The sequence below is a fragment of the Cebidichthys violaceus genome, unplaced genomic scaffold (assembly GCF_023349555.1).
Source record: "Cebidichthys violaceus isolate CVI_PGR_0920_01 unplaced genomic scaffold, fCebVio1.0.p SCAF_12, whole genome shotgun sequence".
In the NCBI taxonomy this organism is placed as follows: Eukaryota; Metazoa; Chordata; class Actinopteri; order Perciformes; family Stichaeidae; genus Cebidichthys; species Cebidichthys violaceus.
In genome coordinates, this window is record NW_027176285.1 from 4,857,746 (window position 1) to 4,914,108 (window position 56,363).

General features: G+C 41.4%; 1 protein-coding gene across 2 annotated transcripts; it reads right to left on the reverse strand.

The window, feature by feature from the left end:
- Nucleotides 1-533: 533 nt before the first annotated feature.
- On the reverse strand, nt 534-34,555 carry phf24 (PHD finger protein 24). Of its 2 annotated transcripts, XM_068705959.1 has the most exons (9): nt 34,064-34,555; nt 21,870-22,285; nt 19,559-19,744; nt 12,859-12,937; nt 11,537-11,739; nt 9,803-9,969; nt 6,489-6,521; nt 4,380-4,457; nt 534-2,098 (listed from the first exon to the last, which is right to left on the reverse strand). In XM_068705959.1, the coding sequence occupies exons 2-9, from the start codon at nt 22,281-22,283 to the stop codon at nt 2,002-2,004; spliced, it is 1,257 nt and encodes a 418-aa protein (XP_068562060.1). In that variant the 5' UTR covers nt 22,284-22,285; nt 34,064-34,555; the 3' UTR covers nt 534-2,001. The 2 variants fall into 2 exon arrangements, with proteins under 2 accessions (XP_068562060.1, XP_068562061.1); XM_068705960.1 differs by lacking the exon at nt 6,489-6,521.
- Nucleotides 34,556-56,363: the final 21,808 nt, after the last annotated feature.

A 56,363-nucleotide genomic window follows, 5' to 3' on the forward strand; every position in this document is an offset into this window, starting at 1 on the left:
CTGTTTTTCTCTATTAGATCGGTATCAGATCGGTATCGGCCGATACTAAACCTCAGATATCAGTATCGGTATCGGAAGTGAAAAACGTGGATCGGTGCATCCCTAATGACATAGCCAATTCCCCTTCTACATAAAAGCAAACAAATAAGGATTAAGGAGTGTTTGTCGTGAGAAACAGGCCAAAAAAAAGGTAATGGACTAAATACATCATCTCTATATATTGCAATATGTGTATAAATCATAAAGTATCATATGTAGGAAAATACTGGGAAATAATGAATTTAAATGTATTCAAATTGTGACCAAATGAATGATTCCATACACATAGTAATTAGCTATTGAATTGAACATCAATGTGTTATTTTATATGTAATCGTACACACATTTGCCATATTTTCACATGTATCGTTTGTGGAGAAATATCCTTATTAATATTGTGGTATCCCTGGTAAATGTTTCTTTCTTTTTTTGTTGGTTGGCATTGGAGTTTAAAAAAAAGGAGAAAAGAACGAAACCCAAGATTCTCAAGGAGATCAGATGCCATGCATTTATTTCAGCACTGTGACATATCCCTCAGACAATCACGATTCATGTCATAACCATACTTTATTTAATAAGACATACTGTAGACCCGTCATTACATGGCATAAACAATACATGAAGTTCTACTGGTTACAGCACGTTTCCAGTGATTCTACGGGCAGTTTTCATGTGCATTTTAAATTGTCGTATAACCTGTAACATTATAGAATCCCCACCACGTGTTTCCCATTAACATGTTTTATTTTTAACAGTGCTTCTTGTATTAACAAAGGACAAACACTTGCGCCAGATCACCCATTGTCTTTCAGCATTTTTCCTGACAGTTATCATGTCACACAGCAGCCCATCCACTTCCTCGTTCCCACAGTGCAAATAAGGACACTACAAGAGGAGGGTGGATGTTCCCACCTTGTCAAAGCGCAGCTCTGAGCGCAACGGGAACCAAATCTACTATATGGCAGTATATGCACGTCTTTAACGCTCACGTCCCTTTTTTTTTCACGGTTAGTACTTCGGAAGAACATAGACTCTTGGATGAGGCTGGGGATAAACAGAGGATACATCGGAGGATACAGGAATAAATACAGCTTTATTTTGATGCATAATAATAATTTATACCGGCGTGATTAGCAGTTCTTCATATAATATCAGCTACGCGGACAGCTTTTCATTCCCGTTTTGGTATACGTTCAGAGAATGGCAGCTGCGGGGGTTAATCTCCACCACAGAAGTCTATCCACTTGTCAAACACTACCAATAATGAATTTGCACGTGCCTCTTGTGTGGTGTGACTAACAATTTTGATGGTGAATAACACAATCCCATTACAGCAGCAAGGAACAATTATTAGGGGCAGGATGAGGCCCGAAGGAATGAATAATTGAAATAGTAACAGCCTGTCACGCTGACGTACCCGCATGGAAAGAGGTGTGTTATGCAGCTGGAGGGCCAAACAGTGTGTGGTATTTGTCATTTAATAACGTGCGAGCATCCTGGGAGCTTTGATTTGTACGCGCAATTGCTACACTCAACGTTTTCCAAATCGGCCGACGAGTTGTTCTCTTCCCCGTCCCTTTTATCGCTCACATTTTGTCAGAAGTATTTAGTTGGGAGTCGTGGGGCCTATGGCGGTTGCTGTCGCTTGCGTCGTCGGCGTGTCGATCAGCGGGGGCGTGGAGTCGTGGGGTTGGGGGTGACGCAGAGGAGGGAGAGGTTCCGTCGATGCTTTGATCCGCCGCCTCTCAGTGCTTCATCCAGTTCGCTCAGTCGCCCTTTGCGTGTCACCGCGTCTATCTTCCTCCGCTCGTCTGTAGAGTATAGGGTACACACTCTCTCTCTCTCTCTCTCTCTCTCTCTCTCTCTCTCTCTCTCTCTCTCTCTCTCTCTCACTCTCTCTCCCTCTCTCTCTCTCTCTCTCCCCCTCTCTCTCTCTGCTGGGGTGCAGTGGAGGATCCTGGACTATAGAGGCACACGGATGTGCATGGCAGAACTATTGGGCCGCGCAGCCAATAGGTAGATGGCACTCTCCTTTAAAAAGTCTGCCCAGGTCACTGGCCTGTTGGATGAAGAGAGTTTTTGTTCATTTACATCAACAGCAGAACAACAGAGAAAAGGCTGCTTGTTTGACTATAGTTTATACTTTCAATATGTTGCTTACTGTCAAAAGAGAAAAAGACCAAAACGAACAATGAATTGAATCTACTACCAAGTATGGCGTCTGTAGCCAAAGCCTGATATATCTTCTATGTGCCACTGAGCTCCATTTTGCCAAAACTAATAAAATCAGTGATTACATGCACACTATTATTCAGAATATCACAATATTCTGTTTGGATATTCTTAATTAGGCCTTATGCCAAATGGAGCATTTTCCGATACATACAGACATGTGGGATATGCCGAAAATATTCAGGTTTTAGGAGCATTTTTTTGGACATGTATACAGCGCATTCGGAATATGCTTCTCAATGGTGTTCCTTATGGCGACACGTGGCCTCTTTCCTGTTTACGACCAGCTCTGTGTGTTGAACACTAACCAATTAACCAATAGTTTGCAAAGCTGCAGTCGAGATGCATGGCCAAAAGAAAAGCCCACATTTCTGGTCGGAAAGAGAAACCAACGTACTTTTAAGCATCATGAAGATAACAGGTTTTTGGATATACGCAAATAACGCTATGCTAACCTTTTTAAAGAAGGTGGTTGAAGGAATGAAAGAGGGAGGCTGTGTTCACACTGTCCAACAAAATATAAATTTTTATTAGCCAATTTATTAGGAATATTTAGTGCATGTAAACGTAGTTGATGAGCCACACTGTTGCACTTGGTGAGATGTTTCCTTTATAACAAAGAACATGTGCACTGTAGCTTATATTGAGTCAATCCTATACACCATCCAGGTGCCGAAATACTCAACATAGTGGACCAAATGTGTATTTATCTACAGGTGAAATTGTCCCCTTAAATGCATTGAATACTCGGGTTGTAGCAATATATGCTGAAAACTACAGTGCGTGTCTTAGGTTTTGCTCATGATAACCGTACTAAACATGTCCAGGTGTTACACAGCATACACCACTTTACAGCACAGTAACCGTGCATTCAAAAATAATTTGGTAATATCATTATAGTAAGTATCTGGCCTGTGCTCTGCTGTAATTTGCCTCATGCTGCTTTGAAAATGAATATATAAAAACAGACCTCTGTCTGCATGCTCTGCTAATTAGTATTCAACTTAAAATGACTCTCTCGTGCACCTCTCGTTTTAATTGTGGTTCCCTGTAGTCGCTGTATGAAGTGCTGGTGCATGAACTGCAATTATTGCAAAATTGTGTGATGTGGTATGAAGAAAAGTCTCAGAAGTCCTGAAATGCCGAAAAGGATTTGTCTTCATTATCTGGTGACTCTGAATCAGAGTTCCAGGTCATTTGGAGGGACAGCGAAGCCTGAAGCAGCAAGTCCGTGCTGCAGTCTTCTAGGTCGTTTGGCTCAAAATCAATCTTTTTTTCTGCCCACGAAATGCTCACTGTCTTCAAACAGCGGGGACCGCTGCGGGGACACCGCACAGCTTTATGTTGGCTGGTCCAGTGGGAAAAGGCCTATTCTACTAGGGTTAACAAGTTTATGTAAATTTCACTGCTGAAGGGAGACAGCAGGCCTGTGAAGCCTGTTAGAAGCAAGAGCCGTGAGAGGAGCGCTTCACCAAATTGGTATTCAATGCAAGGCTGTAATCGGGTGGCAACCTCCGGGTCTGAAAAGTGAAGCCAATGCGGAAGCGTCTTCAACCTGCCTACTTCTAATGGCCATGAGGGGGCGATTTCTCCAGTTGAAAAATGATGTCTGATTGTATAGAAGTCTATGAGAAAATGACTCTACTTCTCTCTTGATTTATTACCTCAGTAAACATTGTAAACATGAGTTTATGGTCTCAATGGTTTGTTTCAAGTCTTCTTCAATACAGCATGATGTTCATTACGTAAATTATCGTCCCATTCAGAATAAAATTAATAATAAATCAGAGTATGCTTTAGGGCGTGGCTACCACAGACATGTCCTTGTTTTTGTGTTGGAACTTTAACCCTTTCAGTTTGTTTTCAGTTCATGTAAGTTCATTGTAATATTTTGGTCACCTCAAAATGTCGTGTTTTGCATTTGATTGTACTTAGCTCCACCCTCTGGTTCCAAAAAACAAAGATGGCGACAGTCAAAATGTCAAACTTGAGGCTTCAAAAACATAGTCGATAATCCAATCCATGGTGGCTACTTCTTATAGTCTATGTCTGTGGTATTGTAATGTATTTCTGAATGAATACACTTAAAATACAAGAGTCATACAAACCTGCTGTCATCAGTCTTGCTCCTTTCACTGCCAGAGCTGGCTGGACTGCTCTCACACATGGGGCCAACATGACTGATGCTGCACAAAGGACAGAAAAGAACCAGTTAGAAAGAAGGCTACAAGAACAGTCAATGAAAAGACAAGACTTTCCTTGCTCTGAAAAAAAGGGAAGAACAAGGGAATTTCTTTTTTGGGAAAATGCACAGCATGCAAACTTTGTGAACAAGTGAAGACCGATAGTGATTTTAATGGAAGATTAGGTCATTTTTCTGATCCGCATCCGTAATTCCTGAATCCAAATAAAACTTATTTGGATGGGATATTGGTGAACCCAAAGAGTTAGTCAGTACTTCATAATATTTGGAGGAATCTGAGTTGTAGGAAGAAGCAGACAAGTCGCCAGTTGTAACGCCTTGTAAAACACAGTAATGTGTGTGAAGGATTCAAGTTTAAAGTTTCAAGGATTTTACTTTCTGAGTTCTCTTGTCCAAGAGATTGTGTAGAACTGGTTAAAATACAGTCATCAGATGGCAATAAAATCAACAAAATTCGGTCCAGTTTTAACAGACGGCAAGAAGTCTTGTGTGGACTGTGCCGTCGTCAGCTGCTCCAACAGTTAACTTCAACTTTGTAGAAATTGGAAAGTAAAAGTCACAAGTCTCTGCTCCAAAAAAACAAATTTAACTCCCATAAATCTCCATCAAATCCTTTTGTTTGGATCGCATTCTGAGTGGCATGCTGCCACAAAGAACGGAGCAGAAACCACCCAGTGTAGAGACAGAGTGATACAATAGTGAGCCAACAACCTGGTTATCTCTTCCATATCTTGTAGCGCAGAGCTCTTTCACATTTCTGTTAGTTATTTAGTCATTCCTGCTAGTTTTAACGCAGTTATGCCAACGGATTTGTCTGTAGGCCGAGTCCCTAAAAAGCATCATGTGGTGACATCACTGTTTTCAGTCTCGCATAGCTTGATAGGATAACGGTGACAATAAGCCGATCTCATAATGGATGACATTATTGTTATAAATAAGAAATCAGTACATTTATATCTATTTATTTAATACATTTTGCTTTAAGAAGTTAGTTAACAATGTTTAAGTCAAGCCTGATGTTGCCTTAGTCTCTTCCACACAGTGAGGCATACATCTTATTAATTAAACACTGGCATTGGATCGGTACTCCGTATTGGACGATATCAAAAGCCCAGGTATCGCTATGGGGACTGAATTATGACGAAAAAAATCTTTACTCGAGATCAACTTATTAGCTCTTATTCCTCAGGAGACGATGCTTAATTTGAGCCAATGGTAAGAGAGAAAGTGGACATCAAATGAATCTACTGTTTTCAGTCAAAAATACATTTTTAAACCCAATGTGAATTCTTTTTAAGTAGATTTTCCTTTCTGAAGCCAAATCAAACACAGTAGGTTATAGAAAACACTGTGGAGCAAGCCAACGTCACTTTCCATTTCACTAGAAACCGAGACGACTTGTCTTCCACAACCTCAGGAGTCATGAGTTTTCAGAGTCGGATAGAATCTCTTCTAACTGACAGCTGCTTGAAAAACCCTCGTTTTCACCCTCACACTGTAGCTTGTGAAGGTTTATAACCCTGCGATCAAAAAAGGAGTTTTCTGACTCGTTTGATTTTGTATTTGCTTTCTAATGAGCACAAATGAGGTTGCATCTTAACGTGAAGCATGGACACACTGTGCGCAGCGCACACTCGCACCCCTTTGGCCCACAGTGTCCTCTTATGTTGATAAGTGAGGCTTTTAAAGCTCCCCCGACGAGAACAAAAGGCTTTCTTTTGATCCCTATAATTAGAGGCCGGCCTGAATCTTATCTACGCCTCAGCATAACAAGACCTAATCATATGAAGGGCTCACACTTCGCTCGTTAAACTCCATTCAAGGATGCATCCATCTTTGATTGCTGAATGCACGCTCGCTTTTTTCTTCTTTTTTTTTACGAGCGAGGTGTTAACCTCCGAATGAAATCGAAACGGCGGGGGCTGTCTGAGAACACTCGAGGATAACAGGGGTGTTCAAGGGTGCTGAGGTGAGGAAAAAGGAGGCAAGCCATGCGGTGCTGAGTCACACTCACCCACAATTCATAGGAGAGCAGAGTCCCATGAGTCTGTGGGGGAATGCCGCATGTTGAATAGGTGAGAGGGATGGAAATGGTACAGCAGAGGAGATTTGACAGCACAATAAGGTTATAAGCAGTAACAAGCACATGCACAAACACACACACACACACACACACACACACACACACACACACACACACAGTTCACGCACAACAACAATGGAAAGTAAATTTATTCCAGTAGAAAAATGTACTTTCATTTAATGATACGTCATACTTGTACTCCACTGCATTCCAAAGGGGGATATTATATAATTTGCTTTACAAATGGATTAGCAATAATACGCAGTAATAAAAGTAACACTCTCAAAGGTTTCATTCTCCGTTATGAGTACTTACAATTTTGATATTTTGAAAAAAAAATTGGTAATACTTGTGTACTTTTTCAACTACTGACACACACACATACACACATAGAGTACAAACAAATGTGACCTCATCAGAGCTTATTTTCCTTCCATCACTACTCTGATGAGGTCTGTCTGTGAGTATAAAAACTGATAAAAGAGCATACAGTATATATATATATATATATATATATATATATATATATATATATATATATTATTTATTTTATTTTTTTAAATGTATATCCCATGTAATATGCACTATTGAGTGTGATTCCGGATAGCATTTTCTGCCATAAATAATATATATCAAATAGAGACTACAAGGGATGGACACTATAAAAACAACAGCTGTACAATGCAATCCAGTACAACAATCATCCAGCAAGGAGAGCTTTTTTTGAAGGTTATTTAAATTTTAAATTTTTGTTCTGACTATTTTTCAGCTGTTGATTCATTTTTCAAGGCTGTACTTTGCGGTGGAGTTGCACCGGATTGCGTTATATTGTGAAATGCATCTAATATTTTGCCTTCTCCTTTGATCTGCTATGAACAAAAAGGTTGTATTAGTTGCAGGGTTTGTTTTAGTTATTGTGAGCAGACCCCATGGCTATGTCAGCATTAATCGATCTCAGCCGAAGCAAAAGTGCAAACAGCTCTGTACTGAGTCTCTTTCAAGAGGCTTCAAAAGATCACAATTCAAATGAGTTTCAGGCAAAAGCAAAACCAGCTTCATCAATCTAACACGTGACAGTTTATTAAAAGCAGGAATTCCGTCGTACTCGGCATCAAACTGGTGGACAACTAAGTGCCACGCTTATGACATGTGGCAGCACAGAATGCATTATTGAATGAAACGCATTAGTTTTGTGCTTTTAACATGATTGGGGTAACTGGCTACATTGAGCATTTATTGCATTCTGCACTGGACAATGTGCCAGTCGAAGACCTTTGATTCTTTCAGTAAAGTGTTTGAGGTGAGAGCTGCAGAGGGACAAAGAAAGAGCGTTGTGTCTCGTTACAGCGCAGAGCGAGAGGGAGGTAGACGAGTCAAGTTCTGTGCTGCCTGACTTTGGGGAAATTGTATTCAAAACAGATACTTGAAGGGTCACAGCTGTGGGTTGTGATTGGGCGCACTAGCCAGAGGACGCGTTGAATTATAAATGCGACCAGCGCCAAAACTACAGGACAGGGTGGTTGAAATATTTGAGTTTTCATGTATAGATACTGTCCTCCCTTTTCACATCTTGGGGAAAAAAAGCCTGATGGTATACAAATGATGTAATCAATGAATGTTGCAGTGGTATAAGAATGCACTTTAATTATCCTCCTCCATCTCTAAAGCTAAAATAAGTTTTATGTTTTGCATTCAAAGACTGCAGAGTCAACAGCTGTAGCAATAGAGCCCTGCAAGCGTTGTGTGATTTAAAGTTCCTGATCCACGTAGATGAGATTTACTTTGCAATGGTTAATTTCTAAAAGCTACCGTATTGATGCCTCGTTGACAGACAGTACACGTTACTCCCTTCATCGGAAGTCCGAGCACTTTGGCCAAATACATTAGATAAATGGTTCAGGTTGTGATTTGAGGCCTTTCTCCTTATAGTGAATTTATCAGTGTAGATTAACAAAATAAATGGCATGCTGACGCATTAACATTCCATCTTAGCAATACGGTAATGAAACTGGTTGGGGTTTTTTTTGGCCAGGGAAAACACACGAACATGACATTGACATATCATCAACCATTTAAGTTGCTGACGGTTGCTTATTTACACATCCAGCAGTTACGGAGCAACAGTACTATTCATTCGGGTTCGTGTTTACATCCACCTGGTGAATGTAAGTCCAAAATGTATTCTCTATTAGCTCTGGTTTTGGTCTCTACCAACAGCTGAATTAAATATCTGGTACTTCAGCTGCTAAATGCTTCATTATGTTCACCGGCTAGTTATGGGAGCAGTGAGTCTGAACCAAAACAGTGATGTAGCAGCCAGACAGCTAAATGAGCTAAAATTAAATATTAAGCCCCATGAAATCGAGGGGATCTTCAGTGATAATTCTCTGTAGGTTCATCGCTACGAGCAGCCCATTTTCACATTATCATTTCATACAGAAAATGATTGATTATAGCTGCTTATAATTACAAAAAGTAGTAGGAAATAGATGTGTGAAACTTAATAAACGGCAAAAAATATAAAGTAACTTAACTAATTATGAATTTCTCTTAATATTTCTATTGGTGGTAGTAGTTTCTTGAAAGTATTAATAGTAATGTTTTAAAATACAGAAGTGAATGTAAATGCAGATGAGTGCAAAATGTGACACAAATGCAGCTCTAAGGAAGTCATACAAGATCTCATTTTGCGCTGTTATGTTACATAACATATATGAGATATAGTGCGAAAAAAAATATTAGTATTTAGTATAAACTCTGAGTTCAATTAGGTTTAACCACTGAATTGACACTGAACTTTTCTTTTGTCCATCTCTGATGCTGAAAACACAGAAGACTGATTTCCTCATTTAACATATTGGGCAAGTAAAGATGTGTGTCATCTGCAAAGCAATCAAAATTAACGCTGTTACTGGGGATTATGTCGACCAGAGGAAGAATATGTCACAAGGAAAGAACGAGGCTTGTTATCGTGATTCCAGTTTTCTTTCTGACAGTCTCTACTCCCTAAGCAGCCAAACCTTTTTTTTTTTTCTTTTCCCCCCCTGCCAGCTGCAGTTGGCATACAGATGAGATCCTCACTCCTCCAAAAACTCCTGCCAGACTTGATCACAGGCGTGTGCCTTTTATCTCAGTCTAGACATGAAATACTTATGTTTTCCTCAAAGGGTTCAAACTAATGCTTAGGGTTTTGAATTTCACTATGTCTTGTTGGGATACACTGACCCCTCTTTTGGTGCGCTCACCTCACATTGCAAGACTGCGAATCTTTGTTGAGCTTGTGGAACCAGGACTGCTGGGCCTGGCGGCATTCTGCTCTTGTGATCACACCGTCTTCATCCAGGTCCAGACCCAGGAACACTGACCGGGCGTTGTTTCTCTCCTTGGCAGTCAACAGGCGCACCATTGAGTTCTAGAAAAAAACAATGTAGTTTTGATTTACCCATATTAATCCCCTTCCCCTTTTACACTGCTGTAATTTAGGAACCTGGAAAAGGTTTTTTAGTTCCGATATCTTTGACCTTAATCCCATCAATCACATTAGCACTGTCTGACATAGTCTGCTGGTGCTGATTTACCCCATGCTACCCCCAGAGTCAAGCCAAAGCACACATTTTAAACTGTTGTGAAGTGAAAAAAAAATGATTCAGGGAGGTGGATGTAAGCCAACTTTTATGTAGCATTTGCCTCGGAGTCTTACAATCAAACTAACCTCAACATGAAGTAGTCTTTGACCTGTGTTACTGCGTTCTCTACAAGGCTGATTAGCAAGTATTCATGCTGTTTTTTGCTGATCTCTGCCACAGTAATGCAAACAGCAATACTTCGGCTGTGACCGACTGCAAGACAATAGTCTCTTTTTGAGGAGCGAGACGACGGTAAACCATCTCATCCCTCCGCTGATCTGCATCACGGTGTGAATGAAAGAATGTAAACACAGTGAGCTTGAGTCACATCATGGCAAAGTCAAATTCTGCGCTCTGATTGGTCGGAAGGTGTGGATTAATTTGGGAGAGAGGAGCAGAGAGAAAATGCAACCAGAGGGGGAGGCAGCCCAAGAGTGTGGGCGGGTGTGCATGTGTGTGTGTGTGTGTGTGTGTGTGTGTGTGTGTGTGTGTGTGTGTGTGTGTGTGAGACAGAGAGAGTTACATAACGTTGTCTCTGCTGGAAAGACCGTTTTAAGCATTATTCTCTTTTTCTTGTAGGTTGACTATGGTCACGATTTGAGAAAGTCTTTTTCTCTCAAAGCTCCCGACAAAGCCTAGTGAAACTTTTATGTCAGGTGGTTGGGGGGATTTTCAGGGCGTCATCGGATGCTGTAGTGAAGTCAGGGAGTGTGTAAGTTCTGTTATAATTACTAGTGGAGAGCCTGTTTGGGGCGTGGCCGTTTGGAGCCCATTCCCGCTCGGAAGGAGACAATTGTTTGGTTGTATTATATCTTGCATCAAAAAGCAAAAATGCACTACAGTCAATGAGCTGCAGAAGACATGCTCGACTTAGTTCTTAATGGTAGAGATGTAAACCCTTCGTAAAACACTAAGTTAAGTATGAGATAAAGTGTCTCAGTTATGAGCTCAGAGTCTCAGGCCTGTGGTATGAAGCTGTTCCTGAGCCTGGTGGTGCAGGACCAGGTGCTGAAAAGAAGTCTGAAGGACTTATTAAACGACGTAGCATCAGACCAGTTTACAACAAGAAAACAGAAGAAAATGAACATGAACTAGTTCATATTCGGGACCGTGAACTTGGTTTGAAATTCATAATTTTGAGCTATGAACTGAACATTGAACGAGCTCTTGTGAAGCGTCAACTTGCACTTGCACAACACTGTTTATTCATATAGAACATGTCCAGGTTGCACCAACTTGGCATGTCCTTGGGTCCCAAGCAATACACCCGCCACACACACACACACATTCAGACAGAGATTCCTTGCTTTGCAAGTAATATATGCAACTTGTTTCCTCTTCTTAATACTTTACCTCTGAGCGAAACTTCCGCAACACCGTCAGAGACTCGAAGTAAAGGAAGTCGGACCATTCAACCTGACCCTTCTTCTCTGGATCCAGCGCTGCGAACTGGGCGAGGACTTCCTCCTCCTGCTCATCGGTCAGGTCCTTATCGAACAGCTGCTTGGATGCATAGTGGCGGTACTGCAGCAGCTCGTCTGACACCAGGCACGACTCTGCAGCGGCAAGGGAACAATGCATCACATCAGACCTGATTAGTCACCGAGCAGTCTTCCAGATGCAATTAACCTATCGAGACTCACTCTTTGCAAAGGCAGGACCACCTCCCACTGTTTTACCTCCATCTAAGCTGAGGAATGATACCACGCATTCGGAAAATAGACTTAGGGTGATGAGTTCAGATAATGTAATAACTCTGACAGAGTTGTAATGTATACAGTACACAATGTGTTTTATGTTGTTGTTATGTATGCATGCAAAAGAGGCAGCGCTGGTACCCTGCTTAAACATTTTTTAACCAGTCCCTTGAGATTACAATTGTTTTTGTGTGTGTGTGTGTGTGTGTGTGTGTGTGTGTGTGTGTGTGTGTGTGTGTGTGTGTGTGACTGACACTGTGTTTTTTCCAGTTGATCAGTCACGTGAGTCAGTGAAGTTAACATCAACCATGCTCTCTTCCTAAATCTAACTAAATGGTTTTGTTGCCTAAAAGAAACTTCCTACGAAAATGGAAATGTATTTTGAAAAGACACCAATGCATGAAACGAGGGTATAATTTCCCTTCCACGTCCAAAACTGAGTGTAAGAGGGCTGAGCATGCATCAGTATTTGACGCATTGGGGTGAGAATGTGTTGGTAGAGGATGGGTGTTTAGGCACGACGCTGTCCGTAGTGCTGAAACTAAAAGGATGGAGATCGATAGACAGATGGGCGCATGGTTGCAAAGAGTGAGAGAGAGCTGCAAGGTGCAAACAGCTTTTTTTATACCCCATGCAGATTTGAGAGAGGATCGTTCATGAGGTCAAAAAATATTTAGCGCTCTGCTAGTGCTACATTCTTATATAAGTGCTTTGAGTAATAAATATATCCTTTGATTTAGAAAGAGTGGTTATCTAACCTTTATGACTTTTATTTTATGAAAGAAATGACCCCAGGCAATTTCCAACAGCCCCCCTCCCAACTAAGAGTCTACAACCAACATTGCCATGCCTAAAAAAAACAACATAAAAATGATTCCCTAACTGCCGAACGAGATGGACAGTTCCTCCTGCCACACTTGAACTGTATGTATAAATGTATGAAATGTATAATGTATTTTCCAGCCTTGATTCGCTCACCTGGGATGATCTTGCACTGCTTGAAGGTCTCCATGAGGCTGTACATCTCTTCCTCTGTCAGGAGTAGATTCAGATTATCCTGCAGAGAAGGGCGAGGGGAGGGCAGAAAATTAAATAAATGATAGTGTGCTCTAGTTACATATAGGCGTAGTCCCAGATGGGCCTCCTGTAATTAGCCACAAGCATACAAAGTATTGGATTGTGAATCCATCTCGGCAATTCCCAGGTGATTCACGTGATGTGATGTGCTGTTGTATCTCTCACTCTCTTCATAATGGTTTCATTGGTAAAAGAAAGCCAGAGAGAAAAGTAAGTGCAGAGTGGCGTGAGCAGGCGGCAACCTCCGGGTCTGAAAAATGAAGTTAATGCAGTAGTGCCTTGAACTTGCATTCTTTCTATAGGCCAGCAGGGGGCGACTCCTCTGGTTGTATAGAAGTCTATGAGAAACTGACTCTACTTCTCTCTTGATTTATTACCTCAGTAAACATTGTAAACATGAGTTTATGGTCTCAATCTCTAGTTTCAAGTGTTCTTCAATACAGCATGATGTTCATTTAGTAAATTATGGTCCATTTAGAGTCAAACAGACCATAAAGCAGGGTATGCTTCAGGGTGTGGCTACCTTTTGATTGACAGGTCGCTACCACGGCGTTGTCCAGTCTGGGAGTTGTCCGTGTTTCCGTCTTAGAATTTTAACCCTTTCACAGTGTGTTTTCAGTTCATGAGAGTTAATTGTAACATTTCGGTCGTCTAAAAAATGTTCTGAGTTCAGTCGCACCCTCTCGTGTCACTTCTGGTTGCAAAAACAAGAGGGAGACTGCCAAAAACAAAATGGCAGCAGACAAACTCCAGGCTTCAAAACCGCAGACCAATCGGTGACGTCACGGTGACTACGTCCACTTCTTATACACAGTCTGTGACTATGAGGCTTACAATTTCACAAACTCTCATATCATGAAAAAAAAAAATGTATTGCAAAAGTATGTCATAAGCGTTGCTAGTACATGTTTTCAGATATCATGTTTGTATCTATTTCAACAGCAAAGGGCAGTGTTTTAAATGTGAGCATCAGCTCATTTATAAACAAAACACATATCAATTATATATGTAAGTATATCCAAATGTTATGTGGCCAAAAATGAACTAATCAGGCATTTAATCAGAGTTATGAAAAATGAACACGATGAAAGATGCGTTTAATGTATACATTTCTTCCCAGACATCAGCAAATCCACAGGCAAGGCAAATCACAGGAGACGCTGATTTATATCTGAATATTATTTGTGCATTATTAATCAGATAAGTGGCGTGGTGAAACTTTGATGATCCCTTTGGCATTACTGAGGGAAGTCAATTCCAGTCTGTTTACCTTAATCACTGTTATAATCTGCCAGGGCTTCATAATACCCACAAATCTAAATGAAAATACGCCACCGGCCGCCCTTTAAACACAAATGAAAAATACACCTTCAAGTTAATAACAGCAAAAATCAAAAAAGGAGATGGCAGATTTGGCTAAAACGCAGATATGTCAATGTGAACCATCAATTATTCGACACGGTAAAATAACAGCGAATACAAAATAAATCAGATGAGAATTTCAGCGAGCTGATTAAATCACCACTCAACGTGGTAACTTGCCCTCGCCCACACGCTGCCCCTGACCGTGAACGCCCCCCTCTTTCCCCGTTTCGCAAACATGGCCTCATTATATGAGCCGAGAGACGAGCAACAGGCTGCGTGACGTCCTCCTGCATTTCCTCAACATGTCATCAAGAGCACATTAGCTGCCAACACCTCGCTGCCCCGCTGTCTGCAACGTATACAGATCGAGAGCGTGTGTACTGTATGTGTCTCTAATTATTCACATATTTATTTATTTATACCGCCTGTGATACCAGCCAGTCCTCCCTGCTTATGTCTGGCTGCTGCGAGTGGGCGGTGCTGCTTAACTAACATGATGTTTTAATGGATGTGGGAATCAAATGGGAAAAAAAAGTCAATCACATATAATTGTCCTTTCCTTCCTTCAATAGTTCATTAATTTGTGCACTCGATAAAGAAGGATTAACCGTCACATAATGGCCATTCTAAAGTCAAGGAAAAGTAAAAAACTGAATCAAAATATCATGGCTCACGTAGTGTCTGCAACACAAAAAAGTGTAGGGATGCAGTCGGGGACGCCGCGTCCTCGTTAGCATGTTGCTATGTATCATTTGAACAGAGTGGAACTGTTAGTTTAAAGTGTCTAAGCTGACTGAGAGCTACAACAGAGGGCTGTTGTTTTCACACTGGACGAAAAGACCCTCCGGGCTTTCTTCCCCATTGGTTTGTGCTCATTCTCTAGTGGCTGCTCTCTGCAGTTTGGCAGGTTTTTTCGTACAATCACCCAAGCCATTCAAAAGCCCAACACGGATACTGTCATGGAGACCACCGAGCCATGAAGTGGATTCACTCAATGCAGCATCAGAATGCCGGTTCCTTGGGTGGTTTCTAGTCCTCCAGCCATACCAGTTCACAGGGGCCTATTGTCTCCTCTCCCAACATGTAATTTACTTTACTGCGCTGTGAGCTTGTTGATGTTTGACAAATGCACAATCACTTGTGTTTCGTCTCTCTGCTCAACACAGGGTTTCTGTAAGTGGACTCTAATTCCCTGACCTACCTTGTCCTTTAAGAAGAAAACCATTAAAATGCCTTTGTGGACAATGTCTGTAATGTTAGTGCATTCCAAAAAAGGGAATGTTGACTTGTTTCTCAACTCCACCAACAATACGTGTGCTTTGATTTAGTCTCTTGAGAGGGTACATTTGATTGATTTGGTTGATAGAGTTTGTCAAAGTGCACTTGACTCCCAATTTGCTCAAAATGAAGGGGGAAATTGTAGCCACCTGTGATAAAGTGGCACTCATTCCAGAGATCCTTCATGATTGGACACAGACAGCAGGTGAAATGCTGTATTGAAGAAGACTTGAAACTAGAGATTGAGACCATAAACTCATGTTTACAATGTTTACTGAGGGAATAAATCAAGAGAGAAGTAGAGTCATTTTCTCATAGACTTCTATACAACCAGAGGAGTCGCCCCCTGATGGTCACTAGAGAGAATGCAGCTTTAAGACATGAAGCATTGGCTTCACTTTTCAGAACCGGAGGTTGCCACCTGCATTTATTTCCGCCTCCAGTGCTCGCGTGAAATTAAATTGTCTTCTGATCACTTCAAATGATGAAATTGAGATCCTTTGTCCAATGATATGCATACATTTGCTCTAGCCATGTGGATGGTGTATCATATTCAAAACGATGTGCTGTATCCCTCTGCTCTTATCTAGCCTATCATTGTTTTGCTTTTTTATCTTGTTTCTTAAATATTATATTCATTACAGTGCTCAGTGTGCAACATTATATTAATCTTCTGATTAAACTAAAATCCCCACAAGAATTCATAAAGTATAAATAATCCATTTATCTGTATGTGTCTGTAACTCTAAAAAATGAGATGAGGATCAATAATGAACAAAACAAATTAATCATGCTGCCATCAGGAAGCCGCTTCCTTTGTTTGCTCCATGCCAGACGTCATTTCTAATCTGCAATGTTATTACGCTCATAAAGCGTTACCCCCTAGTAACACCAACTGTCTGCAAAACTATGAAACTGGCCATCCGTTATGGATGCTATAATTACATTTTTTAAGTATGTCTGATTTCCATCTAAACTTATATTTAAAAAAGAGATGCATTAAAAGTGATTTAAGGGTTTATACAACACCTACTGACAGCATCTGGAAAAAGGACACAAAAGGCCCCATGGGGGGGTGTAATAATAGCAACACATTCTAATCTTAAACTGGCAGCTTGCATAAATAGTTATAACAGACGGTCCTGTTCAGAAAAAATGACAGCATTGATTGTGTGTTGAAACAGCTTTAAATAGGCTCAGTGCCAGAGCAGGACGTTGAAAAAAGAATCGTGTTATTATTGATTCCAAAGCTGTGAACAATGAATCAATTACACCCGACCTCATTTTCAGCTGCACATTTTTAGCTAGTTTAAGCTACTAGCTAGAAACAACAGCTATTTCCTCATGGTGGACACAAAACGAATGCTATTCTCGCTCCATGCCGTTCACACCTCCAGCATTCCTGCTGTACGAATTGCACTCTTTACTTTGACTGAAGCGTGACCCCCCAGGATCTTGGCCCTTAGGATCACTTGCGATCTAGCAGCAAGCATTAAAAACTAAGTGGTGCTATAAAGAATGGTCAGCTCGTTCGCGAAGCCTTCCTCCGTCTGATTGGCTGACGTGCTGCAGTCTGCTTTGAAGGCTGACTGTAAATCCACTTTCAAGGAAACTCGGTCCGTCCACCCGCAGCAGTCTCCAGTGCTATGTGTGAAATGAAATGGCGATGCGATGGAAGGAAAGGGAGCGGGGGATTTGTGACAGCTGACTGACGTGTGCAAACAAAAAAAGGCTGATTTCTTTTAGCTATGACGGCTAGAATTCACAATTTGAATAAACCGGTCTTTCCATTGCTGAATTGTTCCTCTTCCGCCCCTCGTTCCTCGCACACCGAAGGAGCCAGAGAAAGAGGACCTTTTCGCTGTCCTCTCACTGATTGTGTGAAGATGCCCCCCCCATTACAGCAAATTTGGCAAGGGATTTCACTTCTCATGGGCTGGCGAGAGACAGCAAAAGCCCCCACTCCACTGTAAAGGGTCCTCCAGCGAAAGCGGCACTTCAGCTGTTTGCGCTTGAATCAAAGCAGATTGCATTGTGCCTCTCAACGACCACCAGAGAGTCGTCGGTTTTGGCATTGGCCTTAAATTCCTGTCTGGAAGCTAAAGTTAGTTTTATTGTCTTTATCTGACCTCCAGTTTAATTAGTTTCCCAATAAAAACATGACAGCATTTTTATTGTGCAGTATAGCTGCTGCCAAATATGGAACAATGATTGCTAGAAAGCCACGTCAAAGAGCTCACCGTGCTGAAGAACATAGTTAGCCTATATAATGAGCTGTATAATGCAATACAGAGGTCTTCAACAGGGGGTCCGCAACCCCTAGGGGGTCCGCTAAGTTACTGCAGGGGGTCCGCAAAATTTTTGGTTGATTAGACAATTATTTTTCTTTTTTCCGCACATGAATCTGTCCATTATTTTAATAGTTCATATTGTATGCAAGATAACAGGTATGTTCATGCATGGCAGTGGCACTAATAGGCCATCACTCATTTTCGTTTCCACATTTATGTTTAAAATAAAAACGTGAATTTGAATAGCTTGTATGCATGATTATCATGCAAGGTGTGTTTCTAAATGTCAGTGGCACGGCCACCCTACTCACTGTACCTTTAAAATAAAAACATGAATATATGAATCTGTGTATTATTTGAATAGCTTAGTATTGAATGCACAATAACAAGGTATGTTTATACATGGTACTAGGCCCAGTTTAATATAAAACACAATTTTATACAATATACTGTATATAGTAGGGGGTCCCTGCTCCATCTCTCAGTTTGGGGGTCCTTGGCCTGAAAAACGTTGAAGACCTCTGATGTAATATAACGCGTCGAATTACGCAGCCTGGTGGATTATTAACATGCCGTCACTGACACTTGCAAAACCAACTAGACTAGAGGGATACGTGGAGCGGCATAGTTTAAAGCTTAGGAGCATTACATTGAACAAGCTGCGTTTATTTGACGCATTGAGGTGAGAGTGTGTCGTTTGATGCATAACTTCACACAAACTTTGGAACATGCTCACACATTTTAAAAGACAAATCACGATTTGAGAGGGTGCAATTAATTAAGGCAGCAACTGTTGGTTTCACCAGCTGCTACGACAACTGTCGCAGGCAAATGTACCCTGTGCAGCTGTAGCTAATTAATGCCGCCAACTGTCACTGACGCTAGCAGGAAACAATCGTTAATGTTAAAAGTCGCACCTGTGATTTTCCTGCCGTGACATAATGAAATGCTATAAAGTCAATTTTATTGTACATGTTGTATCGTTGATTTGCGCTCCACATAAAAGCTCTGAATCTTGACATCCAGGATCGCAGGCTGTCGCTTTGTGAAGCTAGCGTTAGCTCAAGCAGCTACAGCATAGAGCTGTTTAACGTTAGTGTTGTCAGTCAGATGTTAAGACTTTGTCAGATGTGATTTAACAGCAGTTTGTACTTGTTACCATAACTGGCTAACAAGCCTGTATTAATAAATGGAATACCACTTCTGAATGTCACGATCAATCTTGGTAAATTCACTTAGGAGTTGACTTTCCTCTAATTAACTGATCTAAGATAAGAGCCCGGCGATGACTTTGAGAAAATGTTATCTTATCAGATTCTACTCTTGTCTTATTTTCTAGATATTTTGAATAATACCATGTAAATCACAAATATAGCCCTCTAATGTTGTAGAAAATAATTAGATATCTTCATAAAATTGTCCTACTTTTTGTTTTTGTTTTTGGTTATTCAGGTTTAAATTTTGAATTTGTATTTTCGGGCCCACCTTAACATTCTTAAAGTGAGTTGATGCAATAAACCTTGTTAGCATTACATTACAAAGTTCAGAGGAACAAATGCAAACCCTAGAACCGGCACGGTGTATATTTTAGTATACCTCCATGCATCTGCATTTCTGAAAACTGCATTGTTTGCAATTGACAGTGACCGTGAGCTGCGCAGACTTACACAATAGTAGCAGCTCCAGCCAGTAACAGTGTGGGCCGTATCTCTCATCTCCTGCAGGGCCTCGGCTCGCAGGTAGCCCAGCTCCCTCAGGCAGCCATCGTGGAACATCCGAGTGCAGATCCTGCAGGGGTACAGGTCGTCGGCAGTCCACACCTCGCACACGTCGCACATCTCATCGTTCGGCGGCTGAGGCAAAAAGGAAAAGATGAAGACAGATCACGTCAATTACCGAAAGATTTTTGTTGCAAACTTGATCTATGATCTCAATTTGGCAGACACAAGGATTGCAAACACACACAAACACGCACTGCCCTCCATCAAAGCTCTGAATAAGAAGGCTGGGTGGAAAGATTAGGCATCAGTCCATCAGTGGTGAGAGTGTGGTTTGATGGTGGGACGGGCATTTTATAATGTACAAGCAGTTTGCGTTCTTTGCTCACGATCTCGGATAGATCATTAAGACCGCACTGACTTTAACGTGGAAAGGAAAGCTGTGCCTTTGACAAACATGTGTTCATTGTCAGTTATTCTCCAACCTCACTGTGCTCCATTTGCAGCCAGGATAAACCCAGCTGTCAAGCCAGGGGAAATGACTGCAGAATGCTTGACTGGTTAACCACGCTGAGACATTGTCAGAGAGTTTCCACACTTGTTCTTTTTATCTCTATTCCAGCTTCACGCCCACAGACACATCACAGATGAGACCTTGTCAAACCTCCTCAGTCACAGCTTATCTTCTTGTTATGGCCCAACTCTGGTGGCCTGATGACTCCATCTACATCAACAAGCTCCCTGCATTATAGTCCTTGTCAAAATGAGATCTGGGCTGCCACCAAGAACAAAAACTGGATAATAAGGACATTCATCAATGTCAAAGATGGAGAACTTTATCTACAAATCAAGACTTACAATCAAAGTGGCCCTACAAGAAATCAATTTTCATTTTGCCATCAGTACTATATGTTGGATGTAACAAACCACACACTGGCTTTATTTGCTCATAAAATCAGTGGGGCATAGACAGAATATATTCTTGCTCTAAAGATTGTGATAAAGGAAAAGGTCATGGAGGTCCATAAAATCCAAAGGCTTCCTCCCTTTGGGAACATGATTGTGCTCAGAAACTTTCCTCGCAGTCAGCCTTTTAAGTGGGAGGTACCGTGTGTGCACTGTTGACATTTTGACCTGAGGGTGACGATAGATTATAGCTCATGGAGTGTCTAAAGTGGAAAAGATGCAGCCCTTTGAAAGCAAAGAAGAGCTCTGAAATGTTATAGCTAGCTTAGCTTTTGATATCACCTACATACAAAAAAAAATGCTCAAGGGACAAAATGTAAAACAGCAAACAAAATAAACGGTAATGGATCCACCAGTAAAAAGATATTAATATGGGCCACATTAAATGGGAATACAATAAAATCCACTACAATTGTGTCAGAACTGTGTATGTTTCATGTTAATGTGGGCAATTACTTCGTTTTGACATTGAAGCACTCTGATGTACAACTGAGTGTCATCAGCATAACACTGAAAAGTGACACTATGTCACTGGATAGCATGAGGAAGGAAGGTTATATGAGAATAAAATGGGTCCCAAATGGGTCCCAAAATCTAACCTGGCATGAGAAAATAAGGAGGCAATTACTAATGGAGATACAGAACTTTGAATGTGATGGTTGAAAGGAAAAAGGAAAACCAATTTACTGCCATATTAGCATGGCAAAACCATACCATAATATTGCTTTACTCGTTGTGGTCTAGATACTATTTGGGTTCAGTTTCAGCAGTACATTACTACTGCAAGGTAGACCCTTTTATTTCTGCACCTCTTGTTAAAGTGCAGCATCGGCAGTACGGCAAGTTACCAGGCGATGTTTACTCTTTGCAAAATAGAAAAACCTGATGGTGTCAGTGAACCTGTGAACACCATCCCCCTGTTAGTCAGCTTCGCCCTGGATATGGTCACCTCTCTGAGCCACAGCCAAAGCAGCCCGCCCACGAGAGGCCTGCTGTGAAGAGCTCTCACGCACAACAACAACACATCTCATCGCTATGGTGGGAATAAAAAGCCTTGCAGAAAAAAACAAAAAAACTTTTGACTAATACTTTCTCACCTTCAACAAGGGTGTTTAGATAAAGTTAAGAGTCGTTTTACAGCCTGGCTGAACTGCTTTATCATAATTCCTAACTTTATACTAACCACCTTTATAGTGTGTGTGCTTTGTCAAAGTAATTTTTTTTGTTATAGTCCTGATTTCAATAACACCTTGGCCATGAATTACACCGCTCTATTTAGGCCTTCATTTCATACCTGCTCTTTCTTTTTCAGCTCCACCTCTACAGGCTGGTCATCATTAGCTTCCCTTTTGGGCCGCACGAAAGCGGGCGGCGTGAGCTGATGGCTCTTATCGAGATCTTCAGGCTCCACCCCTTTCCCGTCACGCAACCTCGACCAAGCCTCCTGGTTGACCTTACACTCGTCCCTCGCCGGCGCCGAAGTCGACGGGCCTGCGTTATTGTCCGCTTCATCCTCCTCCGCTTCCTCTGCGTTCTTCTCGTCAGGAGTGGCGGAGGATTCGGCAGGGCCGTCGCCCTCCTCCACTTCTCCGTCTGCTTGTTTGGCCGGAGCCGGACGCTCCTTGATGCCCGCCTGGAAGGCAGAGACGACGGCGTTGCATTTCTGCACCTTTGTCACCTGCTGCTTCTTTGACATGAGCACTCCCATGGCTGCAGACGGACGGAGAGAGAGAGACAAAGAGAGAACGGTTACACAAGTACGCTGCATTAACAATTCATCACAACAGTGACTTACAACAGTACAGTTATTACCCAAGGTTTAAGCCCCTGAAAGCAAGTTTTCAAATTTCATTTTTTCATGAATATTTAACAAATATACATGACTAGATAAGCAGCAATAAAAGTCGAGAGAACACCCCTGAATATCAATATCAACTCTGAAAATGTCAGCTAGTAGGAATCATCAGGACCAACCCTGTCTCCTACACAATTACATTTCCACACAACTAAACTGAATTCTTAATATTTCCAGGGAAACATATGCATGGCTTACGGATTACGGTCATTTTAAAATGTGGTTAGCATTGTATATTGAGACAAAACAAAAATGCAACAGAATATCTTGGTTACATTTAGGCAACACAATTTCTTGGTTAGGTTTCGTAAGAACATCATGGTTTGGCTCCAGATAAGTTGGGGTTTTTTACGTTATTTGAGTTTCTGACACAAATTAAAATAGGTCAACATTGACTTTTAGTTTCAAACGGGACACAAACTGCTCTCTCCTAGGTGAAAGTCCTGTGTTTGTTTGACCCATCCACCCAACCTTACTACCTTCCTACATGGATTTCTGTAGACTATGATTAGAAAGGTGTTTGTGATTCGTCAAACCAAGATACCCCGGGATAAAAAAAGTTTCCCTCAAAGCGTAATTGACAGCTCAGATTCATTGAATGGAAAACGTGGTTTTTAGGAGCCAGGGCTGGCACAGGGTAGAAGTTTGCCTTCAGGGCTTTTTTCTGCCAGAAAGGGTTTATTCTAACCCATTACATGATCTTTTCCTCAACCTAACCAAGACAGCCTGTTGCCTAAAGCGAAGGAGATTTCTGGCAGAAAGCCCCGAAAGGCAAACTTCCGAAAGGCAAACTTCCCTATGTGCAAACAGGCTGTCAGGACGGTGCGCGTGTTGTTTGATGAGCAGCATAGGCAAACAAACCTGCAGCTGTTATCAGATTGAGATTCCAATATTGCTAAATTGTGATCGGTGCATGGAAGTGCGTGACGTCAGTATTTGCCAATTAAGGTCTGCCTATTTAAAACTAGTAAGAATGCAGACCAAATCCCTAATACTAAGAAGCTAATTGAGAAAATACAGTACACAGTCAAGTACAGAAGAATGCATAATCATGGTGTAATCATGTGTTTCTTGTAAGAGCATCCGATAAGGACAAGGTGAGAGCTTGCTGCAGTCAAACAGATTATCAACCTATGAAAATATTTACTCTCTTTGCACATTGCATCTTAGAGTTACTAAGTGTCTTTCTCTCTCCGTACTCACTGAACAGCTCGGCCCCTTTTCAAATCACCCAAATCTCTTTATATCAGCAACAATGTCCCTGAACTCCTCTCCTTATTACTAATAAACCCTGCCCATCTGCTCCTGTTCTCACATTTCTGTGACTCACTGCTAGTATTTCACTGTTCCATACCCATGAAGATGTGGATATTGACTGAGATTAGGTTTTCGCTTGAATGATTCAACAGACAAATATAAAAGGCGTACACTAAGAAAGTTGGTCCCACAACTCACAGCGCCCTGAAAAAGCATTGCATTATATATTTGTACATATTGTACACCAGGTATGAGATTTCAAATCCCAAATAATAGGCAAGTAGGCAACATAGACACCCTGCAAGTGTGTCTTTTGCACATATCATCGTGAGTATGGTATACTGTGTATATCAATGCAGAGCATACTTTCCTCTAATGTGTCTGTGGCTGTCCACAACTCACCACATGAATGATGTTATGCATCTGAAAGTCTGTCAGACAATAACCTTAGGTTTTCAAAGTTCATGTATGCCCATCACTTTGATATGTATCAAGGGTTTCTCTATTGACAGCAGGTTTACGTAATCCATCTACAGTACAGGTTCAAATAATAAACCACATTAACAGATGCATTATATACATTGTATAATTCTCCCGACCAGAGGTGTGGGCTCGAGTCACGTGACTTGGACTCGAGTCACGTGACTTGGACTCGAGTCACAAATTTGATGACTTTAGACTTGACAAAATCAAAAATAAATGTGCAACTCAACTTGGGCTGTCTCTGACAACTAAATTCATATCCAGAATCAACTATTGCTTATGCTATTCATTCCAACCAAGTCAACGCTTAATTCCCCAGATCCACTTTGTTTGAACCAATCCGACAGCATTGGAAGAAATGATACGAAAGATGATTTCTTACAGTAAAAAATGTATTGCATTATGCAAAACGTGCAGGTCAAAAATTACAGATGAAGATGCAAAATGGCATTACTTTTGGTGAAGAGTGCTTTAGGACTCAAAACTCATGATTATGACTTAGGACTTGCATCTCTTGACTTGGGACTTGATTTGGGACTTGCCTGTTTTGTATTAAGACTTGATTTGGGATTTTCCCATCTTGATATGGGACTTGACATGGGACTTGTATTAGGACTTGACTTGGGACTTGACCCGGGACTTGAGTGCAAAGACTTGAGACTTACTTGTGACTTGTAAAACAATGACTCTGTCCCACCTCTGCTACCAACAGTGCAAATTACTGCACTTGTCTATTTGTCTCTGTTTAGAGATATCTTCCTTCATCCTGATACAGTGCAGGTGAATGTAATTGTGTTTGTGGTGCACACGTCACTGACAAAAGACCAGCAGTCTGTCTTTGAAACACTGTCCCAGTTCATTTTGAACGCTTCATAGACCTTCATTGTGAAGAGTTTTTACCAATAGAAATAGTACCTATGAAAACTGTTGACCATCACCAAATTTTCAGTGCTTTGAGCAGCAAAAACTCCAACTGTGTTTTCCAGTAATGTCTCAAATGCATATAGCCCCCAAGGGAGCTTTGGTTTTATGCTGAGTGAGGTGTTTCCCATCAAATCTCCCAACCATATTTCCTAAACTGGCCAGGGATTCATGCTGGTGTGAGCTCAAGATCAAAGGCCATCCTCTTCAACCTGTGGGCCATAAAGAAACCTGTTTTCTGATTGGGAGGCCAGATTTTGCTCTGAGTTCAGAGAATGGGGAGTTAACCTTCAGTGTGTGTGTGTGTGTGTGTGAGTGTGTGTGTGTGTGAGTGTGTGTGTGTGTGTGTGTGCGTGTGAAATGTGTGCTTCTATTTTAATGGTCCCACAATGCTCATGCTCAATGCTCATACGCAGCATCAATCACCACAACTTGCTGAGTTCAGCAGGTTGTGATGATATAACTTCTGACTGATCACCAAATGCAATGAGTCTGGATCTGATGGAGTAAGATAAGATCAACTTTTATTGATCCCACAGAAGAAAATGATCTTCACTCTCTCTGCAGGTTTTCCATGAGTTTCTGTTGGTTTAGACTGCTGAGTATTTGTCTCAAACGCAAAAAAAAAAAAATATTTTGACAATGTTATATTTACAGTTATTGTTTCATTTTGGCAATAAAAGAGGGAGGTCTATCAATTCAAGCATATAAATACAATAACCTCTTTTTTATGAGACACCATTGCATGACTGTTTTCTTCCCTAATTGTGCTGGAATCATGCAAAAAAAACTGCCAACTCCTGCATTTGTAAAGAACTCTCTCCCAAATATTGTCAAGTGATGACAATCATACACTGTAAGATGCAGCACACTGTGCAGCAACGTTGAAACAAAAAAGAAAAGAAGTGCAGAAACTTGACTAAGTCCTCATTTCCACTTAAGTGAGACGCAACCGTGAATTCCATTATTGAAATACCGGCCTCGTGGATTCAAGTTGATTACATGGTACTTATAGTACATGTGTCTTTGCTCTCAAATGCAATCCCATCCATCCACGCTCCACATAAGTGCTTGTGTGAAATTCAATCGCGTTTATCTGAAGTGAAATGGGAGTCATTCCCTCTCCCTTCCTCCCAGGCCGAGACTCTTAATAGCCTTCGTGGCCTTATGTTCTCAGGCTGCTGGTGGACTCCAGGTGATTCATAAACTGTAGAAGATACAAACACTCATTTGTATTGCAAAGACTTTAAAACTGCACTGCACTGGCTCTGGTTTCATGCATTTAAATGATATAAGAAAAAAACATCTATGGATACAAACCGTGAAATGAAATCACAAACAAAAGAAATCAATAAATTCCCGATGTCTTTGTTCTAGTTTGGTTTGTTTTCCTGCAGAGAAAAGAGGCAAAGGGGATACTTTATTGATTGCGGCACTGAATATCTATTACGGCTGGCATCTCCCCAAAGGGAGGTCAAAGGTCGAGTCAGCTGAAGCACAGTAATCCGGCAGCTGGCATGGATTTATTAACTGTATCTCATCAGACACATTTTTACCATGCTTTGGGTAAGACATTTGTCCACAGTGGAAAAAAGTGCCTAAATAAAGTAAACTCCAAAATGCCAACATGCAGATTAATCACTCAAGTGTGTTGTTGATGGACTGTGTTGTGCCGCAGCGCAAATAGAAATGGAAAGGGTGTTCAGAGTTGGACAAACAAAAAATGTTGGTGAAAAACCTTCAGTTACAGTGACAGAAAACAACCAAAAACACACCGGGGAATAAAAGGTTTTAGGAGACAAATACAAACTGCTAAGCCTCGCGCTTCTCTGTGGGAAAAAAAAATATCTTCCTCAAGGACAACCTTCATTTAAAAGGTCAGTCTTGTTAGTAACAAAAATCTCCCGCCGTCTAATAAATGACAGCAACGTGCTGAGAATATGCGATGATTAAAAAACATGTATGCATGACTGTGGGATACTTGATAGGCTGTTATCCTAACTGCAGGAATGACAATCAGCTCAGTGGGTTTAGCACTGACGAGGTTGTGGACTGAAAGGTTTTGCTCCATTATTTTAACGTGGGAATAGTTTGGATTGGTTTTGGCATAACAGGGTTTCAGCATAATGTCTATTGTAAAACGTTTCTCCAATAGTATCTCTTTCTGGAAAGTATTGCTTTCTAAACTCTCAGAATAAACAATAATCTGCCAAATGCACATTGTACGGCACCTTTTTATGATGCGTTTTGGCAATTCAGCCTCATTGTTTTAAAATTCCATTTTTGTATTGTTATCTGTATGGCCATGTCCTTGTACGTGAACACTTAATGTTGCACAGAAGGATGGAATTCACGTAATAAAAACCATTGGTTCTTAACCTTATGGTCTGGGCAAAATAAATCTGAAGGAATGAGACGATTAACACGATAGGACTTATGGTACAGGCAATTATCTTTATATCTTTTTAATTCATCTCAAATCTTTGCTCATGAAAAGAACACCACTCTGGTTGAAGATGCTTTCAGGTACTAGAATATGCAACAAGAAATGAGCCTATGATGTTAAACTATTGAGGATATATTAGAGGCATCCGCAAATGTCAATGCAACCCATCCAGCAGCTGTTGAAACATCTCACATTTGAAAACAAAAATGTCTAATTAATGGTGGTGCTAGAGGTGCTATCACCAAAGCCAGACGGATTCATCCTCTGGGAACCATGAATGTCAGCACATTTCGTGGTAATCTATCAATTATCAGTCTGGACCGAAGTGGTGGACCGAGCTTTCAACCGACCATCAGACTGACATTTCTGTCTCAAGAGCCACTAACATGGTAAAAAAGGTGAAGAAAGCACTAGGTTTGAAAAAGTTTGAACCACCTGGATATATGAAAATCTCTTCTAAAAAGCTTGTGCATGTACTGTAAATACAGATTATGTGGGTGGTCGCAATACAGGACGGCAAACTGATTATCATAGGGACTTAATTATCCACTGAAGTGACCTTCTCGCTCTGGCTCAGAGCAGCACTGGCACAGTCAGCGACAGCCTCTAGATGCCAACTTGTAAACTCTTTCACAGCGGCCCATGCGGGGGAAAAAAAAGCAACTTTGACTTCCAATATTGGTATAGTTGATATATTGGTTAGACGGCTGCCACCACAGCTGGATCCTCAATTGCTGCGCAGCGCAGATAATGGGCCGTGCCATTTTGAACGACATAATCAACAATACACAAATTGTTCTTTAATGGCCAACAAAGTGAATAGGCTTCATAACATACTTGCAGGAAAATAAGAAACAATAACAATAAACTAAGTGCTATTACAAGCCCCAAGGTCTTCGTACACTCAATCAAATCAATGCCGGCAGTAAACAGCACCATCATTACCCTTTTGAAAGTCGAGAACTCATAACTCTCGGTCAAAATATAATTTCTCCACTGTTGAACAAAATATATATGTACAAATAAGGAAAGAGGGGACAGTATCTTTCTACAATATTAATAAATACCATGCCCCCAACTTGTTTTTCACAACAATTTGCTAACGTATTTTAATGGAAATGTACACTCATGGATGTACTGGGGAACTATATGACGCCAGAGGGAAGATGAAGACCGAATGCTAGAAAATCATGTCCCTCTCACAATTTGCACTCCTCAAACAAAGCTGGAAGTGGAGCTCCTGCTGATGAGGGAATATCTGAGCACACAGAAGACCTTGTCACTTTCAGGTTAACTCATGAATTTTAAATAAGGGCCTCTTTTACCTCCTTGTACAACTCTGTTCTGACACAAATGGGTCAGTGCCTGGCTTTGATACCTGAGTTTATTCAATAGCTCTGAGTAACCTGCCACGTGGTCGCCTCACAAGTCTGATATCCTAAAGCCTTTGACCACGAGCCTGTCAAACAGCTCAACCCTGTTTCCTGCCTGTCTGACAGCAACATTTGTGCAGCTCAACGCTTATACTCGCAAGAGAGGTAGTCAATATATTTGTTTTCCATGCAGGGCAGCACTCTAGTGAGGAGCAAAGATATGCATGTCAATCAAACTTCTTATTACAATGTTTGTAGTTTTCACCATCCTTCCCATCAGTAATCATATCACTGTGCTCGTCTGACAAGGCTAAAAAATGCGACCGAGGGGACAAGAAACACAGAGTCGGACGTTAATACAGGTTTTAAACTTGCAGTTATTTGAATGACAGTTGGCAAACTGTACAATTATTATTAACTGTCTGTGCCTCCGTCACAGTTACATAAAATACAACAACGTGCAACAGTATTTCTTCAGTAATGAGTGGTGTGAGTGTTTGTATTTTCAAATTCGGTAAATTTATTACAGTTACTAATCTAAGTAATGCTTTATTAGTTTGACAATTTGGGGCTCAGCTTTTCACTGTTTTGCACGAAGCCTTCTGGGGGATAGTAGAATGGTTGACATCAGTTCGGTTTGTAGTTAGTTGTCAAACTGGTTCGGTACATACGTTAGCTCGGCGCAAGGAGCTAACCCAGGGCAACCATATTTCCAACATAGACCCTTACAGGTGCAGTGTGTAGGATTTGTTGGCTTCTAGCGGCAAGGTTGCAGATTGCAACCAACTGGAACTTCCGGTGGTTGACGTTAAACCATGAATACCTGAATGGCTCTAACTAGGGCCAGTGTTTGGTTTGTCTGTTCTGGGCTACTGTAGTAACATGGCAACCTGCTTCTTATTTAGATATAAGCGGCTCATTTAAAGGCAAAAAATAACAACGATTCTTATTTTAAGGTGATTATACACTACAGGAAACATACTTTTATTTAGTGATGGCGAGATGAAGCTTCATGGAGCATTGAAGCTTTCCATCCAATTGGTTCACTCGTGGGCCGAAGCTTCATGGTGCTTCATTTGCTCTACTGCGCCATCAAGTGGACAATAAATGTAAAACAGGCAAATTGATTATAATGCCACCATGGCTTTGGTGTGTGAAGCTTTGAATTGAATAAATGAATGAATGATGTTTGTGATGCTCAAATAGATTGCAAACAAACACGCAATACAGTCCCAAGTCCACAAAATGTGGGGGGGGGGATCCATTGCGTTTCCCTGTCCTTTATATTTTGAATCGCACGCCAAACCCGCGAACCACTTCCTGAGTCAGTAACGTGGTACAGCCGGCTCGCGAGGCTTCGAATATCACCACATACGTCATCAACACAAGCCTCAATACCCGCTTCACAAAAATCTTCCTGGATTACTCAACACACGCTTCGAAGCCTCGACACGGAAGGACACATCACTATTTTTATTCTACTTCTGCCAATAGATCCCCCAAAATGCATTTCTTTGAGGCTAACGCTAAGCTAGCTGTTGTAGGTTTGAAAATGTCTTGAATTTTTCCAGTTTCTCTTTACTGAGAGGTAAAAACGTATACGGTTTGTTCACATTTTCTGCCTGATAACTATGATAGCGTATGTAGTCAGCTGGGTCATTAGGTCACAAGGTCTGGAAGAGTACACAAGATCCGGAAATTACCATTACAGCAATTACGGTAATGTAATTACTTTTTCAGTTATTCATTTGTAGCCTAATGAGTAATGGACTACATTTTCAGGAAAGTTGCTCTTCAGACTTCCTCAATCAACTTTGACCTGTCCTACAGACGTGTTTGTGTGTTATGGTTTTAAACTAAAATTAAAGTTGTTTGGATAATGTTGGGATGAACGGCAAATGTTCCTTCAAGTGCCAAATATATCAAGCCAGTCCCCCAAATCCACCCCTCATTTTACATTTGAGGGGCAGTAGAAACTGAGGAGGACAAGATAAAAAAACTCCCTCGGGCTTGACGCTCAGTAGACTCCTGCACGAGCAGCTGCCTCTGCTTCTGTGCTCTCCTTCCCGGACCCCTCTGAATGATTTAAACGCCCCCGGATAAAAAAAGATCTGGATGAAGGGAAGGGAAACAGGGCCACTCCTTGGGGCAGATCGTGACATATATGGCTGGGCAAATGTTGTTCTGTCGAGCTGCACTGCGACAGAACAATCTCGAGATGGGCGAGGACACGCGACACGTTCCCCAGGTATTCGTCCATATTCCACAGCCGGAGAAGAAATGAATCTTGACACTTTCTTTACTTTTTTTTCCAAGAAACATTTCTATCTGATTCATGTCAGCAATTGAGTGTGACGAGCTCCCGGATGATGAAGCTCTCAGGAGCATCTTGGTTTAATTAAATATTGATGATTTCAGAGGGAGGTGGCACCAAAGTGCTCTTCAAATCCATGTGATTTCTTTCTTCTTCTGCTCCTATGAGCAATCCTTTTGTAGCCCCATCCACTCTTCACTCACTAATTCGACACTGCCAGACCATGTCGGGGGAGAAACACGCTTCCTCCTGCTATATATCAGTTCACAATGACAACAGCAGCAGCCAACCTGGAGTCGTTTTCTGAATGCTACACATCTTAGACAGAAAAAAAAAAAGAAACAAGTTGGTAGATCAATTTGTTTTTTGTCACATAGACCTATGGCAAGCACTCAAAGTCGTGCTCAAACAGGAAATGACTCTTAAGTTGGAATTGGAATCTATTTCCTCCTGTGGGCAGCAGTGTATTAGAGGCCAATGGGGACACTTTAAGGTCTATATTAGTATTCAGTCCTCTGTTGCCCAAGTGTCACCATGGGGATGTTATTGAGATCTGCCGGGCCTCATATAACAGCACCACTGCTAACAAACATCAGCTTGTCTGTCGTCACTCCGCAGTCAGTTCTTTCTTTCACTGAAATAGATAATTATTTATTTGAGAGCCGTTTGCGTGTCATCATTATATGTGGTCGGGCAGGTGCCAGAGAGGATGTCGGCTTTTAAGATGTTGCACAAGGTCAACGTGATGACGCAAACGACGGCCAAGTTCAACAATTTAATTCGAGCAACTTCACCTTTAAATGTCGTCCAGAGAAAACGTCATTGTCAAAAGAATTGGAAAGAACATAATCCGCTGGTAGTTGATGTCTCCTAAAAATGTTAAACATGTTCCAGAGAAAACTATTTTTCAATTATCTGTATCAGTACAATAACATTAGTGGTTTCCAGCGTTACTGCTTGTGACCCCTTTTTTTAGAACCGAGTCATTTTGCGAATGTTCATCACAGGTCGGAGCCTTAGTTTTGTGCTGTTAGCGGTTCAACCAGAGGGTGTTATTTAATTGTTAAGGTTGTATTTTCAGGCTCCTGGGAGAAAAATGTATCCAGTGCATTAAAAAAATGTGCAGCAGAAATGTTGTCCTTTCTTAACCATCTTCTGACACCTGAAGTTCATCGAAGACCCCCCTTAGAATGGCAACCACTGCTTTACATGACAAACAATACAACCATATAACACTTTAAATCTCATGTTTTAGCTTCTTTTAACTCCACTAGACAGCAATTATTGTATTCAAAGCCCTCGTTTGTCCAACACAGTGTTAAGTCAACATTAATTTCACATCATGAAAGCGTGAAACGGGATGCTGTATCTGGCTTCATTCGCATGTTAGTGTTCCTCTGACTGTATGAATCCCCTTTCCCAAAGCTGTTGGATGTCACTGTTGTGTGCTGATTAGAATCCCAACCAGCCCTCCTTTTCATTCCTTGTTTCAGGGGAGGAGAGAGAGGAGGTGTGGAGGGGGGGGGGGGGGGGGGGGGGTAGATTTTTGTTCAATGGGAGCCCCACAAAGCATGCCTTTTCATGGGAACGAAACCCCCTTCAGCCGAGAGATCTCACCCACGGACCAGCTAGGCAGAGACCTGGAACTAATTACACTAACGAGTTCACCCTTTTTTCCTGTCATGGCGAGGAAGCGGCATCATTAACAGCCATTTAAAACACGCAGATGTACGTGCACTTGGGAACAAACATATCGAAAAGCAAGAGCTTAAGTTGTAGGTTCTCCTGCTGCATCCTATTCTTCCGGAAGGATGAGCACAGCTATGTGCATAGAACTCTCCCTCCTGACATGCCATTGCCTCCTCTCCCATTCTCGTACCTGAGCACAACAACCAACGTTCTCCACACACACACAAAAAAAAAACATGACAACAAATGCACTGGGGAGGGGGGGGGGTTGAAATTCAATGTGCCTGAATAGTGGGAGGAATTTAAATCTCAATGCATCGTTGGGCTGGAAGCGTCACGTTGGCATTCAGGCGCTGCCAGGCCAGGGGAGCCTGTGCCAGCTTGGAACGCTCTTGAGAGAGAGTCCCACAATAACACACAGAGCAGGGCGGCAGAGGAGCAGCCCGGGCTGCAGGGATCTGTCACACAGCGAGGAGCGAACAGGACTCACTCAGAGGTTTAACACCGAAATTGGCTTGTTTGTGGGCCCAGGAGATAACAGCAGCAAAGGCTGATGGAGGGCTTAATGGACGGGAGCACTCCCCACCGCCTTGTGGGATGGTGGGAAAAGTGGACAGAGAGCTGCAGGGGGGGACGGGGGGCGGACGGAGCAAAGTAAAGCCTGCTGCAGAGAATTCAGAATCATCATACCATTCATAGGCTGCAACTTCCTGTAAGAGGTCATTGAGGAACCAAAAAACAGTACCTTGGTGCTTTAACAGTTATTCTACCAATGACGTACATGCACACGCACTCCCAAGAACTCCCTGAATTGTGTCTTTTCACTCCAGCGTCTGCAGAATTTTTTTTTTTTTGTTCAAACATTATGTCAAACGAAAAAGGACATAATGTCGCGTGAACTCCTGCAGTTTGGTAACAATTACTCGACGCGCATCCACACCCATGTGGGATGCTGACCTAAATATTCATCCCATGCAAGCAACCGTAAACGAGGCTTATCCCACTATCGTATGCACGAGTCCCGTCACAGCTCAGCGTTTGCAACATCAATATAACGTAGACCAGCACATAGGGTCCCGCTGGGCAGTTTCGTTACGTAATCTTTCGAGGGAGGGGGAAAAAGCCACGCGGGGCTTATTGTGGTACTCACCGTAAACAAAAGAGCTGCCGTTCACCTCGACTTCTGTGGAGACTTTTTTTTTTTTTTTTTTTTTGCCCTTTCACTGTCTCAAGCCCGGCCGTCCAGCATGGCAAGACTCCGCTCGATTGAAGTACGCGCCGTCGTTGCTGGAGAAGACCCCCCCACACCACCACCACCACCACCACCACCAGCAGCAGCAGCAGAGATGAATGGCAGCGAACGGCAGTTGTATATTATCCCTCCTTCCTCCTCACGGTCCCGCAGAGGACGTTTACAGTCGGAGTGCAGCTTCTCGCCCCCCCTCAGCAGGAATAGAGACTTCTCCAACAGCCCGCGGACAGCTCCGGTGCTGAAATATTTTCCTTTTTTTGTATCTCTCTCTCTCTCTCTCGCTCTCTTTCTCTCTCTCTCTCTCCGCCCTCCTCCTCCTCCTCCCTGAGCTACTCCCTCAGCATCCGAGGAGACGCGCAGCTTGCCGTGCGGTAGGAGGCAGGAGGAGACCTTTGCTGCAGACTCGCCGCTGAAGTTCGGTCGAGGATTTATAAACCCATCATCATCACACACACCCCCATTCCCTCCCTCGCGAGTTAGTCAGGTGAACAGTTTGTGGGCTCCTCTCACGCTTGAACCCGGAGTGTCCTGTCCCGTGTCCACTGGGAGCCTGCGGGTCACCGACATATTGACGCTAAAAAGATGTTGGCCTCCTCAGCGACCAGTTGTGTCACACGTTTAAATAGGGCATTATTTGGAGAATGGGTTTGTGCAGCTTCGAGGTTTCAATCCCTTTTGAGTCACATTTTGTTTTATGAAAACAAAATAAAAGGTAAATGCAGAGTTCTTTATTAAATTGGGGATTAAATAACAATTTGTATATTGAACATCGTGCCAGTGAAGTTGCTCTTAGCAGTCGTGCAGCCATGGTGACATGGTATGCAGTAAACTATTGGATTATTGTTGATTCCACCATCGCGATTATTGGGACTTTCGTTAGAATAACACGTTACGGACAGTGACCAACACAAAAGGATGTATCTTGTAAAAATGTCCAATAATGGCTTAAAATGGGCACCACAATCTCCCCATAGCCCATTCAAACTTTTAGTTTTGTTAAACCAACAGTTAAAATTCCAAAGACATGCAACTCACATTGATATTAAACAGACACCAACAGCAGTATTTGCTTAATAAATGCATGAAATGATTAACAAATTATCAAATCTGCTCCCAACTAGTTTCCTAGACACACCTTTGTTTGCCTTGTTCAGGGGCAAACATGGGGATCTATAGGAGGAGATAGCAGGTCATCAGTATATGCCACTAGAGGAGGTGTACATCATCTGAAATTTGGGAACCTGTGGGTTCATTTGAGATGTGTCAATTTGTTCTTGTAATAAATCAGAAATAAAAAAAGTTAAATTGAAATAAACTCTGAGAGAGTGAATGAGCTTAAAACATTATAATGGAAGTATATAATAGCCATTCCCATCCTCTAATGTCTCATAAATTGTTTGGGTTGATGTATTACACAGATTTGGTGCTGAATTCAATATTTATTTTAACACTTGATCAATAGGATGTAAAAAAACAACTTTCAAATTACCAGACCAGCACCTTGAAGAACACCAGAATTTTAATTTTCTAAATATTCTGTTTCAGCATAATAAATCTAAAGTTGTACAATAATAACCTCTGCTTAGTACTGAATGATTTGCAACACATGTGGCTCCTTCAGGCATCCTTCCCATAATTCATTTAGATATATAGTGACATAAAAATGACAGTAATCCTCCACAAGGAAAAATGGCAAAACTAAAAATCTATCCATGCATCAGCATTGTATAATGACGTCCATCTATCCATCCAGGATTTTACAGCATAAATGAGTTACTCCTTGAACATAATATATCTAAAAATCCAAGCAAAAATACATTTATGTGTGTATGTGGTGTGACAGCTCGCAAAGGCAAACCGCTGAGTCGGTATTATTACGGCGGGTTGCCTTCTACAGCAGGGTAACGTGGTTGTTGTATGAACAACCGGTATCCGTTGTTCCACAGCCAGCTGGTTCAAATGGAAGGCTGTGCATTATTGATGAAGACGTGAGTGCGCACTGACCAACCAAGAGGAAGAAATGGTATGCGGTATGTCACAAGGGAAACCTGACCCCCTCACATGCCTGCTATGACACTTCCCCCCCCCCCCCCATAGTCACCTCTTCGCTTTACAAAACAAATAGGGTATGGATCTTTCTCTCCATGTCGTCCACGCTGGCTACTATGGCTTCTTTTTGTAGAGTAGCACATTACAGGAAATGTCTAACCTTGAAAGCATGAAATATTTTGACCAAACTCTTTTCTTTTTACATTTTGTTCCGACAATTTTCCGAATTTTTGCAATTGTGCACTTTGAGGGGAACACAAATGAGTCAAAGTCTTTAAGAGGAGAGAAAGTGTTGATTAAAACTTTGATTTATTATGTATTATTGACAGGGATGGGCTCTAAGTGAAGACAAGTTGGAACTTTATTTTTAGATAAGGCTGGGAAAGCAAATAGCAATGGCCTCAGTTCCTCTTTCAGAATAGTTGTATTGGTCACAGTCTGTCACTATTAGCAGTCCATTCACACTCTGGTTGCATTCTTACTATAATGGCATTCCCATGGATTTGGAGTTGGATTTTGGAGCAATGCAATCACTGCCTTTTCAGCCCTGAATTACTTTCCCTGTGGAATGAGAACAATGGACCTGAAGGCACCTGATGATCGGTCCATTCAAGTGTGCAGTAATTGCACCTTCCCCTTTCTATATTCTGTCACTTGTTCCTGTGGTTACGGAGTTTTACAGCGAGAGAAGCAATTAGAGAAATGACCCCTTATTCAGTAAGTGCCGTGTGACTAATCTCCGTGATAATCATCATCTTGGTCTGATATGGTAGTGAGGGTGAAATCAAAACTTTTTTTTGGGGGGGGGGCACCGCTGGTTAATGAAAGCAATGCTGCATCCTGCCTAGAGGCTGTCAATGGCAATGGAGAGCTAAGAGCTTGATAGATTATCAGATCATTTATATGAAATGAAAGCAAGAAAAAATGAATGGTGAAGAAAACTTGTATATACAGCCTTCCATTTGCGGATTGCTTTCTGTAATCTTCTAAAACCTGGCGATAAAGGAAATATGTACTTCTCTCTTTTTAGTTTAACTTCATCAACAGTTATTTTATCGGCCTATTTTTGCACTGAACCAAGTGTTGTTACAGCAACAACAACCAGCAACACACTGAAATCATTACGGAGCTAAAAGAAAAATCTCCTTATTACATGTTCCTCTTTCTAGAAACACCATTATGATCGCACAGGATTGATTTAATCATTATAAACCCTAAATGCACTACAAGAGTAAGCCCAGGTGAAGACACAATCCCAGGGACGTAGCTGTGCTCCAATTTTTGCTTATTTAGGATTCAACCTTATCATGGGATAAACAATCGTGTGCTTTCACATGAAAGACTCTGATGAGGGAAGCCCTCCACTCTTGTTTCATGTGGCTCTGGACACATTGTTACCGCCGGAAAAAAACAAGAGATGACATTGACACTGCATATCTTTGCATAAATATCCAGAGATCATAAGGCATATTCAAGTGTTGTATTAGGTCTTGCAAGTTACGGACAGCTAGGAGACATGTACGGTAACAATGTGTCCAGAGCCACATGAAACAAGAGTGGAGTGCTTCCCTCATTCTCTTTAAGTGTCCAACCAAAGAGGAATGAAATGGTGTTCGTCCCATCAGAGTCTTTCATGTGAAAGCACACGATTGTGGACGTGTGAGCGCCTAGCAACACATTGTGTCAAAAATATCACTTAAAACAATGATGGAGGTCACTGGGATCGAGTGTCTTGCTGACAAGAAGGATTTTCTACATGTACGAACGACAAAAGCAGTGAATGCAGCAAGACGTCTGTGAAGAAGTAGCCTACAACCACAATACAGGAATAATGCAAAATGATATTGCATACAAACCTATACTGAATGAAAACAAGGGGAAACAAAATGTCTTAATGTATGAATATTAGATGATGTTCAGCCACTATTTTTTAAGCTAGCTATTGTTTTGGTAAGGTGGTAATGTACCTAATATTCATAAAACAGATCAATAATGTATGCAGGGTTTCATTTTGACTATGTAAATCAGGGGCGGGCAATTATTTTTGCCAAGGGGCCACATGAGAAACAGGGACTGTTGTGGAGGGCCGGACCGACAGACTGAACTGGATCCTGCTCTATATTATTCCACCTCTTTATAAAAAGTAAATTGTATGGTTTTAATAAGCCGTGAGTGGTAAGAGTAAATATTATGATCAGTGGTGGAATGTAGCTAAGTCTATTTTACTGTACTTATGTACAAATTCAAGGTACTTTACTTGAGTATTTCCATTTTATTCAACTTCGTACTTCCACTCCACTACAAACCTTTCCTAACTACCCAAACTGAGCAACACAGTATAACAGAGTTAAAATAAGCTCCACCTGAAACATCTGCAGCAGGAATAATGATCCAAACAAATATACATTTGTAATATCCATATACAATAGTAAAACACTGACAGGGATCATGTTTCGGATAAATTAGTACTTTTATTACAATTGTTTGTCCTCATTTTCTGTTTTGTCAGTTCAGAGAACCAACATCTTCTGAGCATGTTGCTTTTGCAGCTAAGCTGGCAAAGCCTCAGTTGTCCGTGTCCGCTCTGCATCACCAACACATCCCAGGTAGACAAAATGACCCGGCCCAGCTTCGGCATAAGCTCGGCATGCCGGAAGAAACATGACGGGCGGAGTCCGGTTGCCGACTCGGCTGAGACTCGGGATGAATTACGCGCCAGAATCGGGCCAAATACACCAGCCTCATTCCGGCGACCGACATTGCCATTGTTGGGATTGCAGTGATGCTGCTGCTCGCACACATCCACGAACGTACTAACGTACGGAAATTGAGATAAAAAACAGCAGCAGTCGTCTTCAAAATAAAAGCAATGCAGCCGTACTCCGTGCATGATGTACAGTTATTTACGCTTTATGTTTTCCCATTGACGTCTCGCGGGCATATGGCCCGCGGGCCATACAATGCCCAGGTCTGATGTAAATAGATGACAAGTAAAAGACTGGATCAGCGTGTTTGTCTGCTGCAAGGTAAACTGCAGCCATTAGCATGCCCAGCTTACCAGAGTTAGCTTACTAGCTAACCTAGCATTAATTCCAAAGTCAAGGAGCACATTTAATTAGCTAGCTAACATTGTGTTGGGTTACAGGTTCACAATTCAAGAATAGCGCACCCTCCGCATAGTATTTCCTTATTGTGTTGAGGACGTTCATGGCTGAGTGTTAGCGGCTAATGTTAGCCCTGCCCTTTTTATCGGATTTTAGAAAATTTGCATGCCGGCAATCCCCACCCCAAACCTTTTTACTTGAGATAGCATAATGTTCAGCAAACACATTGGTCGTAAATACGAACAACTTGCTTGTCTCAGTATGTAAGCTGAGCAACATTATTGTGTTATGCATGAAACAATAGTCGGATCTTAACTTTTTTCTTGGCATAATGATAATACTAGGACTCGCTAGCACTACACTGCCATGCTGTTTCTTTATTTCTATGTCCTGGATAGGATGATTACATTTTTGCCTGGAACATGTAGCTTTAGCCTCAGTCTTTTTAGCACGATATTGATGTGGCCATCAAGTGCTTTTACACGGTTATCCTTTTAAAACGGCTCAGCTGGAAGTATCAAAAATGTCGCCATTTACAGCATTTTCAAGCAACTCATTGAGCTAAGATTAGCTCAATTAGCTCGCAAACGACAACTTGTAAAATCTGCTTGCAACAGTTGTCATTTCCACTGAGACTACTTATGTCTGACATGACACAAACTTGTTTTGAAAAATCCCTATGAATTTAATCTACCACCGTTATCATTGTCAAATGTCCATATGAGAAGAGTTAAAGCTGGACAAGCTTATCAACAACTAAAGGGGCTTTTTTTCTTCTCTCTCCCTTGTTGAAAATCATCAATTATTGTCAGACCGTAATGTTTGTTCATGCCCTAGTCTAATTTCAAGAAGTCCTTATCTCTTTTGTTCAAGCAACTAAACTTTTCATTCAGCACACGTAACCGAACAAGAAGCAACAAACAGAAAGTCAAAGATACAAAGGTCAAGCTTGCTGCTTACCCAAAGGCAGTGTGAATGAATGCAAAATAATTGAGGTGAAGTTGCTTTGCTTTGGGTAATGACAAGGAATCTTTTATGTCACATCATCTAAACATTTATTCGATATTTTACAGAAAGCTCTTGACTGGAGGAGGGGTTTAGGATCAGCCTGTGCTTGAAGATTTGTTTGACGTTCAAGCAAGATCAGATTAACTGAAAGATGATTGAGCCTTTCATCTCACCACAATGTGGATTAGGAAAAACAGATTGACGGATGTTACAGAAGTGGTCGATAAAAATGAAACATAACTCTAAAATGTAACACTTCATTATATTTTTGCTTGTAGAATGTATTTTCTGCGTTGTAACTTCTGCTATTTAGTGTCTAAAAACCTCATTATATATGATACAAGGGACTATTTCTTTTTCATTCAGAAATCCCTGCTGTATATTGTTGTGTAGCCTCCCATAGCAAAGCTTTAAAGACTGTAGGCTGGGAAAAAAACAAAAACCTGTTGATGCCAATACCGACACTGTTGCTAGGAAACTGATCAGTTTCGCAACTGATTTAGATTCACTCCGATTCAGCCAATTTTCTGTTTCCAAAAATTTTAAGTGTGACTTCAGGGTTTTCAGAAAGTGCACAATCAGCCCCTCAGACACCAACTCGTCTTTATACAACTTTGTGCCTCAGAGAAATAACTGCGCTCAAGCCTGCCTTCACACTTTGTCATAAAAACATTTAGTTTGTATTAATTAAACCTCCCTGGTGTTGTGTTATACATACTGTTAAATATAACAAATCATCACCAAAGAATTTGGGCAATTACATTCTGAAATGATGGTCTGGCATCCTTCTGAAAATGTGGGGCTTTAAGAATTCTATACAGCATTTGCTATTTGCTCACATTCCAACTGCCAGGACTCACAATAGGCTAATTTGAATATCATCATGAATATGCATGACCATCTCCTGATTCTGATACCACCGATATACATTTTTTTGTGCATCATGAAATTGTACACTGTGAAGCGACAAACCACAAACCCCTCCTAGGTAGACAGTTCATCAACATGAAGCTCTGGCACAGGTACCTGAATATCCGAGGGGGAGGAAGCTGTGAATGTCATCGACCTTCTGCTTCAACGTGAAAAATGTGCATCATTTATAGCTCTTATCCTCAAGATTAAGGATACATCTTATTCACTGATTGCAGGCTTCGTTTTGGTTATTGCTTGCTTCTGGGGTTGTTTTAATGCCCGCCGTGGCCAGAAGCAAAATGTTTTTGAGTTGTTCGTCCGTCTGTCCGTCCAATTCCTTCTCGTGAACTCATTATTTCAAGAATACCTGGAGGGAATTTCTTTGAATTGGGCGCAACTTTCAACTCAAGGATGAAGTGATCAGATGTTGGTGGTCAATGTGAGCTCATGCCCCACACATTCTTGTGAAAGCGATATGGAGGCAATTGCAACTTGGTAGTTGTTGTTTTAACGCTGCGTTCACATTTTCTAGTGCTTTATAGATATCTGTGAAAAAAAATAAAACAGGAATTTGAATGACACATCAAATTCAAAATTATAATTCACTGTGGCACGTGCCGGTGGTGATGGTGCTGCGAACCAGCTAGGGAGCATTACCATAAGTTGGTGAATATTAATAATATCTGTGTCAAGAAGTGGGGTGTCAGCTGGACAAACATCCATTTCTTTTGGGCACTAATGTTTTTGTACAGAGGATGTCATCAAAACCTTCCAGCTGGGACTTTCTGAGTCATGCCAGGTCAGCTCAAGACACCACATCATGCACAATATATGACATCTCCCTGTAAATCTGAACTGTAAATAACTGCATGTATTGTGCCAACAGATGTGTTGAAGGAGCACATAGCAAAGCCAGAAAGTCTGTAATAAATAGAAGCAATAATGATGCTGATCTAGATTCTGCAACTGGGCTTTCTCTGACACATTTAGTTTTGTTCTACTTTCTTCTGTTGCAGTTTTCTGTCATTAAAAACATTTCTATGTCTTCCTGCACCAAGCCCTAAAGCCATAAAGAGGCGTTCATCAATATTTTTATACAAACTATGGATCACGATTGCTTTAATGTGCTTGGAAGGGGGGAACTCAAAGTGACGAAGCCATAAATAATTAACCCCTCAGCAAAGCATTTCATCATCTTCCAGCTGATGGTTTTATACCCCGCAACTTGATTGTTTTGACTGAAAATATGTGAACATAGTGGAGCATTTAGCTGCTAAAGAGCCTGATATTTCCCTGAATGGTTGTTGGAAAGCAAAAAAGAGAGGTACCCCTCCAACGTCCGTTTAGGACTACATGCATAGTGTCTTATCAAAATAAACTTCCAAGGTACATCTCTTTCTTTTTTTTAAACTTCCAACGTAGGTTTACTTACATTTTCAGTTTAAATACACAACAAAAGTAGCTTTAGGAAAAGATCCTGGTTTTGGTTCAACTGAGTATGTTTGTTCTGTTAAATAGCTATTCTGGCAGATATGTAAGAAAACTACGGAAAAATAATGTCAATGTTGACTTGGCTTCTCACGGGACACGAGTAGCGGCCTGCCGGGTGAAAGTCCTGTGTTTGTTTGACCCATCCAACCTTTGTTTGATTTCCCAACTCTTTCTGCTTGAAATACAGTGAACCCCAGGTTGCTCCCCGATCCGTTTACAGCAGCCCCCTGCTCCTAAATGCTTAGGTCCAATTTCATGTACGTACCTGTGTGTGTATGTGACGATGAAAAGGGGACAAACTCAAACTTGTCAACTTTGGTCATCTTTCCACTTCTGTGTTATTTTTAGTCAATCTACAAAACCTTGAACAAGCTCTCAGCAGGTGGGCAAAAGGTACACCGTCACATCGTTGCCCGACAGTAACGAGGACGGACTGTGTTTTGGGATATAGAGTTTGCCATCTAGTTCCTAATTACCATGGTTGCTCAGAGACTCCACGTTTGCTATTTCATGCAGTTCACATTTGTTTCACTCAGGAAGAAATGAAGAGTATGACAGAAGCTAAAGCTGCTCCATAATATTCCTTTTATTGTTATTTGAATGTAAAAAAAAAGAGTGCCTATTGTAGCTTTAAATTGACTGTTTGTCCCCTTTAAGACCGTTCCTCCTCTGGAGTAGCTTGTCCCACACTCACACACCCCTGCAATGATATGATAGAATGAAGTGGTAATTGGATTTCCATCCTTGCGCTGGAATCCGATAGACCGCCGCCAAATGCTAATCTCTTATCTACCTGTCTACCAATAGACAGAGAAGGAGAACGCCGACTAATCCGGTAATGGCGTCACATCTGGAGCACAGCTGCTCTTTGTCATGCCGTGGAGCTCAGTCAGCGACATGTGGCTCACCTCGTGACTGGGCACAGTCGGTGTGATTTTATCCAGATCCGCCTGCAGACTGATGCTGCTCAAGCTTTCATCAATCAAGGCTACTGTCTTTCCTCCTCCTCCTCGTCGAAAGGATTTGCTCTGACAGACTGAGCACGGTCTACCTCTTGGTTTAGCAAATGGCCCGTCACGTGGATGTTTTCTCCAAATTGAATTCAAACTGTGCATGTAGGCCTCACGGCCATTTCCTCAATCCTCAGAGTTGATTAATGATTTGGAGACGTGCTCTTTTCCTCAGACAATTTGACGTCTTTGTCTGACAATGCAGATTCATTACCAGAGCTGACAAAGCCCGATTATTCAGCATCACTCCCCAGAGCTGACAGAGTGGATCTGGCACCGAGGCATTACGGACCACAAGCAACCATTAGGACCAGGAGAGGGGAGGGCCAAACACAGTGTCTGACAGCTTGAGCTTTTGAATTTAATTAAATGTGTCACAGGTCTTTTCTGTCTATTTATGGCCTGGACGTAGAAATAGGGGACATGCCGCAAATCCTGCAAGCTTTAGCTTCAACATGACACCGGACTTGTGAGATGAATTGTTAAAGAGAAGATACAGTTGATATAAAAACACATGGCAGAATTGCCGGTCTGCTTCAAATAACAGCATTGTAATACAATGCAATTTAGGAATTTACAATCCTTCAGACTAGAACTCCGGAGTCAATATTTGTGACTAAGAAAAACAACTAGAATCCACAGAGCCAGGTCACATATTTGTGATGTCTTTAAATTGGGCTAGAAAGCTGCTCAGTCAATAATAAACAGGGGAGAGACTTTTAGGATCCATATTAGTTTTCTCTGAGCATTTGCAATGAAATTAACTTAATTTTCTGGCAGCGATAATCAATCCATTTGGAGAAAAGTACACATAATCCCAGCAGATCCAGGAGAAGAGAGCGCTTTTGTCTCCGATCAAAAATTGATTTGTCCTGAGGCAAACAGGCCGAATGATGCATTCGAGGGCTGATAATCAGTCATGTCTTCTTTTAATGTCATGCTATGCACTAAGCAGCGTGATTTGACTCTGAAATATGTTGCGCTTTATCAATATTTATTTTTCCAAACACTCCCAAATTGTGTTTTCTTCATTTCCAGTGTTTTTGCCCCTGAAGGTTTGGTCAGATAACCAGTTGTGTTTTTGTCATCTTCCACTCATGTCCTGAATCAACTTCAGCCTGGATTCGTTTTGACAACCTAAATTTGAAAGCTGTTATACTTTTCAATTTGCTCAAACTCATGCAAAATCAAAAGCTTTTTGGTGTTATTTCGTCTCTAATCACAGACGGCAGCTGTAAGTGGAAACAGAGGGCAATCTGACTGGCAATGTACGTTTAATCTCACAACCATTGTGAACAAAAAGAGGTGTTCATCTACGTTGGAGTACTCTCTGCTCACACCAGCACACGTAGTGTGATCTGTGGCTACCAAGGTAACCTGCCTCTGCTGCTGAGGGCTCTGAAAGGACCTGGCAGGGTTAATTAATTAGACATGAAGTGACAGAAACGGAAACAACATCTGAGACCACCGGAGATGGCAGGCGGAGTCAGGTTCGGCCTCCCAATTTCAACTGAGAACAGGGCCTCGCAAAGTTTTCTCTCTTTGGTTTAATCAGAGAAACTATCCGAATCGCTTCCACCCTTGACGTCTTCCTCTTTTAGAAATATGGAGGTTAATTTCTGTGCACTCCAAGGAAGGCAGTAATGAAAGGAAAAGCCATTAGCCGGGCATATGAGAACCACCTCTTTTGCGAGCAGATAATGATTCAGAAATTAGGAGTAGATAATGTTTGGAGTACAAATGACAGTCCATATTTCCATGGCAGGAGCCCAACGGAGCATTTAAGCACGATTTAATATTTGATAGTACCCATTCCTTTAATGGAAACGCCGTGTTTCAGTCGCACCTGATGATGGGGGAAGATCACAACAGACAGGATGTGGTCAACAGTCCGGACGTCGGCTACAGAAACAAAGAAAACATACAAACTAACTACAAGTCATCATGCGGTTTGTCGTTTTAAAGCACAAAAGACAAATGCTCCGTCACCAATTACATCAAAAGCAGCCCGTGGGCATTGTCGAGAAAACCCATTGCCACATCCAATGCATATTAATCAGCCGTCATTCAATTCTCCATGAATTATCATACACAAATAAAAACATAATTGGACTTCTGTGCGGACGGAGGAGAAGGGATTTGACAAGCCCATTAGGAAAAAAACTGATGAAAAACAGACAGCTGCAGGCGAAACACAGCATTGCAATGATCTAATTACTTTCTTCCGCACATCCTCCACGGTTACCCAGTGATTTGGGTGAGGCAGCTGTACTGTATGTTAATAAGTATAATATCTCATGCTGTAACTCCATAACACGGAAATAAACTGAGGAGTCCCCGGCTGAGCGGGCTGGCTAATTGGAGCTCTGTGTGAAGTATCCTCGGGAGCGTTTCAGGTATTTAGTTGAGAGATATTATGTGTCACCGTATCGTGATGCAAAGAGACGACGCCAAAATGTTTAAGATTAAAAAAAAAAAAAAAAAAGACAAACACTCAAGGGGGGAGAGAACAGCACCTAATGGTTTTCTTTTAACATGTGAGAAATGACGGCCCTCTTACTATAATGTTAAATATCCATGACCAAAAAGGCTAATCTGCCTCGTCAGGACTGTGTGGCTGAAGTTTGATCAATAAGTCTTTCATCCCAATGAGACGAGCACAGACAAAAACACATACATCAATCTTTCATATGTAATAAGCAAAACTGATGAAACATTGGCAGAAAATGAGAAAGTAGGTTTAATTGTCACCATTACTGCCAAGATGTCCCGGGGCACACTGACCGTTCAACCACAGCAAATGAAGCTTTTAAGGTGTCTTAAATCTAATTTAAGACACATTTGCAAATTGATGTAAAGCTAGACCCTCTGGTATGAATTGACTGAATACATTTTCAAAAGAAAAAGTTTCATCCTGACACTTGCAAAGTAAGAGTTGAAGGTCTGACCGTGAGCAGGAGAGAAATGAAGCACTGCAATGACACCCCGTCATTACACACAAACACCTTGGCGCCTCGCTGTATCAGCCGTGATGCTCTCATGTACTTGAGTAAGAAAGGCGTGCTTAGCTCGCATGCATAATTGATCGAGTCGCTGGGTTAGATGAAAGACGGATATGCTGTTGTGCACAATGAGAGTCGGGGAAAAAAAAAAAAAAAGCTTTACCTTTGTCCAGGCCCTAATGTGAAAGGAAATGGACTGCCACTTATTGCAGATGCACTGTTATGGATGTCTTGTTTTCTCGTCGGAAGTCGCTCTGGCTGTTGCCAAAATGGCTACGACGATGGTCAAAAGGTCAAGAGGGGGGATTTATAAATAGGACTGCCTATCAAGTCAGATGAAGAGGATCTGAGCACATATTTGATTAAGAGGAGTGCTCGCTGCGTGAGGCTCCCATAATGTTGCTGGGTTCTTCATCCTGTCCCAGTCTGACCGCTCAACTTTAAAATGTCAAAGAAAGGCAACAAGAACAATGATTTTTAAGTTACTGCTTCCAAGTTTGCATTCTGTCCTTTAATCATAGACAGTATATAACAAGTGGGCGTAGTCGTGACGTCATGGCCGTCTTGACCATTGCCATCTTGGAGTGTTGCCGTCGCCATCTTTTTTTTTTTTTTTATTAAACCAATGAACCATATTTGGACTGCAGAGGATGGACACCGTGGTAGAAATGCAGTACACGGCTCTGGTAGCGACCTGTCAATCACTAGGTAGCCCCGCCCTAAAGCATATCCTGCTTCATGATCTATTCTAAATGAGCATTACATTTATTTGTTTTTTTTATACATTTAGCAGACGCTTTTATCCAAAGTGACTTACAATTCAGTATCTATCTATGTAGCTACGGGAGCAATTTTTGGGGTTAAGTTAAAACTTACTTAAGTGTCTTGACATGAGACTAGCGGAGCAGGAGCCGGGGATCAAACCGCCAACCCTCTGATTGAAAGGCTGCCCTGCTCTCCACTTAGCCACGGTCACCTGAACATCTAGTTCAGCGACTGAGACCATAAACTCATGTTTACAATGTTTACTGAGATAATAAATCAAGACAGAAGTAGAGTCATTTTCTCAAAGACTTCTATACAACCGGAGGAGTCGCCCCCTGATGGCCATTAGAAAGAATGCAAGTTTAAGGCACTTCCATTTATGCATTGGTAGAAAAATTAAAAGAGCTTATGATACTGAGCCACAAGGTGAACTTTCTTTTTTACTTTAGCAATTTACTGTCAGACTTTATTGCAACATAGTTGTTTTGATTCATGCACTAAAAGCTGCCTGAGTGATGCTTTCTTTCTAGACATTCCTGTCGTGTACATCCATAAATTCACATTACGTGTGATTAGTGGATGACTTGGACTGTTTTCCATTATGGTGTTTTAAGCTTTTTGAAGAAATGTGTCTATGTTGCTTGAAATTGTTCACAGCTTTCAACTGCCAGCAGGCACAGACAGTTCTATCTTTCCACCTATAGCATTTAGGATATCTTACTCATCTGAGCTAAGAATTCATTCAGCAGCACAAAGATGTTCATCTTTTTCTGGTTCCATCATGGTGCGTCATTTGATGCTTTATTGAAGCTGCTTCATTGCTATAGTCCATGTAATCCATCAGCGTCTGTGCCCACCAGCTCTACGCAACGTCAATGGATTGTAGAGGCAAGTTGGACCGACAGCTACTTGACTAAAACTCTCAATATTATTAAAAAAGTTAGACACCTACAGCTTTTCTCATACTTTCTAGCTCGTCTTCCGAAATGTAATGAAAGTCAGGGCTACAACTGTTCATAGCAGTGATGTTTTTATTGTTATTCACTGCAATCTCCTTCTGACTGGTGACTTTCAGATAGCAAAACTGTGACAAAATAGGTGCACTGTGGCATTCTGCAACAAAAAGTGTTTTTTTAGAAGCAGGACCAGATTCACCTGTTGGGCCAAAACAAGAGCTGAAAGCCGAGTCATGTTTCTGGCCATCCAATACTAACTCAGTTTTGATCTCTGATTTTGCTCTTTACTAACTCATTAGCTGCTGTATGCTCCATTCCATCTAGTCGATGCTCACTGCATAATACACATGACAGCAACAGAGTAGCTTTGGTTTAAGAGGTGGGGAGGACACAATGCAGTATTTGATTTCTTTCTTTTGACAGATATATATATATATATATATGTGTGTGTGTGTGTGTGTGTGTGTGTGTGTGTGTGTGTGTGTGTGTGTGTGTGTGTGTGTGTGTGTGTGTGTGCATATAGTTCTCCATTGCTATGTATTTAAATCAAACAGATTATGATTAAACTGGTTATTGTGCTTTAGCCTACATAATCATGGTAGTATAAAAGAATAGCAATACTATGTAAACCTCTATATATGAGGCATACTTATGTATATATGTATATTCTCTCTCTCAGGATCATGTGCCCGGTTGTGTGTGTGCATGCGTCCGGGATTGAGTGTATATCCCTGTCTGTCCGCGGGTTGATGTCGCATCCTGCTGCAGCAAATTGCATAATATTTTGGGTGGCCAAACCTCTCGTGGCGGTGACTCACACTTTGTCAAAATATGACTGCCTGTTGACTTCTCACTATACCTAGCCCCATCCAGTAGGGGCCACTAGTTATTACTTGTGGTGTACACAGCTGAGTGCATCACCGACCCCCAGCTGCCACTCTGCCCGGACACAGTGGGGGATACAGTTTGCACACTTTCAGTGTGTTTGGCTAACAGCTGACGGAAGTACCAGTCCAAAAACTGCAACAGTTTGCTCCCTTCTATTGTTTTGGAAGGTATACGCACACTGCTGAGTACATAACCACCACTCGATTGCTGCTACTCTATGCGGGCAGACGGCTTAGGGGTTGAATTTTGTTCTTGGCAATATTGTAGGATCTGTCCCAAAAAAAGACGATTTTGAACCGATTGCATGCATACAAAACTGCTTGTTTTTGAGTTTGAATGAAGTTTGTTTTGCAACACCAAACAGGCCATTGATGTCGTTGGCTAATTGTGGTTTTGTATTCATTCAATCACAAATTACAGCAGTGGTCGTTGCCAACACACCTGGCGGAGATCTGAACTACTACTGAGTGCACCCTTCTAATTTTTCTTATTTGATTTTCTTTATAGATACTTGATAGTCATAATGCCCCCCAACAACCTTCACCTGTAAGGCAGACAGAGCAGCCTATATACTGCATTAGAGGCTAAACCCAACACACAAGAAGTCCCGACAGGTTTGTTGTTCGTTGTTGTGTGTCAATTCATTTGTGGTGATTTGATGAAGCCCAAGTTTATGTTAGAATATACACTGTGTACGTGTAATGACCAGAAGGGATGAAGGTCTTCACTGCCTAAGGACAGGTGCTTTAATATAAAACAACACTACAGCTGCTTGGTGTTCCGGTGGATGCTGGTATTTAAAGCTAGTATATACAGTGCCACTATCATGACATAGTCAGCTCGTTGGCTCTCTGACTGGCACAAGTCCTCAGTGGATGACTACACTTTCCCCAATGTGATTTTGCACCAAAGAGAGCATCCAAACAAGCAGATAAGCAGACGCCTCCGTGGGAGTTGAGTTTCTTATTTTTCTGCCCATTCACAGTGCTAGGATTATCACAACAAAAGCCCAGGGCCATCAGTCAGTGGGGATTGGAAACCAATTCTACTGTGTCCAATAACTTGACATCCCACAACTTTTCCTCCAGGGTTTCAATTCCTCCAACATTGGGGAGGATGGCACTGCACTCCCCAGTGGTTCATGCATGGACAGCTTTTAGATACACTCTGATTTTAAATCATCAATCTTGTGGTAGTGGCCCAGTAGAAAAAGCATCACACAACAGGGGTTTGTAAGGTTGTAAAAGATGAAACAGCCTACATATGGTATAACCTCAGGGTTATAGAATGTCAATCAATGATGCTGGTGTTATGGATTTACAATTACACATAGTAGAATACCTTAATAGACCTAATGCCCTGACTCTGTTATCATATCCAAGTTTAGTCTCCGATCTTTTAATGCCTCAGATAGAAGTTTAAAATAGCAACTCCCCACTTTTTTTTTTTTTTTAAGTACCCTATGCTAAATGCATCAAAAGTATTTCTGTCTCCAATCGTTAGTCAAGGAGTGTTTTGGTGCACTCTGTGATCTAATTTACCTGGTATTAGCATGCACCTTGGTTGATTGTATTGTAACCAGAAAGCACTTAACCAAAAGGAGCAAATGCACTCAAGACACGTTGAGATTGGAGACTCATACTGTTGCCCAAACCACTTCTGAAGATGATCAGGGATATATATTCAACCGTGTTAACACTAAAATGTAAAAGCGCTGTAGTTGAGCACCTTAAATGAGCTGGTCAGAACAAAGATTTGTTTGTCAGGATATTTCTGAATAGACTACAAGAGAGACAGGGTTTTGACAACAATTGTTAATGGGATCACAAACTGCTGAGGGAAGGGTTGATTCCAGGGAAACTATGACATTACAATGCAAAAGTATTACAATATTTCTCAATTAATTAAAAAATATACAAACAAATGAAGAAATAACTTTACAGTTGTAATGCAAAGTTTTATTTAATGACCTGCATGCTATTGTGGAATAACACACTTCAATGTTGTAGTATTCAAGATCGGTCTTGACTTTTCGAACGTGTTGGTGTCATCTCAGAATCGATCACATTTTTACCTGCTCTGGTCTCGTTCTCAGACAAAGAGGACTCTGGATTTAAATGTCAAGACCGATTTAGACCACAACTTTAGGGGTATTAATATACTTTCTGTGCATTGGCTTGTTTATTTGTTAACATCATTCCCTGCGTCTTAAATTCACTTTGTGTTCTGTTTGAACATATTGTTTGAGCACTATTATTAAAAAAGCACAAATAAGATACAAATGTTTCTGATAAAAACAAGAAATATTCTCAGTTTTGTGAATTAACAATAATCAAGAAATAAATAATCGATCCAATATTTTCATCAGAAGACTGAAATAATCACTGTAAATCAGATTCAGGTATCAAACTAACACGATTAAAAAAGTATCATGGCTCGATACCTTCATATATATCTTCAGTTTTTTTGTGTATTATTAATGCACCCTATATCAAATAACTTCATTTGATTTGAACTATCTACCTCTTTCAATTACTTCAGTTACACTCTCCTGATTGAACTGAATTGCCTCTTCTTAAGTCCCAAAACATTACTTACATTTACAGATCTATGACCAAAAAAAAGTTACTGCTAAAAATATCAATGCCAAAAATACAGTGGCAGCAGCAGTAATTGTCATCACAAGATGAAATAAAGAAGTTAAAAGCTTTCTCTGGCTCACAACCATTAGAGATATTTCCAGCAGACTAGAAACAAAAAAAAAAAACACTAAAACACAGTCCTGCTCTCAGTGTAAATGATCTTTCTTCTCTTCGCTGTAGTAAATCTCACTAACTGTATTGATCTCCCTTCCACCTGGAAATAAATGGCTTAGATGAGAGAGTCTCCACCATGTTGTTGTGCTCTCACATCAGTCTGTGTTTGTCTGTTGGCTGCTTACAGCGGCAGCAATAATGTGAATGTGATGGACCGCTCTTGGCCACGTTGGCCTCATTCCCCCAGTGGATGGACTTTATTATGATTATAGCCCCCCGAGGGCATCTGAGACTAAGGTCTGCTCTGCCTAACATGAAAGAATATCGACGACAACAGATTTGAGGGGGATGGAAACAAACTCTGAGCGCTACTCGGTCTGCAAGTCAACATTTGAGAGCGCACAGGCATGGATCCATAACAGCAGAATCAGATTTGAGAGGGCAATCCAGATCAAGTTGTGGCAGTTGCTCAGCAAGACGTTGTTTGCAGATCATTTTAGACTTTTTTATGCTTTTATTTTACCCTAGATTTAAAAAAAAAAAACTGGTCTCAGACATCGGTCTTCTGGTTTGTTTGACCCATCCACCTCTATTCCAACCAACACATTTTTAACTACGTCTTTTGTTCAGAGTGTAGCATGTTTTAAGCAGCCTTAGGCTTTCTCCATATCATATTACTACACCACACCGTAAAACAAGCGTAGTTAGGTTTAGGAAAAACATCGCGGCTAGGTCCCGTCCATCTGCTCTATTCCTCACTGCGTACACCACGTCTCTTGCTGTGAGTGCAGCGTATTCCCACGTATGTGTTTACATTGCAGTCGCCACAGACCACATGTCATTAGATGTCAGACAAAAAGCAAGAATGGCGTTGTCGTTGCATGATAAATGACATGTCATCCTTACACCGCTTGGTGAGACCGGGCTGGTCACCTGGTTTATTCAGTTCAGTGCGTCAGATTTTTGCCCTGTGCACTCTCACAAGGTTGACTCGCAGACTGACAAAAAAAGCCGAAAAACTAATCTGAGAGCTACTCAATGTTACAACTTCTCAAGAGCACTTAAAAGAGGAAGGGGGAAATCAGTGACTGAATAAGTACTGTAATTTACTTACCGACAATAAGATGCCTGTAACCCAATACCCTTTGACTCTTAAGTGTAAGGCATTCAGTGGTTCTTAAAGGCCAGCGTCACTCTAAAAGCCAAAAAGCCTGACTGCTAACAACATGCCAGCGGGACGACGGACTTGTTCTTGGAAGGTTGACAAAATAGATGCCAGCCCTTAATCACACTGGGCAACAAAAGCCCAGTGTGATCCTTTCTAATTGTGGCTTTGCTAATTACTCACATCAAACCGTGGGACACATTGTGCACCCTCCCTATCATCAGTGGAAGCTGACGAGCATTATCATCGATTCAGTGTGCCAGTGTGGATGTTATCCTCTCTGCATCCGCTGCCCAAACGGGTTAGCCAAAGTCAGGGGATTTTTACAGGAAGTAAGAAGATAACACAAAACTCACATCAAAGGCTGGCTGCAAATATTGTTTGCCATCCATGAATTCACTTTCATGGTTAAATCAACAGCATTTGAGAGGACCTGAGAGGAACTGCTCCTACTAGGCCTCTGCTGTCACACTTGTCTTTACTGAGAGGGAGGCTTCACTCTCTTGGTGTACCTCCAATTGTTTTAATGAAATACCCCTATCTTTTGAACATGCACCACCTGAAGGCCATGACAAGTTGGTAGATGGCTTTGTTTGCTTGGATTCAAAACAGTTGCAATAGATTCCAACTGCGAACTAAAAGTGCAACATGAGAGCAACGAAACTTTAATAGAAACTTCTCGAGCCACTCTTAATCCACTGTTTCCTCTGTTGATCCTCATCAAGACACTCTTTGTTTCTTTGGTCTCTTCGTAGCTTTGAAGCTATGTTAAGTAATTCATTAGAGAAGAAAAATCATAGCATTGAAAGTCAATTTGGATTATTTTTCATGGTGGACACATCAAATTCACATCTCATGTGACCATGCAACAGTCAGAACAAGTGACATAGTATAATATATATATCGAGAAAGACCACTAATGGCGGGCAGGAGGGGAGGTGGACTGGTTCAATGAACAGGAATTTCAACCATGAGGCCGGTAACCGACACCACAAAGTGGCGCATTTGTTGCAGTTTTCCTAAACCTTACTAAGTGGTTTTGTTGCCTAAACCTAACATGATGGTTTTGTTGCCTAAACCTAACATGATGGTTTTGTTGCCTAAACCTAACATGATGGTTTTGTTGCCTGAACCTAGCTGTCTGTAGTTATGTTAGGCCCAACCATGTTTATTTTCAAAACCTAACTAAGACGTTGAACCTAACTTTCATTTCGTAGCGTAATGTGGTCCCAAAAAAATAAGTCCTGCCAAGCGACACAAAGAAAGGGGCAAATCTTGTCGCTCAGCAGGAAACCAATTGATTGCATTGTGTGACTATTTCCCTTCCTGCAGTGAGACTGTGTTGAAAATACAATCAATTTGATTGCCTGCTGTTATTTTGTATGAGAATATAAAATATTAGAAAGACACATATACCAGTTTGACTGAAACTGTTTCATGTCGTGCTAATTTACTTTTCGGAAAATCCGATGCTTGGCTCTACGCCTCCAATGTAACGGTTACACATGAGAGGCACAAACGGGCGAAATGATCAAAAGACAAGACGCTGCAGAAGTGGTTTGAGAACTTTCTATGGGTGTTTTGATGTGACACTGACACATCAAAGCGTTTTTTTTCCCACTAATGCTTCAGTCCCCAGCTTTCAAACCTCAGACCGGAGCTCCTTCAGGAAAGTATTCTCTTCCAAAACGCGTATAATCTATAAAAAGGCATCCCGTACAGGCCTATTCTCTTAGGGAAGATAGCAATTGTCCGGGACGCCTTGGAGGGATGATACATTAGTGCACAGAGGTTGTAGATGGTGTTCGGAAGGCTGTGGGGGTTGAAGAGCAGTCCACTGGCTTCATCCATTAGACTAATGTGTTCTTTTCCACTCAATAGCCGATCCCTCCAATGCCCCAATGACTGCTTTTTGTTATGTGCTCTTCTCTATTCAACTCTCTGTTGTGTTTGGGAAGATGAGACGGGACATATTGCAATGTAATGAGTTATGCTTCCTCTAACAGACAATAATGAGTCATACTCCTTTGTATCATTCCCTATTTCAATGCTCTGTACTCTGATTAGGAAGATAAAAGATTACATGAAAGCCAGCTGTCTCATTGCGCATGGAAAATGGATATGCATGTATCTCTTGCAGGTTTATCCTTTAACTCTCTGCAGCCTGGTCCACACTAGAGGATTTAAAAAAAGAAACGTGGGAGATCACAGACACAGTGACAGATTAAACCGCTTCCTAATATTTTAATTGTAAGAATGCACACACCAGGCGATTAAACGATTTCAGTAAGAAAATTCAGAGTGGTGACTCCAGGGACTTTTGGATCTCACAGAAACTGATCAACCGTGACATCAGTAAACAAAACAAACAAGGAAAAATACGTGGCAGGTGATTGGATGGACCATCTGTCAGTCAAACTCTTGTTGAAAGTGGCAGAAAAGCGTAAAACCTTGAAAAGTTTTCAGTATCGTTCTTTGATATTCTTTCATTATAGAAATCCTCTCAAATTGTGATTTAACTGACGCTATTGCAGCATCTACCCTAACCTCTTCAGGAGCCACCATTGTTGTTCGGAGCAAACAGTCGCCACCCCCATAGCTGCTAGTGTAGCTCCTCACAGGATGCTGATTGGTTTGGACCATTGGTTGGTGGATTGCCGTTTTAAAGCCTCAAGTTCAGCGATTTCGCCATCGTCATCTTTGATTACGGCCGTCGCCATTTCAGCGTCTGTTCTGTTGCTGTACGTCTTTCGCGAGACGTTTAACAAGCACTCGTACTTCCATAATGTTCTCCTCCCTTTCTTCTGTCCTCCTGGCTCAGGAGACAAAAGGTTGTGTTGGCAGCCATAGTTCTGTCCTGCACAAGTATGCAACTCGCTCTCATTGGCTGTTGCTACTGTCCTCCGACACTACAGCATTTCAAGAATCACGATTCAAAATCTGCCCCCAAATCTGCCAAACTATGCTCGAGTATGTGGCGCTCATTACTTGCACCACAAATATTCTATTCCACACTGAAAATACAATTCTTGTAATTGTGATAATACATTTAATGACGGTCATGAGAATATTTAATCGGATTGCAAAGCCTG

Bases quoted from the DNA above. Each gene is read 5' to 3' on its own strand.
- phf24 (XM_068705959.1), bottom strand. From the start codon at position 22,283: ATGGGAGTGCTCATGTCAAAGAAGCAGCAGGTGACAAAGGTGCAGAAA. The intron at 12,938-19,558 runs GTAAGTCTGCGC...CCTTCTCTGCAG, and splicing joins GCTGGAGCTGCTACTATTGT to GATAATCTGAATCTACTCCT. The intron at 6,522-9,802 runs GTGAGCGCACCA...ATTCCCCCACAG, and splicing joins TCGCAGTCTTGCAATGTGAG to ACTCATGGGACTCTGCTCTC.